Here is a 51511-nt window from a genome sequence, read left to right as displayed (position 1 = left end):
AGCGCTTTCAAATCATTCGATAATTCCATAATAATTGTTCACGATGTTGACGGTTCAGAATACAACTCACGGAATTGCTGTGAGTGCTGAACATCCTGGATTTTATAAAAGATTTGATAACCTGCGAGTATATGAGGGAACGACCATTTAACTTCAAGGGGTGGTTATGTTTTTTTCCTTAAAAAATGTTCTGATCCCCAATTTGATGAAAATGAAAAAAAAATATTGTGGTCAAGCAGATGACAAAAAAAAATATTCTGAATCCAGATTTTCCCCATACCTTATAGTGTTAAATTTTGAAAAAAAAATAATTTGATTGACAGCGTCGAAAAACTAAAAAAAAAAATTTCAATTTCTGACACGGACAAAAAACAATAACCCCCCCCCCCCCCCCCCCCAATCAATCTATCAGAAAGGTGATTGGATAACCTGAAAACAAACGGTCTAAATCTATCAGTAAGGTAAGTAGATATATAACCTGCAGTAAATCAATCTATCAATATAGTTAGTTGATATCCTGCTGGCAATCAGTTTATCAATATATAGTAGTTAGTACAATGTAGATATACTATTATGAGGTATACAATCAAGGATTTTAAGGATTATCACAAAATATGGAAAAATAATTGAAACGTCTTCATACCCCATCAGAGCATTAAAAATAATACGGCTTTGCATACAATCATGTTTGGTGTCTAAATTAATATTGAGTCCTGTATATTCTGTAAATGATAGGAGGGGAAATCACAAGATTAAAATGTCAAAATTCATGGCATGAATGCTGAAAAAGACAAACATCTATGATTATAATTTTATAATAATAATAAACGTATTTTTAAATATCAAGCTGACTTGATTGACCCAAAATTCGCAATCTTTAAATTTTAACTGATGTGTGCTTCAAAATATTAACAGTGGCAACGTTTATGTGTGTTCCTCCAAACCTCGTGAAACTTGATGGGAATACATATTTGTATGGAGACAAAACGCACAACTGGCGTACAAAATATTATAGCCTGGTATCTTTGATGAGTTTTTAAACCACGTGGTCGATGCCACGTGGGCTGCTGGTTGATGTTTCGTTCCCAAGGGTATCACCATACAGCCCAGTAGTCAGCACTTATGTGTTGACATGAAATATTATTGATTTGTTCATTTTATGTAAATTCACTAATGTTAAATTATTCGAAACACTAGAAGTTTCCACTCCCATCTGACCTCTAGGTATAGATTGCATTGGTCGAATTTGGCACAATATTTTTCGGTATCTAAAGCTCTACAACTTCGTATTTAAATAAGTCTACCAACTGTTTTAATTCGAGCGCCGCAGATGAGTCTTTTTGTTAACGAAACGCGCGTCTGGCGTACACCATTATAAGCCTGGTATCTTTCATTAGTTTGTTTCTATTATTTTTATTCCATCAGAAACATTATGTCAATGGAAATAATTTCTCCGGATTATTTCTTCCGCTTGGAACTAATTTCATAAACTTTTTGAGGAACTTCAATTACATGACAGATATAGTGTTGACAACTTCTGGATATAAAAAAAATTGTCGGAACATGAAACCAATTTGTCAACAATGTATGGCGCGGAATCAAGGTCAAAAATACTTATTTCCGTATATACCTAATTCGATTTATGTATATACATAATTCGATTTACGTATATACATAAATAATTACGTATATACGTAAATCGAATTACGTATATACAGAAATAATTCCGTATACACAGAAATCGAATTACGTATATACAGAAATAATTCCGTATATACATATATCGAATTATGTATATACAGAAATATTTCTGTATACACAGAAAGATTTTTGCACGTGCGTTATTTAAATTATTTATTTGCTTATTCCAGAGTATCAACCAATACACCTTATCGCTATTTAGTCCAATCCGGAAAAAACAGTCATTTAGACAACTTCCTGTTTGGGTCAACAGGCCGCAAACAAAGGTCATCAGTAGCGAGCTGAGGGAGGGAAAAATTTAGAAAGCGATCAATAGGAAACTTTGATAGATTATGATCCACTTTTTCCAAACTCAAATTATAGTCAAAAAAATATTGTGTTTGAAGTATTTACGATGTTTTAAACAGGTCTCATTAAAAAGTATCATGCATGGTGCATTGTTTAAACAGGGTCCCAGATAGCGTCAACTGGATGAAAAAGTTGTGTAATTTTAGAACTTATCCGGAATGGAATAAATAGCGATTAGGTGTATCAAATCGTGTGTAACAGAAGTTGTTAATTTTTCTTTTTATATTTTTTGGAGTGTTATTTTTGTGTGTGGAGATGGAGTAATATATAAAAGAATAACTTCATTGTGTGTAAATTGTAAAGAACATTTTGTTTGTATAAATAACATTTTATGCTATTCAGTAATTCACTCCGATACTATATTTGTTAAGAAAATGGCGGATGTAGAGCGACGAACAGATCGGCATTCTTTTCAGAATTTTCTAAATGTGTGTGATGGCATAGTTCAGGATGTTGTTCGTTTGCTAAAATCAGACTGCAGGAACACAGATTATTTGGATTCTGCATTGTTACGACTCCAGACTGTAGCGACTAATGTTCTACGAATATCACAGAGATGGGCGGCTGTAGAAGAACTGTTGGATATGCTGAGTGAACTCATTGGAGCTGTTGAAGAATTAAAAGGGTAAAAAAAATGTTACATTATTTTCTATGCTAGAGGGTAGGAATGTCCTTTATCACCAGCGTCAAACGTCCCCTTTTTGCAACCGTTAGCGTCAAAGAGCCTTAAGGTTCATCTATAGACTATACACTTATTTATTATATTAAGGTTCATCTATACACTTTAAAGGGAAATCACACTATTTATACTACTAATAATAATTCATTGAAATTTTGCATGTAGACAGATCATACTTATTAAGATATTTTAGGCGAAAAAAAAATTGGGGTCACCGATGTTGTTTTCGAGATATGACGTCATCAAAACTTTAAGAATCGCGTTATAACGAAATATAGAAATAGCGCTCTAAATTGCTAAAAAAAGACAAACTTATTGAAAAACGATGTTTAACTGGAATAACAAAAACAGTCAAATGTAACTTGTACCTTATGAACATTTATTTGTCTCGGTTTCCTTATTTTTGAAGGCCTTTGAACATTTCCCGCCATTTTTAATTGCTATTTATAATAGATTTTTCTTGAAATAAAAAAAAAATACTAATGTTTTTCCCTTCAAACTTCTGCATAAGTTGCAGCTTCAGGGAAGATTTTAAAAGCATAAATAAAAAAGGGGGGTCACCGATGTTTTAAATCCGCTAAAACGGAAATAATCTTATTATTGAATTTTGGCGGGAACTATAACCTTTTCTGTTAACGTTATAGAACGACGTTGCTGGCATAACAGCATTTCTTGCAACGCTTGGGTTGAATTAAACCTTTTCACTACAAAATATAACATCATTTTTGAACATTTTTAAGGTATTTTGATTATTCATTGATATTTTTATCAATCTATCGAATCGTTAAACATAGATACAATAACAGTTTATTATAAAGTAATTGTCAATGTTGAAGTCATCTCATTTTTTTAATTGCATTTGTTGTATGGGGAAAACGAATGTTTGCCTCATGCCGTATTATAGAAATAATGTTTGGCTTCCAGATAAAGAGTCTTCTACCTCGGAAGACTGAGGGTATCCGAGCTGAAAAGTATCACGTTCCTTTTAGACTGCAGGCAGAATAATTTCGTTACTATAATTTCACTAGCCTGTCCATTCGCACCGGGAAGATAAAACCTGAAATGCCGTGTTAAAAATGCCACAAACTCAGCACGTTAAAAGAAACCTATTTTCGGTAGGAATTTAAAATTGGTTAACATTTCCGTAATTACACAACGCTTCATAATTTATTCGAACTGTGGAAACCAAATTTTTTTCTTAGTTCTATTATCCCGCACCCATTTTTCATACATCGTTTCATGTTCATTGTACATAATATGTTCAATGTTCATCGCCTGTGTATTAAAACTTTATGTATTACGTATATTTTATTACCGTTCGATTAATCGCTCAACTTTGGTATGTTATGAGAAATACAATGCATCTGATAATTTAGAGTTAATTGACAATAAAATACACATCGCCATATTGATATCAGGAACATATAATGTTCCCAATTGATATGTAATAAAAAAATCTTTTAACTTGTAATAAACGGATCTAGTTTTTTTTTCTTGTTCTGCTACATCTATCCGTGTTTCCGTGGACATGTTGATATATTTTATCTAACTCTAGTTTTTTTGTCGAGCCTTCGACTTGAGTCGAAAAAGCGACACATAGCAATCCTACATTCCGTCGTCGGCGTCGTCGTCGTCGTCGTCGGCGGCGGCGGCGTCCACAAATATTCACTCTGTGGTTAAAGTTTTTGAAGTTTTAATAACTTTCTTAAACTATCCTGGATTTGTACCAAAGTTGGTCAGAAGTTTGTTTATGATCATAAGATAGTATCCAGAAGTAAATTTTGTAAAAAATAAATCTATTTTTTCTGTATTTTACTTATAAATTGACTTAGTTTTTCTGCCAGGAAACAATACATTCACTCTGTGGTTAAAGTTTTTCAGATTTTAATAACTTTCTTAAACTATCCTGGATATGTACCAAACTTGGACAGAAGCTTGTTTATGATCAAAAGCTTGTATCTCGAAGGAAATTTTGTCAAAATTTTGTACCTTTTTATCCGCATTTTACTTATAAATGGACTTAGTTTTTCTTCCAGGTAACATTACATACAGTATGCAGTTAAAGTTTTTAAAACATTTAATAGATCCATACACTATCCTAGATGTATACCAAACTTGGACAGAAGCTTCTTACAATCAAAAGATAGTATCGAAAAGAATATTTTTATTGATTTTTTCCTCATTTTTGTTGAGCCTGCGATTAACAGCGAAAGTAGGAGAGACACTGGGTTCCGTGGAACCTTTACGAATTTTTTTATCAGATGACAAATGAGAGTGTGGATAACCTTTGAGGTAGAATAAGAGTTCCAGTTCCAGCTAAATTTTGAGTTAAAGTTCCAGATTTATTTTTAGTTCGAATGTTAATTCGAGTAAGAGTTCTAGTTAAAGCTCGAGTTCCACTTAGAAACTTCCGAGTTATACTGTAAGATAGAATAAATTCTGGTAAGAGTTAAAATTTTGAGATCCGATGAAATTAAAAGAAAGATTACAGTTTCTATTTTCTGTTGGTGCACCTCTCTTTCTTGAATTGTATATTCTTTTATCACATTTATGTTTCAGTATGGTATAGCCTATATACTTTTTTTTGCCAAAACTGATTAATAATAGGTAATTTGAAAATAACTGATTGATTGTGTGTGCCACTTTCAGCACTCTGCTATATCATGTTGGCCATTTTTTTTTAAAGAACCAAGGTATCAAGAGTAAATAAGCTACCTTTGTATTAAACAAATGGTTGTCCTTTACAGTCATGATCGGAATCTGACTATCTCCCTATATCACTTTTTGTTGACATGCAAGTGATCACATTGAGTGATCTGAACACGAACCTACATCTGAACTACTAGTTTTTGTTTTGTTTTTGTTTTCGTTTTTTTCTTGATTTTTGCAAAACTTTCAGTGGCAAATATTACATGAATATCAGCACAAAATTTTTTTCTATAGGAGATGAATACTCTTTCACAAGACGGACCTTAATGTGATGGTTACAGTTTAGCACTCTGAAAGACATGTTACTCTACATAAATACATGTGTGTGTGTTAAATATTTCTCTTGTTGGAGACTTGTAAAGCCAAATATACAGTGTGGATTTTTTGTTGTTGTTGTAGGCAGTACGGTCATCAATAGTACAAAAATAACTAGGCATAGTGTTTGATATTCCCAGATTGCTCTGACGTCTAGAGGCCTTATTTTTTAACTTGCTGGTCGTACAGTTCGCTATAATTGACAGTTTGAAGAAATACTACAAAACATGATTTTTTTTGTGCCCAAATTATGTAAGCCTGTACAAAGCATTAAAAGAAGATTGAGTATAATGTACTATATAATACGGTGCTAAATTTTCTTTGATTTCGACAGCCAGCAACCGATGTAAAATTTTGTATGCTTCTTTTACAGTGATGTTTAACTGGCGTCATTCTTAAATAACGTGTGTTCATGTGTTTGTGCCCCCCCCCTACCCCCCTTCCCAAAAAGAGAGAGAGAGAGAGAGAGAGAGAGAGAGAGAGAGAGAGAGGCGTTTGACACGAAAGGAACAACACGAAAGGAACATCGAAACTCATTGTTCTTATTTACATCCCTCTGTTAGACAGAAAACTACATTACATGCTGTAACTCTTGGTATATTGTTATTTTTTTCCCCAGTATATTCCCACATACAACATCGCGACGATACGCTGCCAACAGTTGGGTTACACTAATGACAGGACAATTGCCCATATTGACCGGATGAGATATAAATAGTCAGAACTTTTTTGTGATTTGATAGATTATTTTAATATTTGAAGACCAGAGAAATATTAGACTATATTTTATGAAAATCTAACAAAAAAAGTTGACAGGACGGATTTCACACTCACTGATGTACGCTTTACATATATTGAACTGATCGACAAAAAGTGTTACTAGTAATATCTCTTTTGTTTTAAAATATTTTTTCATACAACTAAGAAATCTGCGAGATTAATAGTTATCTTATATGAAAATTTAAACTTTATAGTAAAACAAAATGTTTTTCTAAAAAAAAAAGTTGACCGGACGGATTTCACATTCGTTGATGTACGCTTTGATTATACTGAAATGATCGACAAAAAGTGTTATAAATATCTCTTTTGTTTTTAAATATTTTTTTTCTTCGTGAAACTAAGAAATCTTCGAGATCAATAAACATGTTAATATATGAAAATATATACTTTACAGTAAATGAAAAAAGTTTTTTTACAAAAAAAAGTTGAGCTGACGGATTTCGCTACAAAAAAAAAAGACCAGATCAACAAAAAATGTTGATATTTCTCATATCTAACAATATTTTTCGGTGAAATTAATAAACCTTTAAGAAAATAATTGTATAAATGGTATTGTATGTAAATACTAACTCAATAATAATAATAATAATAATAATAATAATAATAATAATATCTTTTTTTTAAAGAGAGTTACTCATTTGAATTAAACCCAATCGTAAGGTAATTCATATCAAGACCATATCAAGACCACTTTCGGCTATTATTTTGCCATACATTTTGTCCGTTTCGAGTAGCATTTTCATTTTTTGCACTTAAATCAAAACGTCATATGCTTTCTCTTGCTTTAGTGAACGTCCCTTTGAGCGGGCCGCCATTTTAGAAATTAGCAACCTTTACGACGGACTCGAAAACGGCGACGTCATAATACGGTCACGACACTATATCGGCGTCGAGAGCGATGCGTATAAACAATAGTGTGATTTCCCTTTAACAAAAATGGCTGTGTTTACACCATGAAATTTTCTCTGAGTACAGACAAAACTGTGTAATTTTAAAAGTTTTAATGCCTGGCAGCACCTAGATAAATTAATGTTACATCCAATTTATGTTCTAAAAAATTAAAACACTTTATGGATTTTGATGAACATTTTCTTTCCTTGCCACAGGAAGATGGTGAAATAAACAAACACCTGAGTTTTCTTTGATACAGTCCGCTCATTTACACTATTTAAATCACCTTTGTTGTGAGTAGATTTCTATTGTCCCTCTATTGTCCATATCAATCAATATGATACAATACACTCATTACCTGACGGGGGCCATCTCAAAGATTTCACATGACTTTGTTTATTTTTACACCACCTGTGGCAAGGAAAGAAAATGTTTAGCAAAAAGCACAAAAGTATTTTTCTTTTTAAAACACAAAATGAATACAACTTGTATATATCTAGGTGCTGCCAGGATTTAAAACTATTAGAATTACACTGTTTTGTCTGCATTCAGAGAAAATTTCATGGTGTAAACACAGCCATTTTTGTTGAAGTGTATAGATGAACCTTAAGCTGTGAAGACAATCAGGTTCTTACTGTAGTCCAAATAATTATGACATCTTGAAAGGCTATTATATTTTTTTCTTTGACGCCTTACATCGTCGCAGGAAGGCGTCAAAGCAAAAATTTAAAATAGCCTTCCAAGACGTCATAATTATTTGGACTAGTTCTTAATGCTGTTTGAAAATTTATTCAAGTCAATATGAATTAGATGTATTAATTTCTCATATAAATATATTATATATTATAAACCAAGGGTTTTATTATTTACAGTCTAATTGTATCGTGATTGTGTATGTAAATTCTATGTATCTATGCTAATCAATGTTCTTTTTCCTTATACTTGTATTCTCTATATTTACATCTACATCGTACGACGATCCATCAGCACATTGATGACTATACCTCATCGCATCCCAAACAGACACTTAATAAAAAGTAACAATCTAATGAGTGCATTAATCAAAAATTAAATTATTGCAAAAATAAAAAATAACTCATTTACATATATGTACATGTACAAACAGGGTGAATATCTAAATATACTGACTTTGGATTAGTATAAAGAGTTAACACTAATGATGTTTTGTGGAAGTGAGTTCCAGAGTACAACTGTGTATGGAAAAAAACTGTACTTAAAGTAATCTGTTCTGGTGCTGAAAGTTTGATATTGTAGTGAGTTGGTAAATCTGGTGTTTTTGACTGGCTGTGGTGAGAGGTAAAGATGAGGATCGACTGCTATAAGTTGGTGTGTAATCTTATACATCATTGTTACTCGATTGATGTTTCTGCGAGTTTCCAGTGACTTCCATTTAAGATGGTCAATCATGGAAGTGACACTACTGGTGTTATGATACCTGTTGGTGACGTAACGTGCTGCCCTTCTTTGTACCTTTTCAATATTATTTTTCTGTTTTTGGGTGTTAGGGGACCAAAATGAAGAGCAGTATTCGAAGTTTGATCGTACCATTGATTTATAAGCCAAACTTTTTGTTTCTTCCTGATTAATTTTTAAGTTTCTTCGTAAAAAGCCTAAGATCTTGTTTGCTTAAATAGCTGTGATATTGTTGATATGAGTATCCCATGACATGTTGTTGGATAAGGTGATTCCAAGATATTTTGCTGTGTTGACTGATTCTAGAATGTGGCCTTTAAGTACATAGTTATGTTTGTATGGTGACTGAGATCTTGTAACAGTTAGTGAGTTGCATTTTTCTGGGTGGAATTGCATACCCCAAGTTTGTTCCCATTTAGCTAAGCAGTCTAAGTCAGTTTGAAAGATGGTACAATCTTGTTGATTTTTAATAGTTCTGTATAAAATACAGTCATCTGCGAACAAGCGTGTTTTTGATGTTACTGTTGCAGGCAGATCATTTATGAATATCAGAAAAAAATGGGCCCCAAGACCGAGCCTTGAGGCACCCCACTTACCACAGGCATTTGACCAGATACCTCCCCATCAAGGACAACCTGTTGCATTCTATTATTAAGGAAGGCTGATACCCAATTCCAGGTATTTCCCCTTATGCCATAATTATCCATCTTCCTTAATAATTTCTTGTGAGGTACCTTTTCAAATGCCTTGGAAAAGTCTAATATTATAAGATCTGTTTGTATACCGCTATGGAGATTACTGAGTAATTCATGACTTAATGTCAGAAGTTGTGTTTCGCAGCTGCGTTTAGCTCTGAAGCCATTCTGATTGTCCACTAGTATGTTATGGGCGTCCAGATGTTTTAGTATGTTACTTACTACAATGTGTTCTAATAATTTGCAGCATATACACATTAGGGAGACAGGTCTGTAGTTACTGGCTAGGTATTTTCCGCCTTTCTTAAAAATAGGAATTACATTTGCCTGTCTCCAGTCTGATGGTACGTCTCCTTTCAAATAAGATGTATGAAAGTGAGATGTCCCTTGTGGGCCCTTAATTGGAAATAAAATATATCTTATCTCATCTTATCTTTAAAAAAAATGGCTGTGTTTACACCATGCAATTTTCTTTGAGTACAAACAAAACTGTCATAGGCGGATCCTGTTAACGTTATTTTAACAAATATTTTAACGTCATTGGTCATGTAGGGTACCAATGACTTATAATCAAAGTAGGTGTGACCTATGAGGCGAGCCATTACTATATTTGATTTGTTTATATTATAATTTTGACATGTACATGTACTGTAAATTTCATTGCTACTTTTATCATTAAATTATCTATTCTGTCTCTTCTGCTGTAGACAAAATTTTTCTTGCATCTTTCGTTTAACATAGAATACCGTAGCAGTCTGTGCCAAACTATTTTAGGGTTTGTCTGACCGAAATTGAAATTTTACCTTTTTGTTCTATATGTTCAACTAGAAAAATTGAAAATTTCTGTCTGACCGAATGATTTTTGTCTGCAATTCATGACATTTTGTCGGTCAGACAGAGTTTGAGATACAATGCCGTAGTATTACATGTGGTTAAAAGCTCATTAGAGCTTATGTTGTCTCTTTTTGTATACCTTGCTGACTCTAAATAAAGCTTTAATGCTTATTTATTTATTTAGTGCTGTAGCAGAAAATTTGTTCTGACCCTACAGATGGGCAGCTTGCCCTAATCAGTTAATCTTGTTGTATGTACTAAGAGCTATTATTCGTAACGTTATGTATATCCTCCAACAAATCTCATCACAATGCAGTTTAAATTCATTTCGTTTGGAAGTGTATTTCTTGTTGATCCCTGATTGGCAGATGCCTATAAAAAAACTGGCCCAATACATTAGTCTAAAAGGGAAAGTAAAAGTAGATGTGAGATGAATTTTTTTGTATGAAAGTTGAATCTAATTCTTTGTACAAATATCAAAGCAAATACACTGGTAGTCACAGTGTTCAATAAAGCCATGATCATGATGATAATAAACGTCTTTTTTTCTACAGATCTGAGAAAGATTTAGCGTATAAAATGGTTAGGATTAATGATGGTAATCGTGGTCGTCCAGTATACGACATTACCAAAGATCAACTTGAGTACCTTGTAGATTTAAGCTTCACCGGAACAGAGATGGCAAAACTCCTTCAGGTTTCTCATTCAACAATTAAAAGAAGATTAAGGTCAGTAAATTTTATTAAAATCTTGATTGATAATAGTCCGTTAATGCTCAGGATGTGAAACAGTCAGACTCACTAAATAAATATATTGTTATTATATATTGTTTGATATAATATATTTGAATGAAGTTTGAGATTGTTGCTGTATATGTAGTTGTCCCCAGCACAAAGCATTGCGAGGGACATAGAAATATCGGGAGTCTTGTCCTTCCTTCTGATCTTGTTAGCATTCTCACATGTACGATTCTTGCCAGATTTTTATAAAACTTATATCAAATTTATGTCAGCAGTCTATTCATAAATTAGTGTCAATCAATAGATCGTGATAAGGTCAGTTCATGGGGAACCACTAGTGGTAAGTTACTGATAATTTGTATGCAGTTGTATAAGCAATGGCATACATGTATCTCATTTCCATGGAGATTATTTGGTCCTATCCCCTCAGTCATGGTCTATTGACTTTGAAACTTTTGCTTAGTTTTCATGTATTAGTTTTTGATTAGGTTGGTTTATGGAGAAACACTAGTGGTAGGTTGGCACATCTCATTACCATGGAGAATATTTGACCCTGCCCCTCAGTTATGGTTTATTGACTTTGAAATTGTGCATAGTTTACATGTATTAGTTTGTTTTTAGGTTTGTTTAAAGGGAATTACTTATGATAAGTCAATTGTATTTGGTATGCAGTTGTATTAGCATTGGCACATCTCATTTCCATGGAGATTGTTTAGCCATGTACCTTCAGTCATGGTTCATTGACTTTGAATATTTGCAAAACTTATATGTTAAAGTGTTGCTATTTTAATTTCAACATTTGCATTATCGAAATTACAAAAAAAGCGAGACATATGATATCTCTGTGATAACAGTTTATTTTTATACGACTGCTAAAAAAATTTTTGGGATCGTATAATGGTATGATGTCGTCTTCGTCATCGTCCGTAGACACATTTGGGTTATGTAAAAAATTTGATCACAATCTAAATTCAGACAGTATCAAGCTTGAATATAGTGTCCAAATTTGCTCCAACTGTTCATGGTTGACCTCTGTGGTCGTATCAGGCTGCGCTCAGCGAAGCAATTTATTTCAACTTGCTATGATTTATGTTATGGCCTGTACATCTAATATATATTTTCTGAAGCAGTCTACTCTTTTATTTGTACATTGTAGTACATGTAAACTGTAAATATTGAAATATATAAAGAATAATGACATTTTTATACGACCGCAAACACATTTGTTGAGTTCATTAGACCACATTCATTCTGTGTCAGAAACCTAAGCTGTGTTAAATATTTAATCACAATCCAAATTCAGAGATGTATCAAGCTTGAATGTTGTGTCCATACTGGCCCCAGTTGTTCAGAGTTTGACCTCTGCGGTTGTATCAAGCTGCGCCCTGCGGAGCATTTTATTGTTTTTGATACTGACTATATCAGCAAGAATATCAAGCGAGCCCAGTAGGTAAAAAGTCAAAAAATAGAATACCATTATTCTTTTTATCTGCAATTTGTCTGAACTGAATATTTTTTGGTTGAGAATATAAAGTAAAATGAAATAGTTAGTAAAACTATTTTTACTTGTACAAAATGTTGCAATAGTTGCTTCGATTGTATGAATAAAGTCTCATGCATTTCATTGAAATACAGATGGACTTGAGCATGTGATGTTTTACTGCACTGATACCTGACTTCATTGCTTTATATAATCTGATAATCAAGACCTGATCTTTTAAATATTAGGCTATAAGATGAAGGGGAAAATGTACAAATTGTCGATATTAAAAATGAAAAAAAAATCTTTCTTTTTGTGTTAATAATTGATTCATTAGAAATTTTTAATATTTAAGGTTTTATGGTCTGTCAACAACGGAACAGTATAGCTCAATATGTGATGATGATTTAGATCAGCTACTGCAGCCAATTATAGAAGAGAATCCCCATCTTGGCTACAGATCTATTCAAGCAAGATTAAAAGTTTGTGGTCACTTTTGCCAAGAAACCAGAGTGAGAGAAGCTCTTGTTAGGCTTGATCCAGCAGCTGTGGCAATGAGATGGTGTGACACTGTGCAAAGACGTAAATATCGTGTTGCAGGTCCTAATTCATTATGGCATATAGATGGGAATCATAAATTGATAAGGTATTTATTATTGTTACATCTCTAGATCTAGATCTGTGAAATTGATACAAATTTACATGAGAGCCATTTTATTTTACATCTTGGCCTAGCATTGTTGTCTTCCCTACCCTAGCTTTTGTCACAATTTAAATGGGAATTTCTCAAAACTGCATGCATGCTTGTTGTCATATGGAGAATCACATATCATTATGGCAGTGTGATCAAACCATTCTGAAGGAGTTGTTGCCCTTTTTTACTTGGAATATTTCATCCAAAAGTTTGCATGGGCAACTCCTCATAAATTTTAAATGGAAATTCCTCGAACTGTGCATGCTTGCTTATTACATTGTACTACCATATGGAGATTCACATATCATATATAATGGCAGTTGGATTGGACCATTTTTAAAGAAATTAATATTATTGACCTTTTTGTTTTAGAATATTGCATCAAAAAGTTTGTATGCATAACTTCTACATTTTATGCATGCTTGCTTATTACCTAATGGAGATTTGCATATCATGACGACAGTTTTTTCAGACCATTTTGAAGAGTTAATTGCCCTTTTTTTACTGAGGAAATTCTAACATCCTCATCATTACTTTGCATTCTTGCTTATTATGAAATGGAGATATGTTGGTAATGTATGGTATGCAGTGCCATATAAAGCAATGGTACATATCATTCCCATTGAGAGTTGAAGCTCAACATATGAACTATATATACTATCAATATTGGACAGGCCAGACATATTTCTGTGTCAACAGTTTATTTTAATCATAGGAAAGCTAAGATCATGAAGATACCATCATCGCTCAGGAGTTAGACTGAAGAGAAAATTCTAATTATTTCACAAACATTGACATTCTTTAAAATTCGACTTGAATATGCACTTCAACAGCACAAGCAATATTTATAATAAATAAAATTATAAACATATATGGTTATCCTACCCTATTTGTAGTTAAAAAAAAGTATAAAATCATAGTTTTTACAGTCTTATACCCCATCCCATTGTGACATTAGTGGTGATATTAATATATGTATACCGGTACTTTACTGCGGTCTGTCCCCCTGTGGTTAACTTTTGATCTACACAAGGGGTCTTCTTATATTTATGTTATTTGCCACAAAAGGCAGATCAGATTTAAATTAATAAGCCTTGAAATATGGTAGTCCTTTTTATTGTCGAGCCTTCAACTTTTGTCGAAAAAGCGAGACATAGCGATCCTACATTCCGTCGTCGTCGGCGGCGTCCACAAATATTCACTCTGTGGTTAAAGTTTTTGAAATTTTAATAACTTTCTTAAACTACCTTGGATTTCTACCAAACTTGGACAGAAGCTTGTTTATGATCATAAGATAGTATCCAGAAGTAAATTTTGTAAAAATAAAATTCCATTTTTTCCGTATTTTACTTATAAATGGACTTAGTTTTTCTGCCGGGAAATATTACATTCACTCTGTGGTTAAAGTTTTTAAAATTTTAATAACTTTCTTAAACTATCCTGGGTTTCTACCAAACTTGGACAGAAGCTTGTTTATGATCATAAGATAGTATCCAGAAGGAAATTTTGTAAAATAATAAATACATTTTTTCCGTATTTTACTTTTAAATGGACTTAGATTTTCTGCCAGGAAACAACACATTCACTCTGTGGTTAAAGTTTTTAAAATTTTAATAACTTTCTTATACTATTTTGGATTTGTACCAAACTTGGACAGAAGCTTGTTTATGATCAAAAGCTAGTATCTAGAAGGAAATTTTGTAAAATAAAAAATCCATTTTTTCCGTATTTTACTTTTAAATGGACTAAGATTTCCTGTCAGGAAACAACACATTCACTCTGTGGTTAAAGTTTTTTAAATTTTAATAACTTTCTTATACTATTTTGGATTTGCACCAAACTTTAACAGAAGCTTGTTTATGATCAAATGCTAGTATCTAGAAGGAAATTTTGTTTTCTTCAAGTTAACATTACATTCAGTCTGCAGATAAAGTTTTTAAACATTTATTAGATTCATAAACTATCCTGGATTTTTACCAAACTTGGACAGAAACTTCTTACAATCAAAAGATAGTATCAAGAGGAATATTTTTATTGATTTACTTCCTCATTTTTGTTGAGCCTGCGATTAACAGAAAAAGTAGGCGAGACACTGGGTTCCGCGGAACCCTTACGAATTTTACCCTTTCTAGTGGTGGGATTGTCCTCGTCTGTCCGTCCGTCCCATTGTCTTGTGAAGACAACTAGTTTTTTTACATTTTGACAGAATTACAATTCAATTCATATTTGATATGATATGAGCATGCACATTTTGTTACGATTTTTGTTTTATAGGCCCTTTTTGTCGAGCCTTCGACTTTTGTCGAAAAAGCGAGACATAGCGATCCTACATTCCGTCGGCGTCGTCGTCGTCGTCGTCGTCGTTGTCGTCGGCGGCGTCCACAAATATTCACTCTGTGGTTAAAGTTTTTGAAATTTTAATAACTTTCTTAAACTATCCTGGATGTCTACCAAACTTGGACAGAAGCTTGTTTATGATCATAAGATAATATTCAAAAGTAAATTTTGTAAAAAAAAAAATCCATTTTTTCCGTATTTTACTTATAAATGGACTTAGTTTTTCTGCCAGGAAACATTACATTCACTCTGTGGTTAAAGTTTTTGAAATTTTAATAACTTTCTTAAACTATCCTGGATTTCTACCAAACTTGGAAAGAAGCTTGTTTATGATCATAAGATAGTATCCAGAAGTAAATTTTGTAAAAAAAAAATTCCATTTTTTCCGTATTTTACTTATAAATGGACTTAGTTTTTCTGCCAGTTAACATTACATTCACTCTGTGGTTAAAGTTTTTAAAATTTTAACAACTTTCTTAAACTATCCTGGATTTGTACCAAACTTGGACAGAAGCTTGTTTATGATTAAAAGCTAGTATCTAGAAGGAAATTTTGTTAAAATTTTGTTCCATTTTTTCCGTATTTTACTTATAAATGGACTTAGTTTTTCTTCCAGTTAACATTACATACAGTCTGCAGTTTAAGTTTTTAAAACATTTATTAGATTCATAAACTATCCTGGATTTTTTCCAAACTTGGACAGAAGCTACTTACAATCAAAAGATAGTATAGAGAGGAATATTTTTATTAATTTTTTTTCTCATTTTTTTTTAGCCTGTGATTAACAGCAAAAGTAGGCGAGACACTGGGTTCCGCGGAACCCTTACGAATTTTTCGACTTAACAATTTATTTGGGCCACCAGGTACCTTGTTTAGGCAACTTGTCTTTTACCTGATGGAACTAGTTCATATTTTAAATTTTAGCTCACCTTGCCAAAAATGCCAAGTGAGCTTTTCTCATCACTGGTCATTCGTCATCCTTTTTTGTCTGTTAACTTTTACAAAAATCTTAAAACTTGGCCGCAATCATCATGCTATAAAAAAAGAAAATCTGACAACCAAAAATGTTCAGAATGTTGAGCTCTACCTATTGTTCATTTATGTCAAAACTGTTAATTAACTTCTTATAGGAGTTATTGTCTTTAAATGAAATTTTAACAATTTTTTTCCCTCCAATTTTGCCTATTATGAATATTAAAAATTATAATAGATAGAGAGAAACTTTAAAAATCATAAATGATCAGCAAGACAAGATCTACAAATAAGTCAGAATAGTTCGACGACTACTTATTGGAGTTATTGCTCTTTAATGAAGATATTTACCAATTTTTAGTGTTTTTATACAACCGCAAAAATTAAAAAAAATTTTGTCGTATATTGGTATCACATTGTCGTCGTCGTCAGCGTTGTCCAAAGACAGATGGTTTCCGGATAACTTTAGTATAAGTAAATAGAAATCAATAAAATTTTAACACAAGGTTTATAACCACTAAAGGAAGGTTGGGATTGATTTTGGGGGTTATGGTCCCAACTGTTAAGGAATTAGGGGCCAAAAAAGGGACCCAAATAAGCATTTTTGTAGTTTCCAGATAATAACTTGTGTTAAAGTGTATGAATCTCTCTGAAATTATACCACAAGTTTCCATACTACAAAGGGATGGTTAGGATTGACTTTGGGGGGTTATGTCTCAAACCATTTAGGAATTAGGGGAAAAACAAGGGTTTTTCTGGTTAAAGGACAATTGAGACAATTTAAAAATCAGTGTAAGGGAGGTAATCCAAATCAAAATCCAAATCAATTTAAATAACAATGTTTGATAACCTCCCTTACACTGCTTGTAAATTATGTATTAAGAAATGATGATTGTCTGAGATACTGACCATAACTTAAGGGAAAGAATTATTTTTTGGAATAAGGGAAAGGGGGGAGGTGAAAAAAATTGGAGGGGGACAATTTTTCTCATTTCAGATTTCAGAAATTAAAAGAAAATTTCTTCAAATATTTTTTTTGGGGGGTTAATATTTAACAGCATAGTGTATTGCAGGGGGGAGGGTGTCAATTCGCATAGTGAATTTTTTTACCTACAAATAAATCAACATGACCAAAATTGACGCCTTAAGGAGTTATTGCCCTTTATAGTCAATTTTTAACCATTTTCATGAATTAAGTAAATCTTTTCAAAATATTTTCCACTGTAAATACTGGGCCAAGTTCATTATAGATAGAGATAATTGTAAGCAGCAAGAATGTTCAGTAAAGTAAGATCTTCAAACACATCACCATCACCAAAACACAATTTTGTCATGAATCCATCTGTCCTTTGTTTAATATGCACATAGACCAAGGTGAGCGACACAGGCTCAAAAAAGGGCCTCTAGTTACAGCTTATGCTTCCCAACATTCAAGAAATAAACTTGAAGGCATTTCTTTTTTTTTCAGATGGCGTTTTGTTGTACACGGAGGAATTGATGGATTCAGTAGGCTTATAGTTTTCCTTACCATTTCAACAAACAATAAATCAGCTACAGTTCTACAATCGTTCCTAACAGCTGTTCAGAAATATGGTTTACCATCAAGAGTAAGAACCGACCATGGAACAGAGAATGTAGATGTGGCCACTTTCATGACCTTACAAAGAGGGCCTTACAGAGGAAGTGTCTTACAAGGCAAAAGTGTCCACAACCAAAGAATTGAACGACTTTGGCTAGATATGTATCGTGGATGCACCAATATATATTATGATTTGTTCACTTTTATGGAAAGGGAAGGCATCCTTGATTTGGAAAGTGAAATTCATTTATGGTCACTACATTATGTATTTATGCCAAGGATCCAAAGATCTCTGGACACGTTCAAAAAAATGTGGAATAATCACAAAATCAGAACAGAAAGAGGAAAAACACCAAAGCAATTGTTTTTACGAGGTGCATTACAACTGTGTAACAGTAACAATGTAGCAGTTGCAGAAATGTTTGAAACTGATATAGTTCAGGAAGAAGACTTTGGTATTGATTGGGAGGGACCAATTCCAGTTGAAGACACTGATGGAACTGCAGTAAATGTACATACCACCAACTGTCCAGTTCCACCAGAAAATTTTAATGAACTGAAGAGGCAGATTGATCCTCTTTTGGACAGAAATGACTTTGGAATTTCAAATTATCTTGATACATTGCAATTTATTGATCAACATGATCAATAATAACAAAAATGTGAAAAAAAGCTCAAAACAGGTTTCCTAAAATAAAATTAGAAGATTCATCATATTCATGTAAAATTTTCCTTCCATTCAATAAGTAAATCTATATTGTAGCCAATGTTTTTTAAGCCCTGACTTTAAAAAAAGTGGGCATATTTATAGACATCCCTAAATTGTCTGTATGTAGTCATGTGGCTGAAAAACTCAGCAACATATTTCCATAGCCACTTTCAATTTTAAAACATGCAAGTAACATTACGTGCAAATGAATCCCTTTAAAAAACTATTGTTACATGTCTATATTTGCAATGTACATTTTTCCAGAGTTATTGCCTTTAAAGGCTTTGTTAAAAACTAGAAGCACTTTGCGATTGGAAATATGGTATGCAACTTTCCAAGAAGTAAAAACACATTTTTGAAATTGGGTCCATTTGATTTTAGCAATGAAGAGTTACTCCCTTTAACTTTAAACTAAAGGCTCTAAAGAGCCTGTGTCCCTCGCCTTGTTCTATGTGCATATTAAACAAAGGACACAGATGGATTCATGACAAAATTGTGTTTTGGTGATGGTGATGTGTTTGTAGATCTTACTTTACTGAACATTCTTGCTGCTTACAATTATCTCCATCTATAATGAACTTGGCCCAGTAGTTACAGTGGAAAATATTTTGAAAAGATTAACTTAATTCATGAAAATGGTTAAAAATTGACTATAAAGGGCAATAACTCCTTAAGGCGTCAATTTTGGTCATGTTGATTTATTTGTACAATTTACAAAATGTATAAAAATTGTAAAAAATTGACTATAAAGGGCAATAACTCCTTAAGGGGTCAATTGACAATTTTGGTCACTTGACTTATTTGTAGATCTTACTTTGCTGTATATTATTGCTGTTTACAGTTTATCTCTATCTCTAATAATATTCAAGATAATAACCAAAAGCTGCAAAATTTTCTTAAAATTACCAATTCAGGGGCAGCAACCCAACTACGTGTTGCCTGATTGGTCTGAAAATTTCAGGGCAGATAGTCATGACCTAATGAACAATTTTATCCTCGTCAGATTTGCTCTAAATGCTTTGGTTTCAGAGATATGAGCCAAAAACTGCATTTTACCCTATGTACTATTTTTTAGCCATGTCTGCCATCTTGGTTAGCGGGTGGAGTCATCGGACACATTTTTTAAACTAGATACCCGAATGATGATTGTGGACAAGTTTGGTTAAATTTGTCTTAGTTTTTGTAAAAGATTACAAAAATTTACGAAAAATGGTTAAAAATTGACTATAAAGGGCAATAACTCCTTAAGGGGTCAACTAACCATTTTGGTCAAGTTGACTTATTTGTAGATGTTACTTTGCTGAACATTATTGCTGTTTACAGTTTATCTCTCTCTATAATAATATTCAAGATAATAACCAAAAACGGCAAAATTTCCTGAAAATAACCAATTCAGGGGTAGCAACCCAACAACGGGTTGTCCGATTCATCTGAAAATTTCAGGGCAGATAGATCTTGACCTGATAAACAATCTTATCCCATGTCAGATTTGCTCTAAATGCTTTGGTTTCAGAGATATAAGCCAAAATCTACATTTTACCCCTATGTTCTGTTTTTAGCCATGGCGGCCATCTTGGTTGGTTGGCCGGGTCACCGGACACATTTTCCAAACTAGATACCCCAATGATGATTGTGGCCAAGTAGTTTCAGAGAAGATTTTTGTAAAAGTTAACGGACGACGGACGCCAAGTGATGAGAAAAGCTCACTTGGCCCTATGGGCCAGGTGAGTTAAAAATGCTGAAAAATTCATAATACCGGTAACAAGGGTTAAAAATTCTACTCCAGAACAAAAGATTTGAGATCCCATAATCTAGTATAAAAGTTATGAAAAGTTGATCAATGCAAGTATTGCTCTGGCACCAAAAAATATCAACTGCTAGATTTTGTCATTAATTTTTAAGGAAAAAAAGACTCACACAAATTCAATGTGAATGGGTTTGCATTGGTATCAACTATGTTTTTGTCTCGCCTTGACCAAGTCAAGAAGCTAGACATACAATGTAGGTCTGCTGTTTCCAGCGGAGTCAACAATGTATTGGTTTGCGATTACTCAGTTTTGTGTGGAACCACTAGTGGTAGGTCAATGATATTTGGTATGCAGTTGTACTAGCATTGGCACATCTCATTTCCATAGAGATTATTTTGCCATACCCCCTCATTCGTGGTCTATTGACTATGAAATTTTTGCATAGTTTACATGTACACAAATGTATAAGTTCGTGATTAGGTCAGTTATTGGGGAACCACTAGTGGTAGGTCAATGATATTTGGTATGCAGTTATATAAGCATTGGCACATATAATTTCCATGGTGATTACTTGGCCAAACCCCCTCAGTCATAATTTATTGACTGAAACTTTTGCTGAAGATTTCGTGTACACTTAGTTTGAGATTATATGAAAAATTATGTGTTTTTACTGTAAAAATTGTGAATATTATGTACTGCTTTTAATATGTTTAAAAATTTGATGGGATGTTAGGTTATCTTATGTATAATGGAGTACATTTTGTATATAAGAACTGTCCAAATTCCATGGATACAATTCCTACAATCTGTGACTAAAAAAATTGGGTTTTCAAGGTCAACTGAGACCGTATCAATTTGATTGGAATCCATGAAGAAATGATATCAGTAGAACTTCTTTAAATTAATGGTATCCTGAGATTTATGATTATAAACCAACCCAATTATGGTATGAATCTATGATAAACGTAATAGAATAAAACTCAGCAACTCCAAAATATCCAATAAATAAATATGAAGACAATCTCATTTAATTATAAGATGCCACAATTATGAAGCATGTTAATTGATAAAATCAGTATTGCCGTTTTTTGTGCCAATGTAAAATAGTAATTGTTGATGTGATATATATGAAGACACAAGATAAGGTTTACATGTTTTATTTAAAAAAAACTGTAAATTGACACTCAATAACACTGAGAAGCTCATCTGAGCCTGTATTACTCCCCTAATTTGTTATTTGATATAGAGCTGAACACACATAGTAATGAAATTTTATATAGATAAAATTTGAGCCAATTCTGGAAGCCATGTACCCATGGGCCTTCACTTGTACAAGGAAGAAAACTCCATCAAGAATAAGCTTCATAAAATGGTTTGAAATGAATTTAAGGTCAAGTAATAGTAAGTAGGCTATGTCACAGATTTTGCTAAAATTTTGCATGCAATCTTGGATCGTTAGACAACAGAAAATAAAAAAAAATAATGCATTTATCTCTTTTATTATCTAAAATATTACGCACGGATTGGTTTCTTTCATTATGGGTGAAGACTTGTATAGAAAGCACATGAAATTGGCAAAAAACCTTCTAAAATTGTCTTAAAATCCTCAAATCTCTAATTTTACTCCATTGTTTTTTTTTTAAACTTCATGTTGTTGATACATAAATTTGTTTTAATGATATAAAATAATCATACTTTTTTTTAAATTTTGTAGTGAAAAACATCAAATGTTACTTCAAGGTATTAATATGTAAATGTTTTACTATTTAGTATTTTTTTATACGACCGCAAAAAAAATTTTGTGGTCGTATATTGGTATGACGTTGGCGTCGTCGTCCGAAGACACATTGGTTTTCGCACTCTAACTTTAGTTTATTATATTATATGAAAATGTTTTAGTCCTTAATGAGTTTTAATTTTATGTTTTAATAAATAGTTTAGTTTTATATCTTATCTTTGTTATATACAGTTAATAAATGTAGTTTTGGTTTGCCAATATTATTCAGGACCACAAGCTACAGTACACACACTATCATACATACTGGTGCCCTTAGTCGTAGGCGAAATTAATCTAATTGATGTTATATTTTGGTTGTTTTATTCAAGGATCAAGCTCATATATATAAGAAAATTTGGTACGAGTGCCAATGAGACAAATCTTCATACATGACTAAGTCCATCATAGTACCAAACATACACTCTAACAGAGTTCTGTTTAAGTGGGGTATTTTCTAATCTGGAGAATTATATATAAATGGGAATTTAATGTATTAAATTGGAGTTTATACATGTTTTGTTCATGTCCCTCTCATTTTTTACCCTGTCCCATCATGTGTTTAATATAAGAAAGACCTTTGATAAGTTATTTTTGTCTACAGAGATAAGATAAGGATTTGTCCAGTCACATTATAGATAGTGAAGGGATAGGTGGTCATTTTATAAAACTTGTTGCAGTTTCAGCAGCCATTTTTTGTTTCTCTGACTTTTAATAGCCTGCAACGCCATGACATTACAATTATAATATTTCAACATTTTTTTAATTTTTTCTCAAAAAATATCACTTGGAATTATAGATTATCGTTGATCATCTCAACGAGATTGATTTTCTTGCTTGAGCCTGTATGGTCGAGTTGACCAATGATAATCTGTTTATAGCTATTCCACCTATGACGACATTGTCAATTTGATTAGCAATGCCACATGCCCCCTTAGTTTCTAGCGATAATTTTCATATCACCCCAACTCCGCTGAGAAAGGAAATTATCAATCAGCAAGATCAAAGTAAAATTTAGTAAAATAGCGATAATGATGTTAACCGTAAAAACAAAGACGGTGACCCTATCTTTTGTTTTTGCATCATTAAAACAGAAATGTTTGTATCAATCTATGGAGTAGAATTGCAGATATTTGACAACTTTAAGACAATTTTTTTTTGCAGATTTTATGTGCTTTCTATACAAATATTTACCCTTTCTGTATGAATTCAATCAGTAATATTTCAAATGATAAAGGAGATAAATGCATTATTTTTTCCATTTTAAGTTGAAGTTAATCAGTCCAGAGTTGTATACAAAATTTTACTGAAATCTGTGACATAGCATATTTACTGTTATTAAACCTTAATGTGAAATTATGGCTTATTTGCATAATGGCAATTGCAGACAATGATAATGGAATAATTAGTTGGATATCAATTTTAGAAGTAGATCACATTAAATGAATTTGTTCTTGCCATTTAAGTTATTTTTAGTGTGCTTCAGTTCTAATCTTAATCCTGGTTTACAAATAGCCCAAAGACCAAATTGTCTATTTTGCCCTTTTAAAATGAAATTATAAATCTTTAAAGGAGACATCATGATTTGTATAAATTAACAAAGCTTTGTTAATCTTCAATTAATTAGAAACAAGATTTGCCAAATCAAAGAGGAAATCTTGTACATGTATCAAGTTACAAGTCATTAGCACTTGTAGTTTTGAGACCATGTTTTTTCGCCCAATTAAGACGAAATGAGGAATATCTTTGTAGAGAACCTCATCAATTTACAAAACATGCAGTTTTAGAATTTAATGGTATCGAGAATAGTATGAATAAAGTAACAAATCAACAAAATGAAAAACAAAAACACAGCCTTTGGCAAATCTCAACATTGAGAACTAAACAAAAAATTGCAAAAGGTAATTATCAAAATTAACAATAACAATATCATGCATGAGAAACATTGGTGGCTAATCTTTCTTTTCCAATTAATGTACATTAACGAGGGAAATTTTTCCATTGGCCTTTAAGGACTCAGAGAAAATTCAAATACATAACATTCCTACATTTACAAATGTAGCCTAATTTTTTCCTGAAGGCAAGTATTGTACTGAAGTATTTAAAGCATCAACCATAAAAATAAAATCTCATAAAAAACAAAATATATAAAAAAATGGGACTAGTATATGTAGTATAAATAAATTTAACTACATGTCAACAAAATGAAAACAGTGGCACAACTTTCAACACATCACAATAATTTCAACATACACCCGTAATAGGTAAACTCTTGTTTTTATGGTCATTGGAGATAAATACATACTATTAAAATGACAAGGTCAAATTTGTTAGCCTGCATGACGTAAAAATGAAGAATCAAGAATTCAACTTTATATATAACTAATATAGGACAAAATTGTTGATTAAAAATTGCACCATTCCAGGCCCTTTTGTTTTCCACATAAGAAACATTACCAATAATTAACAAGTTCTAATACTGATACCTATAGTATATGTCATATGTAGTTTCCCATTGTAGAAAGGAAACCAGGACAGGATTAAAAAGAAAGATTTTGAAAGCAGAGATTCAGAAAACTGTGAACCTTATCAAATGACAATATGAATACTAAAAATAAATGTTGACCCAGAGAGATATCTCGCCTGTTGGCATACAATTAAAAAAATCTGTTAGACAGGAACATTGCTTATTATTTCAAAGTCACTGGACAATGACCTGGTGGGTAGGGCTTAGGAATGATTGACAAACTGAGATGTACAGACATTAATGCAACTTTATAAAAAATATTGTTGCATGTAGTTCCTATCAATCTAACTTCAGCAGAAAACTTACCATCGAAAAATTGCTACTGGTATATAATTCAATGTCACTGGACCATGTCCTAGGGGGAAGGGTTTTAAAAAAGTTGTTTAAGTGTATTGAACTGATAGTAATGCAACTATATAGAAAACATCATTGATCTATCACAAGTAGTTCCTATCAAACTTACTTATGCAGAAAACTTCATTAAAAATTGCTTTTTAATTGCAAGTGGCTGGACCATGACCATGGGGACAGGGCCTCAACATAGTTGTCAACTGTTATATACAAAATATCATTGATCTATCACAAGTAGATCCTATCAAACTTAAGCAGATACTTTACATTGAAAACTGCTCATTCATTCACATTTACTGAACCTTGACCTAGGGGGCAGGGCCTCAAAAGAGTCGTAGAACTGATATGTACTTCCATTAATGCAACTTTGTATTAAATATCAATGATCTATCACAAGTAGTTTCTATCAAACTAACTTATGCTGAAAACTAAATAACAATTGTTGACATCATCATCGCAGGCGAGACAATAAGGCATAGGTACATTAATTCAGTCACAAACCCGCAATGTTGTGGGTGTGTTCTAGTATTATAGTATTTAAAGCATCAAACATAAAAAAAAAATCTCATAAAAATCACAACATATGTAAAAATGAGACTAGTACATGTAGTAATAAATTAAACTATATGTCAACAAAATGAAAACAGTGGCATGACTTTTAACACATCACAATATTCAACATAAAAGGTAAACTGTAATTTAATTAATCATGAATGAGAAGAAAAAATGGAGGCTTATCTCCCTTTTCCAGATTTGGCAGGTAATCAAATTACATCCCCAAGTTAGGTTGGTTTATGAAGATAAGACCACACAACAAGCATAAAACATAAAAAATAAAGATACTGAAAATATCACTAAATATTTTTTTCTATATCAGAATTGTGATTTATAGATTTAACTGTTTAAACTTTTGATTAAAATAATATTTTTTAATTGTATTTATGCTTCACCTGAAAATTATGGATTGTCATACAGTTGTGATAGATGAAGGCATAAAGGTAGTGAAGGAAAGGTTGGGAGGGGGATCCATATTTTTAGACACTATCAGGACGGGTGGCCACATATGTTTTACAGAAGTAAAAAGGACAGGGGTCATTTAACTTTTTTCAGTCTTTCAAAGAAATTTGCACACCCCCACACCCCCTAACACGAAATTCTCTACCTTCAGTGCAGACTTATCTATCATGATCAATTGTAAGTTAATGATTGGTATTTGTTTACACAAATATGTGGTAATTTCTTGTAGTAACTGGTTATTGATATGGTTTTCCAGAAAACATAACAAAACAAGAATGTGTCCCAAGTACATGGATGCCCCATCCGCACTATCATTTTCTATGTTCCGTGGACCGTGAAAATGAGATGAAATCTTTAATTTGGCATTAAAATTAGAAAGATCGTATCATAGGGAACATGTTTACTAAGTTTCAAGTTGATTGGACTTCAACTTCATCAAAAACTACCTTGACCAAAAACTTTAACCTGAAGCGGGACAGACGGACTGAGGCACAGACCAGAAAACATAATGCCCAGAAATGGGGCATAAAAATAGGGTTTACAATTCCTTTAAAATTCACATCATTTGAAAAATATTGTAATTTATAGTGATATTTTGACAATTTTTTAAAATTGGCATAGAGAATTTATATTCTAATTCAACACCAGGTATTTTAAAATGGTGAATTTTGACCTTTTTTGTCCTTATTGTTTTTGAATATTTGCCTACGACAATTTAAGATTTTACAGCTGCAAATATCTGTTCTCCACCAGTCAAACACAAATTGCGACAATAAAAATCACAGATTGACTTTTGCAAATATTCAAATACAATAGTTATCTCATAAATGTAGAAAAAATGTGTAAGGGTTCTGCGGAACCCAGTGTCTCGCCTACGTTATCTGTAAATCGCAGGCTCAACAAAAATGAGGAAAAAAATCAATAAACACATTCCTCTTGATACTATCTTTTGATTGTAAGAAGCTTCTGTCCAAGTTTGGTAAAAATCCAGGAAAGTTTATGAATCAAATAAATGTTTAAAAAATTTAACTGCAGAATGTATGTAATGTTAACTGGAAGTCCATTTATAAGTAAAATACAGATACACAGGTACAAAATTTCCTTCTAGATACTAGCTTTTGATCATAAACAAGCTTCTGTCCAAGTTTAGCACAAATTAAAAATAGTATAAGAAAGTTATTAAAATTTAAAAAACTTTCACCACAGAGTGAATTTGTTGTTTTCTGGCAGAAAATCTAAGTCCATTTAAAAGTAAAATACAGAAAAAATGTGATTTTTTTTTTTTTACAAAATTTACTTCTGGATACTATCTTATGATCATAAACAAGCCTCTGTCCAAGTTTGGTACAGACCCAGGATAGTTTAAGAAAGTTATTAAAATTTTAAAAACTTTAACCACAGAGTGAATTAAATGTTTCCCCGCAGAAAAACTAAGTCCATTTATAAGAAAAATAAGGAAAAATTGGAATTTTATTTTTACAAAATTTACTTCTGGATACTATCTTATGATCATAAACAAGCTTCTGTCCAAGTTTGGTAGAAATCCAGGATAGTTTAAGAAAGTTATTAAAATTTCAAAAAATTTAACCACAGAGTGAATATTTGTGAACGCAGCCGCCGACGACAACGCTGACGGAATGTAGGATCGCTATGTCTTGCATTTTCGAGTAAAGTTGAAGGCTCGACAAAAAGACAATACATGAAAGTGCATTTTACTTATACTTTTTAAAGTAGACACACAAACTTAAAACTTTTCCAATTAATTTTATATTCAGTGAGGGACTTATTGATGTTAAACTTTCATTTTATGCAAAAATGGTGAAATCAATATTTCCAATTTTTCAGATTTCAATAAATTTGTCCCCCCCCCCCCAAAAAAAAAAAAAAAAACACCTAAAAATATTGTTTTACTTATCCTTTTTTAAACCCTGATTATCAGTGCATTAAATATTCGAATGTTTGAACAAAAACCTATGCACTGAATTTTTACATTCAAAATTGTCTAATTTTTTTCCAAGTTTTGTGATTTTGATTGCTACCCTTTGTTTAAGACACTTTTAACATACCACTTTACATTTTCCAGTATTCAAAATTATGTTACATTGCTTTGAAAATGAAAAGGTTATAAACATGATCAAAAGTCATTCTAAGTACATGTTTTACTAAAGAATAAAACTGATGTATCTACTACTATATAAATGTACAACATGATCAATATTATAATAAGAAAACTTCCAAATTATATGTTCTTATACAAGTCCAAATCCAACACTGTTTGTTATCCATTCTGCTATTGTTTTCATTACTATTTCTGGATCTGAAAACTTGAATAACAATGGCATATATAACTGCAGAGAACAAGTATTTACACGAGGTAATACAGCTGTAGGATCAAATAGGACTTCAATTTTGGAATCAAGTCCCACAGCTGGAATTCGGGTTGCCCCTGTCAACCACTTCAGAATGCTTGACAATGTTATGTTTAGTGAAGTTTCATCAACAAGGAACTTTGACTCACCAGCTGAAAAATAACAAGAAAAAATAAGTATAAAGTGCATTAAGATGTGCAAGGTATTCCCCAACTATTCCTGCTGAGTGGGGATGAGTTTGGTTTGGATGGGTGATACCTATCTGTTGTTTTGGGATATTTTCTTTTTCTGGACTATACTGAGCAACACAAAAAGTTTACTTTTTAATGAAAATCAGAAGTTTTCAAAATTACTCATTTCAAACTTGGGCAGTTCTTCATATGAATGAACTTGTTATAAAACATAATCAAAATCTAATAATTGTGATTCAAGTTTTCTCCTTAACCATGTTAACAAAGGCTAACACTCAAAATCATACCGTACAAAGTAGCAAAAAATCTTTAGCATTATTACCATAACTAAGGTTTGATTTGATTTTCAAAAATATAACTCTTGTGACCTAACATTAATAAGTTATTGCTGACTGCTTGGCTACTCCTGTTATATTTTAGATAATCAAATCTACTGATTATACTTTTATTAATAAACTCTTTTTCCTTGTTTTCTTTGTGCACGCTAGCTTAAAGGTTGGTAAGTATTGACCAGGTTAAACCACCCTGGTCAATACTCCCGAAGTGGTCAATACTGGTCATTACTGGTCGAATTAAATGTATTATGGCCAATACTATGAAATTTAATTTTTGTTCAGTAAAATTTTATTGAACTGAGTTATTGATTGAAAAGTTTGAAAAGGTCATTTACTAGGGTACTATATTTCTTGAATACTATCAGAACAATATACAAAACTCCTCAGAAGCATTAGGCATAATCCAATGAAAGAAATTATTGAATCCTGAAGAATATTTAAATGTTCTCCATTTACCAATCACTACATTAATAATTAATTTATGAATTTTTGTATAGGATAAAATAGATACTGAAATATTTGATTCTTGCTTGGCTTTATTCAGTTGTATATTTTATATGTGCATGATGCTTTGTTTTATTTGTTTTGTATACATTTTTATATTTGGTAAAAAGCACACCAGAGCTTATGTTTGTATGTTTTATGCTATGCTGAATCAAAATAAAGTTTTCTAAGTCTATGTCTGGTTTGGGTTGAATGTTAGTCAATTTGTCCTAAGTCTAATTCCTTCCATGACAATTGGTCCCAGATTTGGTCAATTTGTCCAAACTCCAATAAGTCAATCAGTTGACTGCTCATAATGCAAAATGCAACTCTATCAAAAATTTTGAAAACTAACAAAAAACACTGTTCCAGTTTCAATGAATTACGATAAAACACACATAATATTACAAATAGAATCCCACTTTTCAAAATTTCTATGATGACATATCTACCCCAGTCTGCACGGTTAGCCACTAGTCCAATGCCTCAGACTAGTAAAATTTCATTCGGACTAGCAAATTTTTTGCAAAACTTTGTTTGGACCAATAAGAAAAATGTCAGAATAATTGTCTTCGGACTAGTAGTTGAAAAAGTTTTTTGTGCAGACTGCTACCCCCTATGTAGAAAAAAAATGGTTATTGCGTGATACCATTAAGGGGACTGCCTTTTAAAAATTAACAAGGGCTTGAAACTGCCCACAGTACGTACCTATTCACGGTAAAGATTAATAAGAAAATCAGCCTTAAGCAAAGGACCTTTTCAGTGGAATGAGACAATCAAATATACAATGAAAATACTTGTATACTTACACTCAGCTGCCTGCAAGAGAAGAAAGCAGCCTTGCTCTATAGCTTGGGCTATAGCCATGTTGTTGGAACCAGGAATGATCATATCATACTGAAATTTCAGCATGTTTTCAAATACATCAGCAGTCAAGTGTACATCAGATCCCTTAAATAAACTGTAGGACTCCATTTGATGAGATCTTAATACTTCTAATAAGCCTCCAATTTGTAAGCCTGTAACAAAATAAAAATACATTCGAAATAGAGGCTCACCTGAGAGTGCATGAATCACTTGAGCATTCACATAGTTTCCTAGTGGTTTCATGTTAGTATTTAATTTGACATCCCTTACTAAAAATAAAGTTTGCAGCAAAATATTTGGTGTGCAGCAACAGTGTGCAGATGTGTTGTGGTATGTGGTAGCGTTCCGACTTCTGGCACACATCATTTCCATATTTATAGTGTACCAGAACAAGAAGACTACGTCAGGAGAGTCTCCCAACTTTTGATTTATCCTTTTCTTCACCATTTTCTGTGAGTCTTAACAACATTATGTAAATCAATGTGCCACAACTTAACCAGCCAATGAGTGTCTTGTTACTCATGTCTTGTTATTCAAAGCTCAAAAATACATTTGTATTTTCAAATGTTTTTTCAGTGTTGACAAAGAAGTAAATATATATACATAAACAGTTTTGACAATTATAACTGTCCTTTTGTTTGTTGTATATTAAGAATGAACATGCAGGATAAAGCTTTTAACACTATATAAAATATGACCTTAATTCAAAAACAATTTAACAATTCATGTGTATTAATATATGTATAACTGGCAAACTTCTGGTACACAGTGGGCCAAAAGTGGGCCAGAATTGCCAAAACAGAGTGCTGGAAAACTAATTTGCATACAAAATATGTGCTTGCTGCAACTGACCGCAAGCTTTGCACTACTGTGTACCAGAAGCCTTTTATTTCCATCAGGGACAGAGGTTCTAGAGAAGACTTTAATATATATATATATATATGCATGTCATAGTAGTTATTATAAAGTAATGTATCCAAGCGATGTAATTGTTGTTTCAATGTTGTAATTATTCTAATGAAGAAGGCTGTAATGGCCGAAACATATGGGAATATGTGTTATAGTTTTTATTATACAATCATTCAGAGACTTTATATATATTTCTTATCATCAAAGCAAAAGTATTGGAACATTTTCTAGTGAAAGGGGATGGAGGTTTAACAGGAATGTCAAAATTTCAACCACCTTTAACTGTTTTTATCAACAGAATTACTTTTTAGATGATATTGTTATGTCCTTTAATGAACAAAAATGTCTGCAATTGCCCCTTATTACAGCTAATGTTGTCATTTAAAACAAATTACCCTGTAAAAACTGATCTAGAATCATTTTCTGTGGCTGGATGATATGATGGGCTACCATAGCTTGTATTATCCTAGGAAGATGGGATTGCTCAATCTTAAAGGAAGGAACACTATATCCTTCCTCAAATCTGTTTGGCAAAAGGTCATCGATAGATCTTGATATCTGATTATTTGACATATCTTTCAACTACAAAAAAAATACAATAAACATTTAATAAAGGCCATGGCTAATGAACCCTGATAAGACAATTAATTGAGAACAAAATAAACATGCACTCAATTCAACCAAATAAGGGTGACAACAAATATGTTTCTGTTACTCTGAAATTCCAAATTTTACTTTATTCAATACAAAGACATAAAAGTAAGGTATAGTCAGAAGAAAGCAAAATTCCATAAAAATACATAATGATTCAAAACATGCTTTGCAAAAACCTGCAATTTTTAAGTGTTTTTTTCTTCATCATAATGGTGTAAATTTCAAGTCTTTTCCTGTATATGCATATCAAAAAGGACCAACAAAGTATCCCTCCTGTAACTTTTATCTGGCATAAATTCTGTCGACAATTACTAGTATTTTCACCAAAAAATAAACTTAGGATTTATAATGTACATCGATGATATCTAACTGATGTAAAAAGTACAAGTCTGATAAATGAACATCCAGTAATAATTGTCTGATTTTAGGATATGGCAGACATGAATATTTTCACTTTTTCAACAACATCTGTCCAAAGACCTGAAAGCAAAATTACACATTCAGCAGGTATTATTACTTTCGTATATGGGCAAGAATTCATTAAGGGAAGATTTTATAATTTGTTTTGTCAATGGTCTGTTTGATACTAAAAAAAAAATTATTGTTCTTCTGTTGAAACTAGATATGTAGATATGAATGACCCCATCTAAAAAAAGTTAAAAATCTGCAATTTCAACAACACATGTAGACTCAAACCTGCATGGATAGTATCCAGTTATGAAGACCAATACTAGTTTGATGAAAAATTTCCTTGATCAACAAGTAGTTAAATGTCAAACCATGGACAAACAGAAAGTGGATGCACTTATGCTTGTGTGAATTTTCCAAGCCTATACTATAGGTGAAAATTAGCGAACTGAACAAAACATAAACTCAGCCGAATATTCAAAGCGGTTTTGTTAAAAAGTTTGAATTCAGTCTAAAGCCTGTTATATCGATGAAAATCAGTGGAGCAGACGGCAAGTAAATTTGATCTGTTACTCATCATGGAAAACTCACATACCAAAAATGAGCCAAAGGTCTGAAGCGGTTTTAAAATAAAGTCCATATAATGGTTTGTTGGGGAATGACCGAATGACAGACAAGGGTTAAACTATGTGGCCCAGACCACTTATTGGCGGGGACATCCATAAAAATAATTGTCAACGTTACACTGAAAATTGTGTAGCCAATATTATTTTATAAACTGTATTGTATTGACTTTCTACTTAGGTGATTATTTAATAGCATTTTCTCTTGTTTTTTTGGGTTTTTTTTCTGATGTCACACTTAAAAGTCTTTTAGGTATCATCAGTGAATTCCTGCCCATATATGACAACAAATTGTGTACTACAATGCTATTATGATGGTTATTTTTAAGTGCTTCTCCTCAAGAAATTTAAAATAATACAACAGTTGATACAATGTAGGAAATGACATAAAGATACCTGATCAAAAGCTTTCCTCATGTTCTTTGGTAAATCTTCATGACTGTTAGTAATTTTTTCATATATTATGAAATGTGCCACACTATGATTAAATATTGGCAGTCCTTGACCACCTTGAAGTAGAAGAACGGCAGTGAGCTGACCAATATGCAGATACTTCTTTGTATCATACATATTGAAATCGTAACGGAACCTTTGGTTATTCTCTGGACCTAAAATTAATTTAATTCATTAATATAAAATTAGAGTATGACAAACTAGATAAGTTGTACAAAAAAAACCCACTAAGATTTAATGTTTCTGCTCTAATCCAATTTCAATATTTATACAAGCCATTCCCATCATCCTATACGCCCAATATAAAGTAATTGCAGAAAAGTGTGACAGAAAATTTCACCAGTACACATGGTGAAAATATTGCAATGGCATCATTGAAGTTTACAGGAAGTTGCAAAGTGATAGGACTCAAAATCATTCTTCAGACCAAAACTGGGTCAAATGTTCGGGTTGTTTTAGTGTTTTGAATTAGGACCATAGTTGAAAACTGTATGAGGAGATAATTTCAAAATAAATTTACTGTTTATAAACTTTGCTTGAATATAGCCAAATTAATGATGGTCAGGTAGTCAGGGATGAGTAGAATTGTAGTCTGTGCCATGCTGGCAGCCATCATGATGAAGATAACATTGAAGACTATATTATATATGTTTAACCCCGCCACATTTTTGCGCCTGTCCCAAGTCAGGAGCCTCTGGCCTTTGTTAGTCTTGTATCATTTTTAATTTTAGGTTCTTGTGTATAATTTGGACTTTAGTATGACGTCCATTATCACTACATATTTGTATACATATTTGTTTAGGGGCCAGCTGAAGGACGCCTCCGGGTGCGGGAGTTTCTCGCTGCATTGAAGACCCATTGGTGCCCTTCGGCTGTTATCTGCTCTATGGTCGGGTTGTTGTCTCATTGACACATTCCCCATTTCCATTCTCAATTTTATGTACTTTATCCTGATTTAATCAGAAAATTTCTAAAGTCTTTATCTTAATTGGGATCCAGACTTTTTGTATTTCTTTGATGAGTAAACTAAGGCGTAAAAATAAAAGTAAGCTTCTCACAATATCTGAATTATAAGTGTTTTGTCAAAAAATTCTTCAAACAATTCCATAATACATTGTAGTATGCATCAATGTTCATGTTTATTTAAAACTGATCAATTGTAAAAAAATAGACAAATTTTAAGAGACCCAACTTTGAAAGTGAACTCCTCAAATATGCAACAAAGCAATTTAGCACAAATTAAATACCTTCAACAAATGATGAATGTTTTATCTGCACTACAATTTCTGAGGACAACTCTCTTGAAGGGCCTCCTTCATCGACTGCAGATTCCCCAATGAATCTAACAGAAATTGGCTGCAAGAGACGACTCTGTGCCCTGGCAACATTTTGTAATGCATCATCTAATGCAGTTTGTCTTCTTATAACAATTCTCATGTTTCCATCATCACGGTTCCCCAATACTTCTTTTGCAAAAGACTTCAAAGTCATCTGCAATTTATCTGTTGATGGTCTATTTAGAAGAAAAACAGAAAGATTAAACAGCATTCTGAAAAAAACTATTGCAACATTATTGAATTCTTCCAGGAACTAGCTATGTCTAATACCTGCAATAAGTCTGTTGCATTTCATGTCAACATGATAAAAGATATAAGGCTGCATTTTATCAAACACCAATTTCATCCTCCAATGCAGTTATTTTTGAGGAAAATATCAACATGTCAGAAAAAAACTTGGACTGGCTGATATATACTTCATCAGTCTGACATTAATATTATTTGACTGAATTTGCAGAATTAATATAGTTCAAATATCTAAAATGTTCATGTTAAACTTAAGCTTGAGTTTCCTGGGAAAAAGTGTTTCTCCTGCACATTGAAATAACTGTTGGACACAGGAAATAGTTTGTCACTATTCTATGTTGACAAAGTAAAATTTTAGATATTATAATTATAATAAATTTTTCATCAAAGTAAACATCCCCCCCCCCCAAAAAAAAAACAAAACAAAAACAAACCTTTAAATATATAAATATTGAAAACTATTTTTAATTTCATAAAAATGCAAATTCAAGAAAAACAAGAAGTAATTGTAACAGGATGCTGTTACTAAGTCTCCCAAACAAAGCTCCCATAATTCGCCATTACCATGGTCCATATTTTATTGTCCCATGCAAGAATATATATGGTTTAGGGGTGGGGATCTCGACCAGTTACAAGTTTTCAAACAGGAGGGGGTGGGGGTGACCCCTGTTGACTTCCCTTATATTTGATTTGATTTGTTTTATTTACCTATACAAGAACATTTATGGTTTAGGGGTTGGGATGTCAACCGTTTACAAGTTTGAAACAGGAGGGGGTGGGGGTGACCCAAGGGACTTCACCTATATTCCATTTGATTTGTTTTATTGTCACATGCAAGAAGATTTAGAATTTGCATTTTTTTTTCACATTTTATCAGTTTCCATGGCAACGGCGGCCATCTTGATGATGCCATACCCAATTTGCACAATTTCATATAGTGGTCTACATTATGGTATAGTTCCATCAATATTGTTCAAGCCAATTCTGAGAAATAGCATGGACAAAAAAGTGTGGAAGAATAAATATAACTAGAATTGCCATTGCAAGCAATAGCGGATGTCACCCTTTCACCATTGCCACTAAGCGGCAGCCATTTCAAAAAATTTAGTGAATGCACATATATGCATGTACATCTTTCTATAACTTTTCAGTCCATTCAGAGCATTTTAAAAAAGTTCACATTTTTAAATTCATCCATGTTCTCTGATAATAAATTTACTTACTGAGGCAGCAATACTGGTGCTTCAGCATTCATTGCATTTTCATGGACATTTTCAAACTCCACTTGGAATTCCTGGTTTGATACTTGTGGAATGCCACTGGAAATAGATGCATCAAAAAAATCATAAAAGGATTCACAACCTAAACAAAGACAAAAAATCTTGTTTTTTATTCACCTATTAAGTATATGTATTATCATGTATTAAAATTTGCAAACATGGTTCCATATATTTTTGACTATTTTGGATCAAGTTTAGAAGGTTAAGAGTTTATATAAACTGGTGTATTTTATATAAGCAGGCATTGACATCGTCACAAGTCAAAAATTTTTTAGATGGCATCAGAGATGCACAAGCAGAGTTGCTATGTTGTTTAGTTGTTTATCAGGAGAAAAGTAAAATACTAAGTGTTTGGTCAAGTCAGGAGGTGTACATTTGTAAATATGCATTATTGATGAACATATTATAAATCATCATATAACTTAAAATAATGTCTAGAAACCAATAAAAACATCATTTTTGCATAATTAAGGGGCACAATTCTCAAGATATCTCAAATTCAAACTTGTCCTACATTTTATCCGTCTAAAGCTAATTTTAAAATTTCAAGTTAATCAGACAACTAAAACTTAATATAATTATGTATGGAAACCAATCAAAACATCAATTATCGCATAATTAAGGGGCATAACTGGGAATCACTAAATTACCCTTCATAAACAGAAGAGTGTGTTCTCGCTACAAATTTATACATCCTCAATAAAATGTCTCAATAGTTGAATCTAATTATCTGACAATGTTAGAGAATGGTAAAAAAATGTAGATTATGCAATAATTGTTTTCAAATTCAAAAACGCATTACTTTTCACCAATTTCTTCATTTCCTTGATCTAGAGGCAAAGTCAGATTTGAACTAATAGCTGGATTGGAACCAGATGCTTCATTATCCAAGACGATTTCGTCATCACTTGAAGATGTATCCTACAAAAAAAATAAGATGTTAGTCCATGTGCCGCCTGCCACTCTATTCATTCAACGACATACTTTAATGAGACATATGTAATGTTCAAGTCCATGTGTGTTTCATTAACCATTTTCACCCTTTTACTTTTATCAGAGAAAATATATATTTATTCTGTACAGCCCTTCAAAAAACATACTGAAACTCTGATATCCACACATGCTCTGCTAATAATCTGCTCTGCATGCTGTGCTGCTCTTCTTCTTGTTCTTCGTTGAACAACCAAGGGTGGTAACAAATCCTGAAATATATGAAATATATGAAAATTAAAATGAATGTGGTCTAATGTATGCGCATGCTAAACCAACTGTTCCATATTGTTTGATATGCGAAGAGGAACAACTAATAGTACAGTGGCAGACAAGAGATATTAACAAGTTTAATAGGCCTAACTGCCATGCAGATTGTCAATCCCTTATGTTTGAAAGTTTTTTGTTTTTTCTTGTAGTGTTAACAAAATGTGTATTGCAAAAATAATTGACAAATTATAAACCTATAAATTCTGGCCCTCATGACTACCAAATTTTATTGCTAACAGGTCCTTTGGACAACCAAGGTAATAAAGTTAGTGTTAAAAACATGGACCAAGCAACCAGACATAATTTAAAAGAAAACCATGTAGGGACTACTTCCCCCAAGTTTGGTTCAGTTTGGACCATTGATTTCAAAAAGGATTGAAATGTGAAAAGCTAAAGAATGAAGACGATCACAAAGTGACGGCAACAGCTAAAAACTGAATTGGTGAATTTCTTTCACAACAAAAATTTGAATATCCTTTTAAAGCAAGGAAAATTATTTTACTTACGTCAAGCTCTTCATTTTCTGCAGATTCACTTTCCATTACAATCTAAAAATGAAAAAGAAATTTATATTTTTCTTTCATATCACTGAAAAACCAAGAAATTTTGTAAAATCTGCTCTGCCTAAATGGTAGTCACTTTCTTATAATCTTTGATACTTTTGTATAGATATAGATATAAGACTGGTTTTTAAGTATTTCTGATTTTGGCCATGTTTCTCCCTTTTTGGGCCCTTTTCTTTTTCACAACCCAATATGCCTTTTTTAATACAATTTATTTCTACTACTCTTTCTTTATCAAGTTAACTTTTTCACCCCTTTGGAGCCCCTATTCCAATAACGGGTGGGACAAGAACCCCTGAAATCAAGATTTGTCAGCATTTTGTGCATAGTAACATTTCCATATGGTAATAAGCAAGCAGGCAAAGTTTCTTACAACTCTCAATTCAGACTGTACAATTTTGCTAAGAATCTCATTAACAAAGGAGAAAATGGAGATAAGCAACAATGCTAAGTTCAGAGTTAAAACTTAAACTGTAGGAGGAGTTAATTACTATTATAAGCTTTGCATGGGTCATACTGATTTTCAGCATAAACAAGAATGTGTCCCAAGTACACAGATGCCCCATCTTCACTATCATTTTCTATGTTGAGTGGACCGTGAAAATGGGATAAAATCTCTAATTTGGCATTAAAATTAGAATGATCGTATCATAGGGAACATGTTTACTAAGTTTCAAGTTGATTGGACTTCAACTTCATCAAAAACTACCTCGACCAAAAACTTTAACCTGAAGCTGGACAGACGGACAAACTGATGAACAGATGAACCAATGAACGGACGGACGTACAGACCAGAAAATATAATGCCCATAAATGGGGCATAAAAATATATGTAAAATAAAACTAAAACTAAAATAAGACTATTGTAGGACCATTGTTCTTAAAGAGTATAAAAATACATAACTACCATAAACAAACAATAACCAGAGGGTCTGTGTGGTTGCTTACTTGGTAAAAAACTGGCACCAAAGGGGCTCAGACAAAACAACTACAGTCTCCTCACTAACTTTAGCAACAACAAACATCTATGAGAGGAAAACATCAAAGGACCATCCACCATAGCATGTTTTTAAACCGAGATGGTTATCATTTTTTTTTCTATGTTCATTAAAATAAGCCTTGAATTTGCTAGCCTGAAAAAATATATATCTAACAAAAAATACCTCGGAATCATCTAACCATTGTATCTGTACCAGTGTGTTTCTACTAATTCCCAAATCTGCAAGTGTCCCATGACAGTAACTTGATTTAATTGGTGGTCTGTTGGGAATTGTAATTAAATAGTTTTCTGATGAATCATCTAAACTGCAAATGAAGTCTTGCAACACCTGAAAGTATACAAAATAAATTTCTAACCCTTAAAAATTTCAAAGTAAATTTTCTAATTGTGTGGTCATGCAGACCAAGGGACAGGAAAGGGTCATAAATGCCAGTCATGACCGATTTGGAAACTGAAAAGTCCTAAATGATTTATTGGGATTTAGGCCCGGTTTTGCCCAAGATCTATTTCAAATTTGCACATATTGTTTGGAAATACATAGAATCAAGAAATATAAATGAAAAATATAAGATTTTTTATCTGATGACGTCACACAACTACCGTATTTTGCGGAAAATAAAACGCACCCCTAAATAAGGCGCACGGCCGTTTTTTGGGGGAAGAAGTGTTTTTTTCCTTACATAAAACGCACCTGAATATAAAGCGCACCCTAATGAAAACGTAGTATGCATTCTACTGACCTTAGAGTAATGAATGTTCACTCGTTTTTGTAAGTCACTGCGTAACATGTTTCATTTCTATTTTCAGATTGTTGAGAAAGTTGAAAGGCATTTTGATTATATGTATTTGTTTCATATTAAAATAAAAAATGTTAATAAAATTATTATACTTTTCTTATTGTTTTAATGACGCCAGATTCATTAGTTGTTTTTGTCAACAATGGCCATGTGTTGACAGCGTGGTGTCCATTGAACTTGTTGTTTTGATTAAAATTAGTTTGGTGTTGATTGCTCGTTAATTGTTTCAATTGGAATCAAGGATTTTAATCTTTCTTGAAAATGTATTCATTAAAGGTCACTCAAGCCATAAAACTGCCATTGTTTACCTTGATTATTACGTAATACCAGGTATACCTGTAGCCACATGTTAACTGGTCACGCATAAGTCAGGGGAAAACAAATTATCAAATTAAATTTGAAGAATTTTATTGTTGTCTATAAAATAAAAGTTTTAGTTTATTAGCTTCAAACATTTTTAAATTTAAACTTGGTTGAATACTACGAACAAAACCATTCAGTTTCTGCAAGTCATTATCTATTTTTAACTGAAAGTGAGATGGGCCACGGAAAGGGGAATTCAAATAAGACGGCGATATATAAATGTCTTAGCATATTAAATTATGAAAATTAATATTCTTTTCTTCATTTCATACATCCGAAAATATGTGGCTACAATATTTCATGAAGATATTTCATTTTGAAACACAATAAAACGAAAAGCAGTTACTCCTCAATAGTATATCCTGTATGGTACCTCTTTTCAAACACGCTTATCTTTCTTTGTTTATGAAACACTTTAAAGGGTTCATTTCAGCACATGATTATCACCATCGTCATTAAAAGAGACTTGAAATATTGGAAAGAAACACAATCACTTCCTTTATTATTCCTTTAGGAGATTTTACTTAAAAACACATTAAAACAACAAACCATTACATATTTATTGTAAATACACAATTAATATCCTGTATGGTACCTCTTTCAAACACAGTTATCTTTCTTTGTTTATGTAATGAACACTCATGGTTATCAACTTCGAAGCCAACAATGAAATAAAGAACAAATGATAAAGTATATATATTTTTATTCATAACAAAATATGCCACATGAACAATTTATCAAGTCACTGCAAGCACTTGACAATCTGAAGGTCTCCATAAAAAAAATCCAGATATAATTTTTTTTTCACACTTGCCCTGAAACACTGAAAATATACGTACATAAAGCGCACCTGAGTATAACACGCAGGGACAATGACAGAGAAAAAAACCTGCGGCTTATTTAACGAATTTAACGGTACGTCATAATATATACCGTTTTCATGAAAACGAAGAAAAATACACAATTTGTGCAGTTTTCAAACATAAAATTTTTGCATCTTTCTATCCATTGTGGAAAAACATCTTGCACAGCCAAGAAACAACAAAATAATTTCAGAGAAGCTTTATTATAACTATTGACATAATCATACCAAATATAAAGTTGTTTCTTGTATGCGCACATACTTTGCCAATCTAAAATATTCTTAAAATTTGATGAAAAACAAGGAAAATCAAAATATTTTACATAATATCCAAATTTCGTCATAGTTTGTTGCCATGGTAACTTGTTAAATATGACATTTGTTTTTATTTTCTGAATACCTGGTACCTTAGTCCAGTTATGACAGATTTAAGTATATCTTTGATGACTTTTAAATTTGAAGTAATATTTGGGCCAAACAAAGGCCTTATTGCCCCTTCTCCTTACATCTTTAGGAATGTAATGGGGGTTGTTAAGAGACACATTGTTGCAGGGTAGGTAAGATTTAAGAGACACCAATTGTGTCTAACAGACTAATGGATAGACATACTGAATCCAGTACACCCCTTCACAACTTTGTTCCCTACCCGCCGGATGCTATAATGATGATGAAGCCTTACTAGAACTGTTTTTGAAAGCTAACTGGACATAAGCTACTGACCTGAACATTATCTTCTGGTAGAAATTTTCTGGTTGTATCAAACCAACTTTTGTTAGTTTTAAATTTCAGTTTGATACCTTCATCTGGTTCTTCTGGCAGATTTCTTTTTTTACCATTTCTGAACTAAATTTTCAAAAAAGAAGGTTTTAAATTATTTTCATGACATTACCCTATTTCCTTTAATAACACACTTCTTTTTTCACCAAGGATTGGATTCGGTCATCTTGTTTTAAGATATTACTTCTAAAAAACCTTACAATAATTTCAAACTTCCTAGTAGAAACAAATATCTATTTTGACATTTATGCAATCTCTAGTAAATTCATATGCGACAAATACTCAAGTGTGACTTATATATTCTTTTAAAAATTGCCATGTGTCTTATACTTGGGTGCGACTTCTAGTCCAGAAAATATGGTACTATAGACAGTTTAACCTTTTGGGACAATTCTATTTAAAGGTATCTTTTTGTCCATAATTGAAAGAATGGCAATTAAATGTACCATTTAAAATAAAACCACTGTGATTGAAGATTGATAATTTTACCTTTTAAAAAGTTGAAAAGGATTAGGAATATCTCAAGCTGAATTTTTGTTCATATCTTACCTCTAGCAATTTTTTCTCTTTTTCTTCAATTTCTTTATTGGCATTTTGAAGTCTCCTGACCTGAAATGTTTATCATTATAAACTAGGCTTCATGTTGCTGGGACAAAAAAAGTGTCAATATATTCATATGAAAAGAAAATGTCCTGCCATTTTGACCCAACAGGAGAGTTATACAAATTTGTGTAGTTTAATGTAATACATAATTAACAATATTAAAAAGACAATACATGTATATATATGTTTTCCCTGCATACAAAACTTTTATTGTTAGGGCAATTTTATCAGGTCTTCTAAAGACTTATTAAACCTTTCTCAACCAGTTAATAGCTTAAAAGATTTGGATGGTTCAGTAAAATAAATCACTTATCATGCTTATTGACTGGATATTCAGGGAATAGCACATTTGCTGTCCCCTAAATACCAAGTATTGCTCTTGGCTTGTTTGTACCTACAGAAAAGAAACCTGTTTTCCCCCTCATACAGAGTCATTTAGTGTATACCTGTATTGATTATGACCACATATTAACATGATAAAAGGACATATATATACAATGTACTATCACATGCAGGACCTTGGATCTACATATGTGAGCAAAGATTAAACCAAGTTTAATGATATTGGAAGATTTTTTTGTGACTTTGAATAAGAACTAGACATGTCTGTAAGAATTGTGACCCAGTTCCTGCAGCATCTTGTAGTACAATCCAAGATCTACCTGTGGACGAAGTTTCATTGACATATCATATGTAGTAACTAAGAAATGGATCAAAGGCAAAATTTAACCGTAGTCACTCAAGCAGGAAATGTACGTCAAAGTAACCCAATTCCTCCAGCATATCATACACTGAATTATCTGTCGTCACAAAAGCAACATCCAAAAAAAAAATGCTTTTGAACGACAGATAATTCGGTCTAGCACCATCAAAGACCTACAAGTGGACCAATTTTCATTAACATATCATATTGAGTTACTTCAAAATGGACCTAAATGCAAAACTGAACCAAATTTGGACGTACACACGCAAGGACAAGGATAAATATATATATGCCCCTTCCACATAATTGTGGGCGGGGCACAAACATATGTTTTTATGACATCTATATTTTTTTACAACTGAAAATAAATGTGTATTTGAGCTACTATGAGCTAACATGCACATTATTATATGCATGGGGTTATTGGACATGAGCCAACAGTTGTCTACCTGCCATTATGTTGTTGACACCATTATGGCAGAGCATTTGGGTCAGGTGAGCTGAAAATTACTAATTTGTTTTTAAAGATGTACTTACTTTTTCCTGATCTGTAATTAAACTTTGCTGGAATTCAGCATTCTGAGTTGCCAATAGTTCCCTTTTCTCCAATAGAGTCTCATTCTACAAAATAAATGACCATATTTACAGGAGTGGTTAGGCATTTTCATCAACTAAACTGAGAGAGACTTTTGTTAAGATAAAAAAAAATCATAAGGGGTAAAGGGGTCCCTCAGCACTGTGTTTCACCTGCTTCTCAAAGAATCAATAAATAGCAGTTAATGCAATATTCTTTTTGAAAGATCTGCATTATCATTAAAAAATAATCAACTTGTCTTGACAAAACAGGAAAAAATCCTGTCAATAAATTAATAAGACTGTAAACATGTTTTTTCTGAAATTATAAAAGGTTTGATGAATTGCAATTTCACACAATACGTCGATATTTTATGCCAAAATGGAATAAACAGCTGCGCCATGAGCACATGATACACAGTCACATTTTCAAAGAAGAAAGTTCAATTACTTCTCAATGTCATATTAAAAATTTATGAAAATCAATAGGGAGCTTACATGATTAGATATAAACAATTCACCAAGGTTTCATGAGAATTGCTGAAATTCCCCCTTTAGTAATGAATAAATTTATAAAAAATGAAAGGGAGCTCACATCAATAGATATATATATATACACAATTCACCAAAATTTTACACGAATTGATTAAAGCGTTTTTGAGTTAATGTTTGACATGTTGACGACGGACGGACAGACAGACAACAGTGTACCATAATACGTCCCTTAAACCGGCCTATACAAAAATATTTCAATTTTTTGTTTTATTGGTGCATATTTTGAGTTTGAAGCAGCTTCTGTTCAAAATACATAAAATAATACAAACATTGTTCAAAACTATCTGAATTAAGCAACCCTCAACAAATCAAATTACCTGGACTACAGTAGTGCTAGTTGCAGCAGATGACCTACGACTGGAAGTCCCAGCTGCTTGGTCCACAAGAGGAACAGCAGGTTGTGTGTTCTTGTTAAAATCCTATAAACATAAATATTTAAAGTATTAATTTTCTGTCAGCTAAGGGGACGACCATTTGATATTCTGGGGGTGGGGGGCTCGGGCAGGAGGATTTGTTTTTGATCGGTTATTTACTTTGGTAGACTAAGAGGACAGATTATTTATTTTCTGCACTGATGAAGCATGATTTTTCATTTTCATTAAAAACAAGGGACTGATTATTTAAAACTATATTTATAATATTTGAAAACATACATGTACAATTGTATTCTTAGATAAACTAAAATAATGCATGTATGATCAAGTATTTATGTACCATTCAATCAGGTTGAATCTTATGAATTCCAAACTGCATATACATGTATTGCACTCAACACGGGTATTAAGGTGGGCTTTAACTATTCTCTTTTAAAAGATTGCAAAACATTTTTTTTTGCCGAGCGGAGCGAGGGGAAATTTTTTTACGAAAGGGTTTGGGAGCCGATGAAAACCCCAAGAAGATATAGAACAAATGATGCAAAATCGTGCTTTCTGGTCGTTTCCTAGACCCTTTCTTAATTTTGAAATGCAAGTTCTGTATTGATAATTTTTTGGCAATATTGTGGTCAGAAAGCAAAATGTATAGATTCAGTGTAAGTCTTAAGTTTTCAGGGACATCATCAAAAGACCAATATGTGGGATAAAGTAAAAATGTAGTTCACATTGTTAAGTGTGTGGCTGCTGGTTTTTTTTTTTTTTTTGGTTTTGGCTTGCTGAATTTTAATCTTTTACACCTGTATGTGGTTTTTTTTCAAATTAAGTTAAGAGGGGGTTTATTATCAGTGATATAACTATGTCAAGTAAGTTTTTATGACACATTTCAATTACAACTCGATGTACAGCTCCTAACTGGGATACAATTTAATGTACCTAAGTTGTAAAATTAGCTAAAAAGTCCTTATTATAATAAATAAAATAAAACTTGTGATAAAGTTTAAAACAAAATTATTAAATTACAAAAGGAATGTAACACTAATTGAATAGGAGAGGGCATTAAATGAACACAAGACAAACCTGGGAACAAATAAAACACAAAACAACAAGTATTTTCAGAGGAGAAGATTTTTGTAAAAGATAACAAAAATTCACGAAAATTTGTTAAAAATTGACTATAAAGGGCAATAACTCCTTAAGGGGTCAATTGACCCTTTTGGTCATGTTGACTTATTTGTAGACCTTATTTGCTGAACATTATTGCTATTTACAGTTTATCTCTATCTATAATGATATTCAAAATAACCAAAAACTGCAAAATTTCCTTACAATAACCAATTTGGGGGCAGCAACCCAACAATGGGTTGTCCGATTTGTTTGAAAATTTGAGGGCAGATAGATCTTTACCTGATGAACAATTTTACCCCCTGTCAGATTTGCTCTAAATGCTTTGGTTTCAGAGATATAAGCCAAAATATACATTTTACCCCTATGTTCTATTTTTAGCCATGGTGACCATCTTGGTTGGTTCGGCAGGTCACCGGACACATTTTTAAAACTAGATATCCCAATGATGATTGTGGCCAAGTTTGGTTAAATTTGGCCTAGTAGTTTTAGAGGAGAAGATTTTTGTAAAAGTTAACGACAACGGACGACGAACGCCAAGTGATGAGAAAAGCTCCCTTGACCTTTCAGGTCAGGTGAGCTAAAAACAAACTTTTGAAGAGGACTATCAAATGAACAAAGTTCTGTGGTAGCAGCAATATTTGATCTCCAATTGAAAAAAAAAACATTAACTTATTTTGCAGAGGACCATGATGCAATGAGCATTCCTACTAAGTATGGTTTCAAAAGAGATTAAGATGTAAAAATGTACAGACAACAACAGATGCGAAGTGATGACCATTGCTATAGGTTATAACTATAAATTTCAAGGAAGAGCAATTTTAAGTTCAAATATTACAAAAATTCATATTTATTGGTAAACATGTATATTTCTGTGCAAGCCTTGAAACTCCTCACATTTACATACCTGAAGACAACGTGCTGTTATGTCTTCAAATGGTCTAATGAAGAGACAACCTGACCTTCCCTCTTTGCTCATCAAATCTTTAATCAAAGCTGGAGTGTTTATATAGCTGGGAAGGGACTCAAGCTTTGACTTTCTTGCTGTCATCAACTCGAAAGCTACATCCATCAACACAGGGAACAAGTTACACAACTTATGATTGAAGTCAGAACTTGTCATGGACAGGTCCAGCTTTGTTGGCACTCTTCCTGTTAGTTTAATTTCAGAATCAGGGTAACCTGAAAATATGAATATCATTGTACTGGTAGTTTGATTATAATAATAATGTTACCAGTCAAGACATAAAAATATATTTGTTTTCGTTTCCCCACCTTAGAATTTCGGGTAAAATATTAAAAGCAGTCAACCCATTTTAGCGGTGAGTCTGTATATACCTTTATATATATAGGAAGTGACACACCCTAGAAGTAGGTATGAAGGGATCTTTTTTTTTATTTTAAAATTCTAAAAAAATTACTTAATTCTGTCAAACATTGCTATATGGAACATGCATGCTTTATAAAGTCCAACTATGATGACTACCTATTGTTTATGATTGTCTTTGTTTTTTGCTATGATTTGAGGTAGTGAAGGGTGCAATTTGTTTTCATATGTTCTCCATTGTTAACCATTATCCTTTTTTTTGTAAATTTATACATGGGCAAGGATCAGATAAAGTGTAAAAAGTAACGCCCGAACATTTCTTGTGAAAGTTTTCTTTACTTATGTGTGTAAATAAGAGTCAGAAACCAATACAATGTGGTGTTTGTTGTGTATATATATAATAAATAAAATCATTTTATTAACTATTTGTGGTTCGATTTTTTTATTGGGTTTTATCCTGAAATGTCAATGTTTTTTGGCTGCCATTTTGTGACATTTGGTAGGCCTTTGAGAAAATTGAATTAGAATATCACTTTGTCAAATTGCATGTTCTCCAGCTTTATTATTATTGAGAAATAACATGTCTAGGAACACTTCAAACCTATGAGTAGGAATAATTTATGCAGGTTTATTGAGAAAAAACTCTTAAAAAATCACTGTTTGCCCATTATGCTGTCTGTCAAAATATAACCTAACTTTTAACTTTGTTTACTGTTGAACTGCAATGTTTAATATAACCCTACAAATGTTCAGGAACCTTCAAATAATAATCCTTTAAAACTAGCTAAGAAATATTGCATTCAGACATAGTTATTTCAAAAGACAGCATTTCAAAGTTTCAAAAAGTTTTGTCGGTCAAAAAGTAACGGGCGATCAAACTGTCTATATTAACATGAAAGAGTGGTATACATCATCACATCTGTCATCATGTGCTTTGTAATTAATTTGGGTACACATGATTACTATGTCATCGACCTATGTGTCAAAAATTTATTGTGTAACTTGTAGAAGGGTAAGTTTAGTGTCTGTCAAATATTTTTTTCAAGAATAACGGGCGTTCTAATATTTAATGATTGTACAAAGTGTCTCATATGAGATACAACCACTAAATATCATGTTATGGTTATATTTAACATAGATATTGTGACAGTTATTGACAATAATTGTTTGTTAAAATGAAATATTTAAATGAAAACAAGGAAACTATTTTTGCCAGTTACTATTTGACAATTAATCAACGAACGACCGTTATTGTTTGACCTCCCTGTGTAACGGGCGAACATTTGCAAGTATCTATCTCATTGGTTTGAACAGAGAATATCATGATACAAGTGAACTGTTATTATTCTACCCTTACATTGAAATTGTGCAATAGAAAAACAAAGTTGATTCATTCAGTTCCAAATTGCACAATCATATAGAACAGGTGTTATTTTTGACAATATTCCGTAAAATAATTAGTTTATAATTCCTGTTGAACTGTGTTGATATACGCAATGTTATTTAGTAGTATGCAAGAAATGCTGGTTCTACATCTTTGATTAAGTACCAAAGTTTTGAGTACATCATTTCTTTTAAAATTCTCATGCATGAGTGCAAAATTTAACTTGTAAAATATCAAACTGTCAAACAAAACTTCTGTCACACTATACAAATGAATTATTATTAGTATCTATTTTCTATTGATGTTTTTTATTTCCCCTACAAATATTTTGAAGTATTTTACCAGTTCTGACTCTACAGGTGTCCAGTTGTGAGAAATTAGGTTAAAAAATAAAAAAAATATCCAGCATATTTTTGTGACGCCCGTTACACGGATGTGACATGTGACTTCTGAAATGTCAAACTGTCAAACAAAACTTCCATCACGCTATACAAATTAACCATTATTAATATCCATTTCCCATTCATTGCCATTGGCTCTGTGGGTTTCCACTACTACCAGTTATATAATCTTAACCATTTTGACTCTCCTGGTGTCCAGTAGTGATTAGTTGGGATGGAAACTAAACAAATATGCATCATATTTTTGTGACGTCCGTTACTTTTTTTTAACCCTATTATCATGATTATTCTTTTTAACTTTAAACTTCCAAGATTTGCATTTTCATGAGTTAAGAACAAGAATGAAAACCATATAATTTAATTAATTTGAAATACATTTCAAACTGTTCTTTCATCTAAAGTTAGCATGTCAAACTTGTCAATGTAACATCCATCACAAAAGTTGTGCCTTTGTTTGAATGTCTGTTGACAAGTATTGAAACAAGAAACTATCTCTATAATCACAAAAGTCAACTCTGAAAAGTTGAAGATTCCTCTGATATATTTAAAATCTTGATATATGGGCTTAAATGTGACAGGCGTTTATATGTCACACAAATGTTACACTTTATCTGATCCTTGCCCATATGGACATTAGCCATGGTATATTTCCAACATTTCATTACCTGGGCAGAAATAAAATCATTAACACATTAGATGAACTGGACCTTGATCTATAATATCACTGAACAAGTCACTCTGCTCCTAGTCCACTTCTTCGGAAAAAAACTGATTCACATTAATCAAAATGGGTAATATTTTGGATGTGTCCCTATATTTTATCTGACCGATGACGAAAAAGTCACCTTGTAGTCATTTTCCATTTTTTTTAATTATCATGACATCTCAGTTTTCACCACAAAAGAAGTTTCCACAAAAACTTCTGGATATGTTTCTTTGTTTAGCAAAGTATTTAGCTCTAGAAAATTGATTAAGTGTTCCAAAAACAAAGTTGAAGCCTGAAGCTACTGGGACTTAAATATCCCTTTATAGACCCATAAATGCCCCCAAAGTAATATATAACCATCTGAAAGTTTTGTAGGGTTGGGATAAGGTGTTCAAAAGTTTCAAACTGGATACAGTCGTTAGACAAAGCAAAACCTAAGGGGCCTTTTACATTTACACTGGGCAAAATCCTATAAATAAAACATTTACCAAGTCCCATTCGCTTCAAACGATTAACATCTAAATTACTGGTGATTTTTGTTTCTGGAGATGACAGACAGGTCAGTTTTACTGACAACATGTCTGTTGGCCGCCCTCTGCTTGTTTTTTTCTTTTTTTTGGAGCTTGGGCTGCTTTCACTTCTTTGTCTTTGAAAGGTCGACGATAATTTATGTACAAAATCATCATCATCCGCTTCATCATATTCTGTCCCTTCATTCTTCAGCCTCCTGACAAAATTGTGAACTTGACTTGCAGTCCTGTCCAGTCTGTTCAACATACTTCTACCTGAAAATTATCAATATATGTAGGAAGAGTACAACTTTCATTTGTTGTCCTGTAAGAGTCTAAAAGTGCAAATATCTTGTGTTTCAAAAATAATGAAAGAGATGTTCCGAAAAAGTCCGGGAAAAAATTACTTCCCTTTAACAAAAGTTCGGGAAAAACAGTCAATTTCCAGGCACGTAAATTTGAAAGTAGTCAAAATAGATAAAATCTTTTTATTATATACTGGAGATTGACTAAAAATGTTACGAACAATACCAATTTGATAAATATGAACGATGTCTGCGATCTGACGGCAAGGAAGGCACGTTTTCCAGAGAAATCGTTGGGGAATCCAGGCAAGTCAATTCATTTATTTATAGATAGCAGAAAAATGGCGTTGAGTTAGTTGCCTTTTTGTTTCTTAATATGGATAGTAAAATAGGGTATTTTCTCTGAGTCGTTTAAATCACTCGAAACTAGGTGAGACTTGCATAGAAGTGATAGATATGTATTATAAATATAGAAAATTGATTATTTTAATCAACCCCAAAAAAAAATAAAAAATATCTGTATCATATACCCAAGCTCCTGTGGAAAATACAAGCAAAGTTATGATGTTTATGAAATGTCCTATATTTTGACTTTAGTGGGACCTTAATTCTCCTTCACCAATTTTTCTTAAATCTCCTTCATCTTTCTTAATCTCCCCTTCAAATTCACAATTTAACCTGATTTTATTTAATTGTTAAGAGAGGGTGGTAAAGGAGGGTAATGAACACGGAAACACATGAAATAAAAATCGCAAAAACGTTGCACGAAAAAATAAAATCAGGAAAAACAAAGCACGAGAAATAAAAATGTACATTTTTTTTGTAAATATTAAGAAAAAAAGTGCCAGAAGTTGTTAC

At 32.3% G+C, this 51511-nt stretch overlaps 1 protein-coding gene across 1 annotated transcript; it reads left to right on the top strand.

The window, feature by feature from the left end:
• The first annotated feature begins 2417 nt into the window (after positions 1 to 2417).
• On the top strand, positions 2418 to 22591 carry LOC127723490 (uncharacterized). The gene is made up of 4 exons (XM_052230136.1): positions 2418 to 2674; positions 10941 to 11114; positions 12962 to 13252; positions 18078 to 22591. Exons 1-4 carry the CDS (start codon positions 2424 to 2426, stop codon positions 18838 to 18840), a joined length of 1479 nt encoding a protein of 492 aa, XP_052086096.1. The 5' UTR covers positions 2418 to 2423; the 3' UTR covers positions 18841 to 22591.
• The last annotated feature ends 28920 nt before the right edge of the window (positions 22592 to 51511 follow it).

Source organism: Mytilus californianus, unplaced genomic scaffold, assembly GCF_021869535.1.
Source record: "Mytilus californianus isolate M0D057914Y unplaced genomic scaffold, xbMytCali1.0.p SCAF_13, whole genome shotgun sequence".
Taxonomy (NCBI): Eukaryota; Metazoa; Mollusca; class Bivalvia; order Mytilida; family Mytilidae; genus Mytilus; species Mytilus californianus.
Note: the sequence above shows the minus strand (reverse complement) of the source record. Positions and strands in the feature narration are given on the sequence as shown.

Bases quoted from the DNA above. Each gene is read 5' to 3' on its own strand.
- LOC127723490 (XM_052230136.1), top strand. From the start codon at position 2,424: ATGGCGGATGTAGAGCGACGAACAGATCGGCATTCTTTTCAGAATTTT. The intron at 2,675-10,940 runs GTAAAAAAAATG...TTTTTTCTACAG, and splicing joins GCTGTTGAAGAATTAAAAGG to ATCTGAGAAAGATTTAGCGT. The intron at 11,115-12,961 runs GTCAGTAAATTT...TTAATATTTAAG, and splicing joins ACAATTAAAAGAAGATTAAG to GTTTTATGGTCTGTCAACAA.